At 38.6% G+C, this 72,089-nt stretch overlaps 1 protein-coding gene across 4 annotated transcripts; it reads right to left on the bottom strand.

Moving 5' to 3' along the window:
* Positions 1 to 12,024: 12,024 nt before the first annotated feature.
* On the bottom strand, positions 12,025 to 70,180 carry HACE1 (HECT domain and ankyrin repeat containing E3 ubiquitin protein ligase 1). Of its 4 annotated transcripts, none has more exons than XM_086461338.1 (24): positions 70,105 to 70,180; positions 65,535 to 65,589; positions 64,215 to 64,304; positions 62,356 to 62,460; positions 60,921 to 60,996; positions 60,509 to 60,640; positions 59,277 to 59,359; positions 56,867 to 56,963; positions 53,229 to 53,330; positions 50,678 to 50,784; positions 46,689 to 46,935; positions 41,025 to 41,362; positions 33,515 to 33,583; positions 32,812 to 32,899; positions 30,955 to 31,066; positions 30,769 to 30,866; positions 30,492 to 30,579; positions 29,237 to 29,386; positions 24,275 to 24,471; positions 19,368 to 19,499; positions 18,551 to 18,649; positions 18,188 to 18,258; positions 13,090 to 13,203; positions 12,025 to 12,647 (listed from the first exon to the last, which is right to left on the bottom strand). In XM_086461338.1, exons 1-24 carry the CDS (start codon positions 70,178 to 70,180, stop codon positions 12,545 to 12,547), a joined length of 2,829 nt encoding a protein of 942 aa, XP_086317464.1. In that variant the 3' UTR covers positions 12,025 to 12,544. The 4 variants fall into 4 exon arrangements, with proteins under 4 accessions (XP_086317464.1, XP_086317465.1, XP_086317466.1 ...); XM_086461339.1 differs by having other exon boundaries at positions 46,785 to 46,935; XM_086461340.1 differs by lacking the exon at positions 60,509 to 60,640 and having other exon boundaries at positions 46,785 to 46,935.
* Between the last annotated feature and the right edge of the window lie 1,909 nt (positions 70,181 to 72,089).

The following is a 72,089-nucleotide window of genomic DNA, read 5'->3' as shown; positions in this document are numbered from 1 at the left end:
AAATAGTGCTTATCGCCACATTCAGCAACCTGCACAGATCACATCTCTGTGGAGGCTTCTTCCCCAATTTGCTCTAGGTACCCCTCTGATAAGTAGCAGAAAAAACAGTCTTCCCAAAATACTGGTGTTTTCACTCGACATTGTAGATCAGAGTCTTTTCGTACTATAACTGAGATCCAGCAGTAAAGAGGAAATATGATCTTAGGAAAATATAAGCAGAACCACATACTCCTCTAAAATTTAATAACTCCTCAAGAGTATGTGTAAAAATATGTAGTGTAGAAGAGATGTTAACTCTCATATTTCAAGATGCTCTTCTAGTGGAGAAAGAGAATCTAAAGAGAGTAAAAGACTACTTTAAGGTAAGTGTCCTTATTTGTACTACCTGAATTCAGTAAAGTTTTAGGTAAGTCTCTGCTCAGAACATAAATATAGCAGTTTGGCAATAAAAGAAAAGTCAGTAATCAAAAATGGAAAGAAATGGTAAAGCAAGTTATTCAAAGGTCAAACTCACACCTCCCATAGACAGCAGTCTATTAAAAAAGGGCTAACATAGAAACACTAAATTCATTATAGGAAGGAGGAATTAGACTAATTATCATATAATACTGCTCATTAGAGGAATGTTGCATAATCTTCCCATTCCAGGGATTTCTTATACTTTACAAGCAAGAGACCATTTTCTTAAACAAGCTGTCTATAAAAATGATGTCTCTTCCCAAAAGTTAAAAGCCAAGCACCTTTAGAAACTCAGTAAATGTTTCTGAATAGAGACCTCCTTTTACCCATCACGTTACCCAAGCCTGATAAACAGGATGGCAAGCATTTAGTTTGGCCTTCGATAGCTATAAGGCCTGGCATCCTGTAAAGATAAAAATCAGACCATTCAACCACTGGCAAAGGAGACTTGGCATCAAATAATTCAAGACAATTACACTTAAGTGCATTCCCATTGCTTGATGATACTGATTCATTCTTTGCATGAAACCTGCAGCAAAACAAAACCAGATGTTTACCTTCTGATGTAACTTTGTATGCCAAAAAAAGCAGCTTAAAACCCTGAAGTAACAATGTCTTATAATATTTAATGGAATGGCTGGCAAGGTAATCTCACTTATAAAGCTGGGCGCCACCAACATCTCAACTCTCCTGCAGTCAGAAAGAAAACACAAGAGTCAGCAAAAGCAGGTGTTCTGCAAGTAGCCCTGTACGCTTTGAGATCTGGTACTTCGAGACCATAATCTGAATTTCTTGTGCTATATTCTTGTGCTATGGAGATAGAGAGGTTATGCCACCTACAATACAGGGATTATATCTTTCATTATGAAATATTTTTAGTGTGTGATTTCTTGCTTCTGAAGATGTCTATCTTTTCATTACACTCAGGGAAACACAAATGTTGTAAAAATCACTAATAAGTTCCCCTACTTAAGCAGGTTCAGACATACTGAACTAACACAGCTTTCTTGTCTATGATTAGGGTAGACGATAGTTATCCTAAGGCAGAAAAAGCAATGGAAATATTTCAGATAGATTTATACTTAGCACTCCTTTTTTTAGGGCTGGTAGGAGCTGATGTTTGGTATATATCACCACCTGGCTATATATCACCTTCAGAACTAAAGACCTTCAGACCTCGCAGATTCTTTGCTGGTTTACTGCTTTCTATCCTTGCCTTCAAGACATGCTCAGAAGCATTCCTGATACTGTGAAGTTTGATTTGTCTGAAGGGGAGGTTGGAATGAAATTTAAAGATCTGATATTCTACAGTCACAGAAAAATAAGGAACATTTTAAAAAAACAGCCTCTCTGTAGAGCTGCAGGGTAGCACCCTGGATGAAGAGACTGGCATACTTCTGGAAAATCAAGAAACTCCCCACCTTTGCTCCTCAACTTTTCTTTTTCTTTCTTTTAATTTCTGCCTGCTTCAAATACAGACTTAAAAGTTTTTTCATGTATGTAACTGTTCATCTTGCAAAGATACAAAGCACAGAGCAAAACAGACCAAACAGCACTTACTTATCTTGACACTGTCCAGAAACTGCTTTCCACTTTGTAGAAAGAGCCAATTCCCAACTCACTTTTCCCCTCCAGGAAAATTATTACAGAAGCAGGAGGCATGTACCTACACCAATCACACTAACAGTAGGCTTTAAAGTGTGATGCCAATGCAATACTGGGGGAAAAAAAAAATCAGGAGTTTGAGTTAGAGAAAACCTAATAAAATATAGGCATTGGGCTTTATTTTATTAAACTAAAAAAGTGTTATTTGTAGCAAATGTATATTGAAGGCACATATTCAATTTAGTGTCAGTCTCTACATAAAAGAAAAAATGCAGACTTTCTTAAGTACAGATTGTACTAGTGACAGCTTGTACATATAGGAAAAAGGTAGGATCGGCACAAGATGGACTGTGGGTTCAACTTCAGAGGGTTTAGTCTTGGTACAGAAGTTTCCAGGTGACGTTGAATGGGTACAGAAAAGGACACAAACAAGAGGAGCCTGACACTGACATCAAGGCCTCTGAAAATGAATTTCATCTCTGCTGCAAGAAGAAAGTAAGATTTCCCATAAGATAACCCCTACTGCTTAAAAGCAACTTTCTAACGATTTCAGAAGTTGGAAAGCAACAACTAGAAAAACTTATTTATCTGAAAGTTAAGGAATCAGCGTTAAACCATGGGGATTTCCCACCTTTCCATTCAGGCCATCAGTTTCTGGACATAAAAGCCTCCGGTAACAAAGCAATGAAGACTCTTGAGATGACGCCTTTAGGGCAAGTTAAAGCACCTGCGTGGCACTCTTATGGAGCATCATCACCAGTTCACTAGTTCTTGAACATGAATTGCTTTCCAGACAGATCACAGGAATGAACCTATTGCCCTACACTTTGCCAAGCGTATAAGCAAGGTGACAGAGAAGGATGAGACACTGAAGCAGAAGCAAGCCTTGGAGAGCATTTGGCCGACCTGGAGTCCTTCTGTATAACTTTATTACCATTTTCGAAATTTGTGAACAGTGAGCACTGAACAGCATTTTCAAGATTGAGTTTCCTAACTGCATGCTTATGACAGCCATCCGCTCTGGTTTGCTCCAGCTGCCAGAAGAGCTCAGCAGGATGGCGAGACAGAAGAAGAGCAAGTGGACTCCTGAGGCCCCACTCAGAGGGGCTGTCTCCAAGGAACAGTCACCAGAATTAAACCCCAGGAAGAAATACAGACACTGCATCTGAACACTTCCAGATGTCCCTACTGAACTTGTCTGTTCTGTGAGGCATCACACAGATACACGAAGGGTGCCTCCTTCCCTCAGAAGTTTACAGTCTAACTGTAATAGCATGGGCCTACATACAGAGACACAGAGTGATTTACTAAGGTTACAAAGGAGGTCAGCGGCAGAGGTAGACATGAAACACGAGCCTCGGCGGTCTCTGTGTAATCTGTCTGTCCATTGAACTTTGCTGGCTGTTAAACACAAAGATACACGACAGAGCAAAAGCCCCTGGTGAACTCGCATCAAACCAGTCAAGACTGAGTCACAAAAAAGCTTGGTACTGGAAACAAGATAGACACAGAAGCAGAAATAAACCCTATGGTCTGGCAGTGCGAGACACAATAAGACACTGTTTTTCTGTGAAAGACAATAAGGAAAATACTTTCTTCAAGCTTTTACATACACACAGTCAAAATTAAAGTACACGTAGATATGAGCTGTAATTAACACACTGGCCTCTTGAACAGTTTTAATCAAATTATTAATACAACCTAGAGAAAGCATAGCTTTACATTACAGGTTATCACAGTTACTCGCCCACAATTTTCCATTATTTTAGTCCATTTCTCTGATAGTGCTATTAGCAGAGACATAGGAAAGTATCACCAAATACACAGAAAGGAACCGTAACAAACAGGAAAGACTGTAAGTAACTATGATTGTCTGGTCTTTCTAAGACTGTTCTTCAATTGCCACAATCCAGTCAAGACTGAAGATGGAGATTCTAGTTATGCTAAAACAAAAAGTCTTCCACAGGAACACCAAACCTAAATAAAGCAAGCAACATCTATCTGAATTTAATTCAATTGTATTTTCAACATTTGTGTGTGAATTACTTCAGGAGAATGGCTCTTTGCTGACAAGGAACATTAATATTAACATTTAGAATGTATTTTTGTTTTAAAAGTACAAACACACTATTTTCAAGACATGCAGGCAACATAAATAAGGTATATTTGAAAAACATGTCAACAAGGTAAGGACCAAAAGTGCAGATATGGTAATTAACCCCCACATGTCCTGCCCACGGAGTTTACACGTGGAGTTCTCTTAAATTAGAGACACATTTTAGCAGAGTTATGCATGCTGTTGTGCTTGATGGATAGCATCCTGTCTGTACAGAAGGAAGCCCCTTCTCAAACACAATCTGAAGCCGTGCCCTTTCATCAGAAGCTTAACTTGCTTAAGCAAATACTGCCAAGAAAATCTGCCTTAAGGCAAAGGGGGGAAAAATTACCAAAATGACGAGTCAGCAGAAGACTCATTCTGGACTAGTATCAAACATGAAAGAGAAAATACACCATCTCCACCAACCCTCCTCTAAACCTGCTAAGCCTGACCACACTTCCCAGTCTGTGGCAACAGATTGCAGCCTTCAGACCAGGTGGGGAAGAAGAAAGCATCACATCTTGAGGAGGCCTGGGGAGTTTTCTGACCCGCCAGTTGAATGATATAACTGTTGTTAAAAACACCCCTGTTATTCCACATTTGCACTCTGGGCACTACTCGCCTCTTCCCTGAAGATACTCCTCACTTTCAGAAGTGTCCTTCTGCCATTTATTTTTCCCTTTTCTCTGGCTTATGTCTTACACCTAGAGCATCGCTAATATGTGTCACAAATCAGGGGTAAAGCGCAGTAGTTGTCTCTGGGCCACCTCACCAGGCCTAATCTATTACAGAGTTTAGATCCCCTATAGTATAATCGCTTTTTTTAGGTGACATATACCTGAAAGTGATACTGCCATAACACCCACAGACATCCAAGTACCAATCAATAGCATCACTTCATTTCCACAAAGACAGCACTTAGAAGAATTAATCTAAAATAATGCTTACACATAGACTCACTTAAATACGTCACAACTAACTTGTTAGCACAGACAAGCTGTGTATTAGACACTTGTGAAATCTTTGCCTATGTGCATGTAAACTAGTATCACTCTTCAAGTATTCAGTTTTCTTTCCAACACACATAATTTGTAGAGCAAGGTGTTTTTATATACTGGACAGCACTAGGGTTCAGTTTCCTTTTACCAGAGGTTATAAATTTGACTAGGCAGCAACAATTGCTTTTTAATCTAAGCAAACTGATCTGTCAGAGGCAATCAGTAGAGTGAAGCTATCCCAGGAGAATCCTAATAATCCCGATGAATCACTCGGTGCTGTATGAAACTCAATACTTGAACTCTTGGCACAGAATGTCACAAGCACTTAATGCAGCAAGTATATACAGCTGCAAACAGCAGGCTCAGGGATGCATGCCTTCACAGTATTTGCACTCCTGCTGAATTTCTACACCTTTTGGCATTAATCAGTTTCTAATCATACTAGCGTAATTTTTTTTTTAGCAATTTCTGACGGGAAAAAAAATTAACACACATTTAGGGATCTTATTGGCTATTCCTATCAATGGGTACATGTTATACTCAGAGAAAATGGTCCAGAAAAATCTGGGTGAGAAATTGGAAGGGTTCTGCTGCAAGAGAAAATTTAGCAATATACAGTAGTCAATGACTTGAAGAGACCAATATGGATGGAACACGCTGATTTCAGAGGAAATATTTCGATGCAGCCCTTCTCATTGGTGTTTTGAGCCTATCTGTAACATTTCAAACACATTAAATGAGCATTTTAAAAATAACGTGCTCCAACTAAATTATATGCCATGTATGGAAAGACATGCAATAATGTCATTTTTTTTAAACCCAAACTAAAGGTGCATAGGAAACCCATTCTACTTTAATTTCAATGATATTAATTTATTCTATTCATTCATATAACATGCAGATTTTTATAACTGAAACTAGAAATCCTGCTTTACATGCATGACTAGAAACATGTCAATCTACCTAACTGTATAGAGTTATATTCAAACGAAACTAAATATAAGCCAGTAACCCTATTCTAGGTTTCCGTATGTGGTTTGATTCCTACTGCCTCTAAGCTACAGCTAGTCGCACAGAAGTATATTAACTCTGTTATTGTCCTTAGAGAGAAAAAAAATTGTTGACAAGTATCACAGTCTCTAGTCTATCAGCTGTACGATTATCTATAGTAAGTCTGGGTATAAACAGATGTTCTGACTTGAAAAGCACTTATCTTTACAACTCAAGAATCCCTGAAGAAGTTTAATCTAGTTGATTTAAGGCTTTGGTTCTTAGCATCGGTTTAGTAGTTGGCCAATTTTACTTCTTAACTGGAAAGATACTCTTCTATGTACATGCTACAAACTCTTAGTAACAATAGCTGCATATACAAACTACTGATTTGCCCATCATTTCAACAGCCTAATTGAAAACCCACCCACCATTTCAAAATGAAGGTAAGGAAAACCTTCATATTTTCATGCAAAATCTCCAACTACAAGGCTAAAATTGAAAGCCTATTTTATTTAATCTATGCAAAAATCATCCAGTTAATAGCATTGATAGAGGAAAACAAAATCTCCACAGGTTAAAACACTCTGGCATGTAGCATTTTACTATAATAGTACTAATAAAGTTGTATATATATTTTAAATATATATCATTAAAATGCTTCAAGTTTATGTAATGTATATATTTTATATATATTGTTGGTTTACACTTATTTAAATATCTATTGCTATATATTATATATATAATATAGCACGGAAACTATATAGAAAAAGAAACCAGCGTTCAAACTCCGAAAATCTTTCTTGGGAAAACACCTTCTTGTTCTCCACTTTTCAACATCTGCATCACATTCCAAAAGCTTGCAGTGGAGCTAGAAAGTGCTAAACACAGATCACTATGCTTCTCCGGTAAGAATTAAGACAGAGATATCCATTTCTTCTTACCGCAGTTCATTTTTATCAGTTTGTTAATTAATTGGCTGGTTTTCCTCAAGCATTCTTTCTAACCTGCAAGAAAAATTCCCATAGAGACAGTACCATCGTTTCTGATTTCTGCAAAGGGAAATGATTACTTACTACGTGGAACAGAGGATACTGGAAGGGCAGTCAGTAAAGCAGCATGTTCAATTTAATACTGCAGTCATTTGGCTTCCTAAAGTACCCATTCCAGAAAGACTTTCTGTAGAAAGAGTGGCTCCTAGAAAACAATCTTGCATCAAAAGTTTGTAGGGATTGACTTGGGTAAGGCTTCCCAGGCAAACAGCTGTTCCTGTGCATGTTACTGTTCTGCTGACACCATCTCAGATTTCTCCTAGAAGCTACCCTGTCGTCTTTTTCTCCTCACATCTCTGCCGATTAATCAAGAGAGGTGGTTGGCCTCAATCACAAATGAACAACTTCTCTTTTTATGCATGTTAAACAGAAGTACATAACATGGTGGAAAAGAAAACAAACCTTGAAAGAGTCGTGCTTTCCACTCTGGCCTGCCAGCATTAGTCAGACATCATACACCTGACCTTAGGGAAGACTCCTTTCTTAAACTACCAGCATTACTGTATTTGATCTCACCTTTCGCCTCTGCTTCCCCCATCAGTAGGCCCAGAAGCACTCCTCCTCTTTTGCCTTTTCCCCCCAGATGAAAACAACTCCCCAGAAGCTAAGATACAGAAGCAAAATGGCAACTTGGTAAAAAAAAAAAAAAAAAAAAAAAAAAAAAAAAAAAAAAAAAGACTCATAGGAAACTGCCCTTCATTTTACAGATTATAAGCCATTTAAGGTAAAGATCGTCTCCGCTCTAGAGACTGCAGTGGTGTTACAACAGGAACAAGATACTAAGATAAGGCATTCCTTAATTCACTAGCTGCCTTCCTTCTTCATAAAGGTGCCTAAAAAACCAAAAGATTTCCTTTGTGAACTCACTGGACTTTTTGAAATTGTCAGCACAAAGTTGTATTAGAAAGTGGGGTATGCTAGAGTACGTTTTCCAGTACCCTTTAGTATTCTAATAATTTTTGTTTGAAACTTATTTAATAGAATATTTTATAACAAGCGGTTATTTAGAAGGTCTGTAAAATGGTGACTGGGCACTCTTAGTGCAACTTCTGATTATGACGGGCTTTTCTTTTTAATTCTAGAAGAAACATGAAAAATGTAACGATTGAGAAATCTGCCTTTTGACAAGATTTGCTGACACACAAATAGCAATGCTACACTGCAAGGAATTCAAGGTTACTCTAGATCCAAACACAAGGTCTTTACTGTATCAAGAATCCAGAATTCAGCAACTATATTTAAATAATACTAAGAACAACTCTCATAAAGAATTAAAATAGTGTTATTACAAAACCAGTTAATCTGGTTGGGAGCATTCAGCAGACATATTCTTTAACTTTTTTAGTTGACTGAATGTAAGTCTTGATGATTGAGGCAACTCTGGATTCTGCTTTTCAGCCACAGTCGCCTGGCTGGCAGAGGGCACCAGGAAGAACAGAAGCAGGCCAGTGCCAGCAAAAGTCTTTCACTGCCTCAACATCAAAGGACTTCTTGGGTCCAGGGAGCTGAACTGCAAAGACTGCTTCAGATTGAAAGATCAGCCCGCTACATGTACAAAAATAATGACAACAGCTTCGTTCAGTTTCTACATCCGATTCCTGTGGAACGCCACAGAAGTACTACTGGAACACCATCTACACGTTAAGACCTGGGGGAAGGTCTACGCAGTGCTGCTTGTCTGCATATTGGAGGGACAGATAAGGGGTTTTATTTATTTATTTATTCAAAAGCTTTAGAAAAGCAGTCTGAGCAATCTTCTCCGTCCTCCCTTGCTCTATGCACTGTATATCCAAGGTGGATGTCATGAAGAGAGCTTCCACTCCTGCTCAGGTCTGGAAGGGGAAGAGCAAGGCTTTTCTGAGGCACTATTGAGCTGTACTTGCAGAGCTGAATCAGCTCATTAGACTTCAAAAACAGCCCAAACAAACTAAAACTACAATTTTGAGTTTATACTCCTAAATAAAGAGCTCACATGCTTCCAAAGCAGAGGTGGTCCTAATATTTTTTTCTGCTGTACATGTGGAAGTCTCCAAGTCTCTGGAAGATTCAGACCAATCATCTTCTCCCTCTCATTCCATTTTCAATCTTATTGACTATGGAGCATACAGTAGGAGTCATTAAGCTACATTTCACAGTTTACGGTTTTAATGGTTTTGCAACATTAGATGCATGACACATTTTCAAGCACCAAAAACTAGGCTTTGCTATCTAACATTTCATAAAGATAATAAAAGTTAATGAGCACTCATGATCTATGATCTGACAAGACATCTGTTGTGTTCTTTCCAAGATAAAACACTCATCCTGCCTTATTCTGGCACAGTGGGAGAGAACAAGCATAAACCAATTAATCATTCTAAACTATAAGCTATATTAAGTTATAGTTTCTCAACAGGCTTTTCATTCCCCATTGCTAATAGGGCACAGGTGTCCTAAAAACAGACTTTCAATGCAATAATTAAATCCTGCTAACTTCACACCATCAACTGCAACAGACAGTACTGTTTAGTGCTTCAGCAGGAAACCAACCTGTTCAAAACAAGCAATAACAAGGCTGCTGTTATGCCAAGAGTCCAGTATCAAGAGCTCTATTCCCATTTCCTACACATTTTCATCACGCCTTTTTGTTTCAGGAGTACTGTAACAAAATTTCATTCTGACCTATCAAGGGAGTGTTTGGTACAAATACTACAAGAAATACTACAAGATACTTCATGTGGGACATGACTAACATCAGTACGGGAGAGGAAGGAGTAACCTGCCTCTGAACCATCTGTGAGGCTGCAACAGGGAGATCTGTCATACAGAACTGTTGAGAACATTAAAACTCAGCACTCTGTTACATTTCAAAACCAGTTGCTGAGCATTTCAGGAATACTGTTTGAGACCAAATTCAGCTTGTTGATACCTGTGTCACCTATAGTATAATGCAAAAGGATAATTGAAAAAAAAAAAAAAGAAGAATCTGATTCTTTTTTCCCCTTCACTCAGCCTTATGGTATGACATGTTTTGGACACCAAGCAAGATTAGGCAAGGTTTCCATTTCCTGCAAACTGCTGTATATTAACACGAAACAGAACATGTGAAATGAAAAAGAAAAAAAAATATTAACAGGTTGCACAGCAGTTCATGAACAGAAGTATCTACAGTAAAACCCTCAGATAAAGATGAAATCTCAGTTTACATAAAGAAAACAGAAACACCTAATTCCTGACAAACACCTTGTATTGCTCAAAGCACTGTTCTGCAATCAATCTACCTTGCAGAGGCACACAAAGAAATAAGCTATATAGCCAGAGAACCAAGCACTACCCCAACTGTGCAGCAAAGTGAAGTACTTTTACTAACTGAAGGACCCAAGATAACTGCGATTTAACACTAACCCCCCACCCCAGCCTCAAATACCTAACCTACCTAAGTAGTCTAAGCTTCCTACAGCATGCCAGAGACAAAGAGCATCTTTCCACTGCCTGAAGAAATAGCCTAACCAGCTTTCACCAGCTTGCCCTGCTGGAAGAGCCTGCTGTTTTCCCCAGCTAAAAGCAGCATTCTCCTTAACTTGCAGTCACAAACACCACGTAAGAATTTAAACCAACATTTATGTGCACAAACAGAACTGAAAGGGAACTCAAGCTCGTAAGTCTATGTATAAAGATTCGCCCAAAGGGAAATTACTGTGGCACCACCAAATCAGATGGTCCACAGATTTCTCTCTTGTACCCCTAGAGAGTTGACGTATGATTTAGATTAAAATAAGTAAAATCTGAAAAAGCAGCATCGAGTAAGCAGCCTAGACAGATCAACTGGTGAACTCAGGCTACACATGTATTAGTACTTAGTGTAGGAAAACAGTAACAGATCAGTAGCAAACAGTCTGTGCCAAGGACCTGAATCTTAAAACTCACGTGGTTGATGGGTTTCCTATGCCTGAACTCATTTACTAACCCTTCAGACGAGTTAGGTCTTGCAGACAATTAGATGTTCATCCGTTAGCATTTGGTACATTTTGGGATTATTTTTATGTTTAGTTTTACCGGGAGAGGATCCAATTTGCATTCTCTCAAGCAAAAGCATGACAAGCAGGGATGACCAGATTAATTAAAAAAATAAAACAAACAAAAAACCCACACAAAACCAAAAACACACTCCTAGCCTGAACCGAAACAATAATGTAGACCTACCCTAGGGTCTCTAAAAAGCAGTTATGCAAATGCATCATCTACCCCAACATGTGCAGCTACTTATCAAACACACATGCTGATGAGCCACTGCTGTGTATTTTCACATATTGAGTAATATATTCTAATTTCATATTAATTTTGACATGAGATTCTAATTATTATAGTCTTGCCAGCTAACCTTAATCAGCTCAAGTTCCTTCCTTGTGCATTTGCTTATGTCATCCATATACTTTGACAAGACCTTCTCAAATGACAATTTAAGTTATAGCAAGATGAATAAAATCCTGGGGGGAAAAAAAAAAAATAAGCCACCCACAAAGAAACACAAACTCATCACACTCAGATTCTGGTAAAAATATTAAAATTTAATAATACCTTTTGAACATACAATTATGTCAAGGAAAGAGTAAAAGCATTCGAACAAATGGATATAGATCTTAAATAGTATTTACAAATTCTAAACTGCAAGTTGACTATAAAGTCACAAGTACTTTAAATATTTAGTAGAATATCATGTAAATTCTAATATAAATTAGATACTAACTTTACCTGTTATTTTTCCAGTGATAACAGTCTAATCTTTACATACTATATACATTAAAATACTAAAAAGTTATAAAATTGTATTTCTCTTACTATGCAAAGAAATGGAAAATACATCAGATCTGTCTTCCTGTACAATATCCAAATTGAACGTTCTATAGTGTTCTCTGCAAAAATAAACGGCACTTTCACATGCAACAAGGCATAAAGTACAAGTCTGTCCATTAGCAGTACGCTATCTGAATGCAAAGTAAACTAAAACGCAATGTCATTCAACCACATAGTCGAAAAATCTAAAGTAAACTGTGGAAAGAGATTCTGACAAACTTTCTGATTCAGACTGAAGTAATAATGAAAAGCATGTAAACTGATTTCCATACAGATCTGTCATTTTAAAAAATGAAAACACAGCATACCGAGAAGGTTGTCATGACAGTATCAAAGCTACTTTGACAACATATAATGGAGGAAAAGTTGATGATCCTGTACGAATTCTGAAGCCCAGCCCTGCCAATGGGCTGCAGCATCTAAGCTGCTTTTTCTATTGACAGTTTCCAAAATTACTTCTGCCACTCGGAATTGCACATCAGTAGTCAGATGAATTCTTTTAGACTTCATTATGCCATGGTGTAACCGTAGCTTCCGCAGTGTAACGCCACAAGAAGCCTGTCCTTAAGGATTTCTTTACTTGGGTATTCAGGTAACTTGAGCATGTTGATACTGAAAAGAACAAAGCCACATCACAGTTCAGCAAGAAACACAACAGTAAGTTTTCTGATTGAAAAACCTTAAGTCATCCATTTATGAAAGAAAACAAACTTGTGCTGCATTACAGTACCATTGAGCACTTGAATATACTGCAGGAAACCAAGGTTTTCTTCACTTCAGTAAATTGTAATACAATAATTTAACTTTAATAATCCCTTTTTGATCCCACTGCCTTTGGTTAAGCAAAATGAAGTAGTAAACAGTGAGAACACATAATGTAACATCATCTAGGTTAAAACCCATCACTTTCATGTTGGATAGTGAATACTCTACAAACTGTTCAATTTTTTTTTTGGCCTTTTAGTGAAACTATTCAAAATAACTGCACTTTTGACTGTGACTGACATGAAAAAGCACTGCTTTTAAGACATTTCAATGAGACTGGTTAACATACCATGTGCTTGATGTTGGTAAAAGATTTGCAGTATATGGCACAGCAGCAATTGTAAAATTTTGCAGTCCACTGCCACCCATTATATGGGCAAAGCCACCATGAGGCACCCTGGAACTGAGAAAGTCACAGAAATTAGACCATTACAAGAATTTATAATCCAAAAAATACAATGTTTACACCGCAAACATCTCTTACTGCTACATGTGACCAGCTACTAAAACTTTTATCAAGCTTCTCCCCTTCTTACCCTTATCAAAATTCTGATTGTCTAAATGTTTTTAATTACAATATTGAATAATGCATTTCTGCATTTAAATTAGGCAAATTCAATAATATTTAAGAGAATTCTGTTTGCAAAGAGGACTCATTTCTACCCCAGTTTTTATAACAGAACATCATCTTAGTTTAGCCTCAGTTTAGGCAAACGCCTATGGTTATTTATATAGTTTAAGAAATACTGCATCGTAAATAAGTTTATTCTCAGATTACTATCTGTGGGACAACTGACGTGCGTCCTTGACCTGTCTTTTCATTTACTACTTCAGACCACATATTTCAAGTAACTAATAAAACCATTACATCAGTCACACTATCACACCATAATGACCTTTAGCAAAACCAGAACACTGAAAAAAATCACTGGCATCTTCAGGAATGCATTCTCACTTAATCATACTACTCAATTTTTTTTTTCTTTTTACCAATATATTATTCAAGGATTACTCAAGGTGTAATTGCCCTGGAGTCTTCAGAGTCCCTCCCTATAATTTTAAACTAACAAACAGAATAAAATTCAGACATTTTAATAACATCAACTTAAGTTGGTATGCATTACAAGGCAACATGCTGTTAGCACAACCCGCACACCAAAAAAAAAACCAACACAAAACTCTAATGAAAGGGTAAGGACTAAAAGAAGCTGATCGTGAGCCAGCAATGCATCCTTGCACCAAGAGTGGCCAGCAGCCTCTTTGGTCTGCATCAGGAAGAAGGTCAGCAGCAGGCTGAGGGAGGGAGGTGATTTTTTCGCTGTACTCTGTGAGAAACATCTGGAGTCCAGCTCCAAGCTCCCCACTACAAGAGGGACAGGGACATGTTGCAGTAAGTTGAGCAAAGGGCCACAAAGCTGGTAAGGGATTGGAGCATCTGACACAGGAGGACAGTGAGCTGGGACTGTTCAGCCTAGAGCAGACAAGGCTCAGGGGAATCTGATCAACGTACATCAATATCTGAAGGGAGGATTAAATAAGACTGAGCACCAGTCTCAAGATGGAGCGCTCAGTCACAGGACAGGAAGCAATGGGCCCAACCCGAAATCCAGGAAACTTCCTTTTAAACATGAGAAAACCTTTTTTACTGTGGGGTGGTCAAACAGTAGAACAAGTTGCCCAGAGAAGCTGAGGAGTCAGCACCCCTGGAGACAGTCAAAACCTGTCTGGACAAGACCTTGAGCATCCAGCTCTAGCTGTCCCTGCTCTGAGGATGGGGTTGGACTAGACAACCTCCAGAGGTCCCTTCCAAACACAACTATTCTGCTATTTTGTAGCCAGCAAAGAAAGAATCTGATATAACAAAATAAACCTTCCATAAAATATATAACAGCCATTAGAATTTTTGATTACAGGTTCTTACATTAAAAACAATGCTCCCATATTCACAAAATCAAAGCCATTGTAAAAAACAGGAGCAAGAATGGAAAAGAAGAATGAAATGATGTTTCCACTCACAGCAAAACTCCTTGTCAGAAATGCGAAAGAGGAACTGTTGCTACAGCCAGATGTTAAGGCGCTAGGACAGGGCTTACAGTAATACTTTTCAAACACACCTTCAAGAGCTAGCTATAGTATCCGACACACAAATCTGTATCGCCTAGCTTAATGACAGCAACACTGGGCATACAGTTCTAGCACCGGTATATAAGGCAACTACTATAGAGGGAAGTACTGATTATTTGCAGCATACTGCTTCTGACCTACAAACGGAATTGTGCTCACAGCCACAGTTCAGAACAGTTGTAAAGATTTTACAGTGGTACTCTTTTATACTATGGTTTTGGCTCACATTTCTAATACAGTGCTGCCTCCCCTGTAGTGACTTTTCTTTCTCCCCTCTGATGAACCAAGAGAACTCCACATTCAAATCAGCAAAACACAGACCTAAACGTTTCATTCGGTGTACTATAAGCAGAATTTTTTTATTAATTTTTTTTTCATAAAACAGGTCAAAATTGTACAGTACAAACAAGGCTTTGAATATTTAAAAGTAATAAATGGCTGCCAACTTATGCCTCATAGAATGAGTTTTCTTTCCAAGCAAAAGACTACTAATATAGTAAGGAAAGCCTTCAAAATACATGCAAATAAGATCACAGTATCCTACCTCTCCTACTGCATGTGCAAATAGCCTTCAGCAAGAGCAACAATACATTTTCATAGCTTTGGAAACTTCAACACTATTAAAATGTTTAAGTCTACACCTGAACCTTAATTTTTCTACCTATTTTTCCACTTACAGATTTTGCATAAACTTACTTGAAATGAAAAAAGTATAGAAGAGATACTTCAAGCTACTTTCCTTATCTTTTGTTTTACTTTTAAAAGTAGTCATATATATCTATCACATTTATCAACTATGCCGAATTTCCCTTAAACCAGCATATTACTCAACAGAAACTACAGTCCCCCAAGTTAAATCGCAATCCTGACACTTGCAGAATATCAATAAAGCAGAATTTATCATAAACTGTCAACACTTCCCTCCAACTGTTAACTAAAAACCTGATCAAAAGTTGCCAATGGATAATTAACAGTAATTTAGCCAAATACTATTACACATGCGCCAAACAAATCAAGGGCAGCAGGCAAATGTCAAAGCATGTGGAACCGGCAATACCGTCTCAAGCACCTGTCAGCAGAGAAAAAGTAGGTGGTGCTTAAGTAAATTTTCATGTCCCCAACATGGGGCACAAGAATATTTAGGCTTTTTCTTGAGTGTGCTAAGACTTCCAAACATTGCTCATGACAATTACTTTACTGCTAAAAGATGTCTCAAAACCGGTATTAATGGTGATGCAATGGTATCTTCACTGAAACTACCAAAGGAAGACTTCACTACATTGAAGACAAAAAGGTGTAAGAAGGGGGAAGAAGACAAAAGGCAAAGTTTAACAAGTGTTTAGAGAAGTCAGACAAACACTAAAGACATAATTAAATACAATTGTTTTATTTCATTTGCTACCTTAATTTCACAGTTTTTGATTGGAAAGAAAGAATAGTACCACCTCACACACACCCCAAAAAAAAAACCCCACAAGTGAATACGCAGAAAAGATTAAAGGAAAATGGAGGAAAAAAAAAAAAAAAAAAAAAGAAAATTTTGCATGCAGCCTGCCAACCAGTACACACAGAAACAATTCTTCACTAAGAAAACAGAAAAAGATCACAGTTTGAAATCAGGCACATTTTCAGTTTAAAACGTTACTTAAGATACTGGCTTGTACCTGACTAACCTGGTGTTCTAGCTGACAGACAACTCAGTATCTATGTTTTCCATGCCCAAAAACTAGGACTGTCTGGGGTTTATTTGCAAAAACGCAAGCTGTATACCATTATTAGCGGTAATGCTCAAAGGTTAAATTTTTATGGAAAAATATACCTATTATATTTCAGTCACTGAAGAAAAAACACAATGGGTTTCTACTAGCTGATACAGAAAAAACCCAAGCAATTTGTTTTTAAGTTCCAGCCTGGAGCTCTTAAAAGACATACCAAAAATTTCCTTCCTACGAACAAGAAACTGGTAAGAATTAGTCAGTATGTAATTTGTGACCAAAATGAATGGTGCTTAAGCACGTATTAATCAGACAACATAATTGTTTACTTGATAGACAGCATGCCTTAGAATCCAGTAGATTATCCCAAATGCCATGAAAATAGTGAATTCCACTTCAGTATCATTTGGAATGTTTTAAGAAGCATCTGAAACATGACCTTACATCTTAAAGATCCTTATTTGCCGTCTAGATTTAGAAATGGACTAGTCCACTAAAAATGAAAGACCAGCAGCTGACGTGCAATGGATGTGCAGTTAGAACTGCAGGAATCATTTCTGCAGAGGACAAAAAAAAAGAAAAGATGGATGTGCATAGAACTAGCTTCTTAAATTGTCGAGAGCCCTGAAAACAATGAAATTCACAATAAATCCAGTGAAACTAATATCATTTAAAGACTGTGCTATTTGATGATACATCTGTGACTGTGAAATTCCTTGGTATAAAAGACAAGGTTCGATCATCTTAATTTGTATTTTACCATTGCTTAACCAGAAAACTTACAAACTACTACAATTCTAGAATATGAAGGGAACATCAGAATACGAAGATGGTGCAATCTCTACTTGCCACCAGAAAAAGACATGGATTACACAGATCAGGTGCCACATGTACGTCTACGGATCCACTTTGCAAAATGTCTGTATACACAAACTCGGCAACCCACCCAGCTCACAGGGGCATTTATTGTTCAAAACCTTCCCCCGCTGCCCCCAAACCACAGAGGAAATAGAAGTGGCTTTCCCTGAAGAACAACTAGAATTTAGGACAGAATACCTACATAAAGCAAACAGAGTCTTGCCTAACGTTACATCTTCACTTGATCTTGACACACTGCACTAATGCTAAATTCAACTCGGCTTTAGGAGAAGGATGTTCTGTTTACACTGACTGAAGTGATACCTAGTTACCTCATATATTAAAGCCTATATTGATTACTGGAGAAGCCTGGAGCCACATAAATATGCAACAGGAACAAGAATGTAAAGCGCAGTTAAATTCACTACTGCCTTGTTAAAAATTGCCTGGGACAGCAACAAAGGCTTCTTGCAAAGTAGTCAAGTATAATAAATACGTAATCAATCATTTTGCTGGCAATACAGGCAGCAAAAGTATTAACACACACTTTGTCTACTTTGATCAATATATAGAACACCCAAGTATGCAAAGCAGTTTCCAGTTAGGTGATCTTGTACGGTAATCTGAAGTCTCTTGACTTATTTCAGAGTATCCAGACAATATATTTGTTGTTACAGAAGAGTTTCTCACCTGCCAGTAACGAACTGTAATAGTAATACTCTTTCTTCCTGAGTTAGTTCTTCCACAACGTCCCAGAACCACTAAATGAAAAATCAATTAGTTTGTATTTTCCATTAAATACTTGTAGTATTTGAAAAGACCATGGTAAAACAATAAATGGAATATTTGTGTGTTTGTTACTTAAATGATGGAAATTTTCACGTTAAATTCATGCATAACTAAGTCACTTAATACACAACTATAGTATAAAAAACCTCCACAAATTTCAGCCAAAATAAGCTTCCATAAACACACAGAGAAAATGACAACAACAATAGCACCTTTTTTTGGATTAAAATGCAGTAGTCTACATTATTAAAAAAATAATTTTACCTGAATAACTTGGTCTCCTCTCTCATAGCCACTGGTGTATTCTGTATTTTTTAACCAATCATTCACATCAATTTCTGGCATACCAGACAACAAAAGCTCCTTAAGAAGAAGCACACAGATGGTGATTAGTCCTCCTGACTAACAGTTAATTTCAAGTGTCTATGCTATTTTAAAAAGTAATGCTTTAAGAAATATAAAAATTACAGTGCTTTTTCTATTTAGTTGCAACCTTACGGAACCTACAACTAAATTTTAGTGCAAGAAGATTCTTGACTGCAGGTAACTTCACATGATCTGTTTAAGTACACATATCAAGGGATAGAAATTACTGCCGAAGAACCTAAAAGAAAAAAACCTCTGAGTTTTGGCAAGACTTGAGACAAAACTTCATATGTGCTGCTTACAGAAGATCAAACAACCACAAAAACTTACTGGAATTTGATTCAGTGACTCAGAAAAAGTAGAGAAAATAGACAGCATGTCCTTACTTTTAAAGAATTTCTATCTTCCTGAAAGAAATTATGTAAAGGTTTAAAGGCCACAACATCATGATCCCATTTTGAAATTGCAATTTAAGGCATTTATCACTGGCATGTGAAGTTATCACATTCCAGAAAGACTGTCATTCTAAGTAATCAGGATAAGCAGGAATACACACATTGAGATCCTCACTGATAGATGCCCAGGAAGCAAAACCCAAGTGAAAGACACAAAATGTTTATTTTGTGGGTACTGAGCTTTCCTTCTACACCGCACTACAATACTGATGAAGTATAATGAACAAAGTATTTAAAGGAGCATAGGCATTTCTGCTTACCAATTCATATTCATCAAAAAGCTGGATCAAAGATGGTGGAATGAACATATGGAAGCCTTGTAAAAAGGCATTTATCTGAGGCTGAATGGCTCTTGTCATTCTAAGCTCGGTGACAAGCTGGACATACTCAGCCTGCAAAGGAGAAAACAACATTAAGACATACAACAGCAAAAATACATAGTGCTCATGCAAACTCACACACAGTCCTCAACACATTACAAATCTCATCTACCATAAGATGTCAGAAGTCCCTATGCACTTTTCACACACGGAAGCGACCTAAAATAATTCAGAAAACCCCTCAGAGTTCAGAGCCCCTTCTGCTCTTTCCCTTTCCTTCCTTCCAAAGACAATTCCCAAACAGAAACGTTTAAATTGTAACATGAACCAGTCAAAAACAGGCGCTTGGACTAAGATAAAGCAAGTGAATAAAGTTGAAGTTTTTCATGCCTACAGCTAATACAACCACCACTGTGATCATCTAAGTACATAAACAAGGCAATGTTTTTAAAGCAAAATATTCTATTAAGCAAACTGACATAACTCAGAAAAATAGGGTAAACTTCTGAAGGAATATTTGTGAGCCAAAAAGCTTTCTGGCTCTCCCCTTACCTCTGGGAACCTAGCAGAATATATTACTTACCTCTACAAGCTTTGTTGTCTTAATACCAATTTCAATTTTTTAAGAAAGTCTTGAAAAATCTCCTCAGTTTTTAAAAAGGAAAAAAAAAAAATCCCACACAGAAAAGCATGCATACCATAACCATGTGAATAGACAATATCGTAGTTTGCATGCTTTAGAGATTTGGGGGCTCTGTCCCCTTTAAAAAGATGCCAGTTCAAAAAGGAATCAATCAGAATTTTGCTTTTGTTAAAAACAAAAGCTTAGGAGACAGTTAATGGAGGAAGGTTTTTAGAATAAGACAGACCAAAATGCCTACATTTAAGCTGTATAAACACGTCTCATCTACCCTGACAAAATTGGCAAGTCTAATAAAGTTTCTTCAGTCAAGAAAAGAGATTTCTACTTGAGAACAAAATTTATTCCTAGATTATTTATGGTACTCCATTTCAAAGTAATGCTTTGACTTCCTAATCATGATTTTTAATAATGAAATCATGAAAAATATCTCCCAATTAAACGACCTCAACTATCACCTTCCCTCAAGACTATAATCTTACAAAAATACTACCTTGATTTTTAAGTTTAAAAAACCATTAACCTGAACTTTTAGGTTCTGAAACCTGCACAAAAGCAACCCAGCATTCTTTCTTTCCTCCCTTTCAGAAAAAAAAGAACGAATTTCAAAACAGAGGAATATTTTTCAAAGGCAGCTCCTTACATTCACAGAAGTACAGAGGGGTTGTCATTTGCTTTGCAGTGGGAAGATATTTTTTAATGCATTACCACCATTTTATTAGAGTGAGAAGACAATTTCTGAAGTGCTCTAAAGAAGAGGAACATTACCTAATCATACCTTCAACTGCAGTGCTGTTCCTAAAATCTAGTTTCAATCTAGTAATCTCCCTAGGCTGCTTCTAGTACCAGTGGAACTGAAGACACCTCCCTTCTCTAAGGAGAGGGGTAGTCAAAGGTAATTAACTGCACTAGACAAAAGTCAGCCTCTGTGAATACATCTTACAAGCTCCAGGAAGAAATCAGAAACTTTAGCAATGTCAGGATTAGAAGTAATGCTATCACTGGTCTTCAATGATCAGAGATACTTGTTTTAACATCTCTTAAGCTGCTGTTACATAAATTAGGCTATTCAGAAAACAGTGTTGTGAAAAGAAACTCACAATCTTATTTAAAAAAAATATATATAAAAAATCTGACAAACACTTATTTTCTGCATTACAAAAATATTTACATTGAACACTTTCATTATGAGAGAAAACAGTTGCTGTGCTTTAGGTCTAACAAGAAATGTTGTGAATAGCCTGGAACAGCTGAGCATCCTGACTATCAGCACTGACACATGCTGAAAGACCCATACCACAGAATTTACATAATATATGTCAGTAAAAAAACCCGATCAATTTGGTTTTCTCTCTGTTCACTTTATTTACATTTTATTCCCTCTCAGAAGCCTTAGGAACACATTACAAAACACAAATACCTACATAATTTCAGATCTACATATGAATTTCTACACAGTGCATAAAAAGTACAATCCAGCCTTCTTTTATGAGGGGAGATTTGATTGAACACACATGAGATGGGCATCACAAATATGATGACAAAGTAGTTTGGGTGAAGGGTTGTTCTGTAGTTTCCTTTGAGGTAAATCAAGCAGAGATCATGCTTCCCCGATTTCACAGCCCCGTCTGCTGTGAGACAAGGATCAATGTTCATTATGATGTTCAGATTCAGGGAGCAGCTCCATTCCAAAGCTGTTTAAAGAAATACTGTAATTTTTTACTGCCAAACAGCACGGCCAGCTCACAGACAGACAAGCCCCAGGAGGACAGAGAAAGCCATAGGATTGTGGAGATTTGCACCATTTTTTAGAATAGCATATGGTCAAACTCTGCCTAGCTCCAATTTTATTTTGTTCCTGTAAAGCAAATAGAAAGCTGCAAAAATATACACAGCAAAGAACAAAGAGAAATGCATAGCATGGACACTGGACAAAACCTGACGCTTTCCTTTGAAGCCTCTCCATTACCATGACAAAAGGCAGTTGATCCCCTACTATAACTGATACTTCAGCTGGCACTACATGGATGCTCTAGTTGCAAGACTGGAGCATTTGCATCATATGTTCCCACAACCATTCACCTATTACACAGCTGATGTAAAAATAGAAAATTCCCTCATTCAAAGAAAACAACTTTCTACAGACAGCTATTACTACTGCTCCTCAATGGGGCACTTACTCTTATTTTCATTTTCAGTAAGAGGGATATGGATTGTTTGGTGGTTTCTGTGGGGGTTTGTTTTGGTTTTCCTGTGGGTTTTTTTGTGGGTTTGTTGGTTTGGTGTTTTGTTGTTTGTTTTTTGGGTTTTTTTTTTAAGGAATAAAGATCCACTCCATTTCATTAAAAAAAAAAAATGCTATCCTTTAAACAGATAATTGCTAGTATGCATACACAGCAAATTCCTTTAGAATTTGAATTTTCTTCTCCCAGAGGTATAGCAAATGCAATGAGTTTTAAACAGCGATCTTTTATTCCTCAGGTAAAGGCAGAAAAAAAAAGAAAGCTATCTCTTCCATGAAAAAAAAAAAAATGTTTTATAAAGGAAAGTAGACACTTTCCTGTTTAACCTGCTAGAAACTGTCAAGCTAAAACATACTGCAGAACAATGTCACATTAAAGAAATATGGGAATTTCCACTAAAACACAGATCAATTTTCAAGAATGTGGTTCATCCCTGTCATAAATCAGTGAACAAGACACAGTGCCATCTTACAGATGTTTGTTGACTTCACATTTTGCACTTTCAAATTCAAGAACCTATTAATATTAGCAGTTTCAAAGCTACCACAGTCACCTGTTTCTTACCACCTTTCAAATAAAAGCTATACAAACTCTCATCCCCTTCTTCCACAGCTGAGGAAGGCTGATGAGCCAGAATGGATGCATCTGCTCTACACGTGTTCAACCACCCTTTTTAAGTCTGTGCCCCAAGTCAGAAGTTAACAGAGCAATTTCAGCTACTAATGACTATGGGTATCCTCATGTGGGCAAACTTCTAATTTCATGCTAACTGATAACAGTTTTTAATAGTTGTCATGAAACCACAACTTATGTCAAGTACATCTATTTTACATATTGAGAAGCTAAGACTGCCCAGAAACAAGAATCAACATCCTTGCCTTCTCTGATAGGTAATAAAGAAATTAATCGACTGTCTTCACAATTATACTTGTTTTACCATCTGTATTCCTTCATAAATGACTATATTGCAGAAAACAGTGCAGAATCAAACTAATAATATGTATTCCTGTTATTGGAGTGAGTCTGCCTTAATGAAAATGAGGATTAAGCATACAAGAATCCAGTACCAATTCCTCCAACATAACCTAAAGTTTCATTAGAACAAATGCTGACACCCAGTGGCCATTTACCAATACAGCACCTGTCTACACAACTGACAGAGCTGCATGAATACTGTACACAAAGCCAGTTAGGTTAGCTCAACACAAATGAACACCAAAACACAAAGCAGACACAAAGATCAAATGAGTCAATGACACACAAAAAATTGCAGGTCTACCCACGACACTCTTGCAGTTACTCAAAACTATCTACTAGGTAACTGCAGAATTCAATTAGACTGCTGTGCCTCTTAATTTCCAGATTATTTTCAAAATCTAGCTGTGGTGTGGGTTTTTTTTGGTTTTGAACCAATCCTGGAGAGAACTCAGGGACTTTCCAAGCTGTTACTCTTAAAGTAAATCAAAAAGGTAGATTATTTCTATACACATTGAGTGACTTACAAACAGCTGAAAAAGCTTCCGGCAGCCTTTTACTCTGTCAATTATCTCTATGTTACTGTAGAGCAACCCAGTTCCATAGACTGCCCTAGGAGGCAGCACGCTTTGCAACATTACCTACAATTCTACTTTTAGCCATCGCTACTGTTTTACGTCCCTGGTATATCTACCCACGTCTTAACTTCATGAATATTTGGAACTTTTAAGGTAAACCCTTCAATTAACACTGATCCTATCGTCCTTCCAAAAGTTCTTGTCAGAAAGAACCTCAAACCTGAACACTTACAGAGATTTTAAATAGTACTATTTCTGCAGCATGCTAAGCTAGAAAAAGGGGGAAGAATGTTGGCAACTTTGTTTATTTCCTTCAAAACAGGTATAACCGTTTATGCTCCCAGTTATTCAGAACGTCAGTCCAATCGCTTTTCTTATACTATCAACTTCTGAATAAACCTACATACTCACCTTGTTTTCCTGTGTAACAAGTATACTTGCACCCCCCGGCTTCAATGGCACTTCTTCCATTGCTCCAAACACATCAGTCTCAACAGAGAAGGTCAGCTCTAAACCCAGATCACTGATATCATTATCTAAAATCCACTGCAAGTTCTTTGCATACTCTGGATCAATAGATGCTACATCCTGATAATTTACAGGTATACCTGGAAAAGAGAGACAAAAGCCCTCAAATAAATAGGATAAAGCAAAAAGAGCTCTAACTTAATCTATGGTAGAAGATTGCCCTCTAGAGTGAAACCAGAAAAATGCAGTAATAGGAAAAGGGGAAAACGGAATTCATTACTAACTGCAGCAGAACTGTACTTACTTTACTTACTTGTAATACTTTAAAAGTATTAAAGAATCAAGTTTCCTCTGCATGTTTTTCTTCCCAGTGAAGCAAATGGCATACCACTTAAGCAACATCAATTTGCACAATTTTAACTCACTAATGGATTTCAGTAAAAGCATCTAACCATATAGAACACACAATGTTAAATGCGTTTCCTAAATAAAAAATCTTTTCAGTTTTCTATGTAACTTTTAGAAACCCAAATAACATATTTCTCTATAGAACACCACCTTTTCCCCTAGAAAATTACTTAAAACTGCAGGGGGGGGCACAGTGGGGGAAGAGACAAACAACCTTTCTGTATTTAAGACCCTTTTGCTCTTCTGTTTTCCTCTTTTTAATCTTGTTTGCTGTGAGACCTACTACACAGTTGAAGGAAACTTACAGTAATTTTACATTTCCAAACTGAACTTGCAAGTCATTTAGAAGCATTAAGATGACAGTTACTAGAAGTTTGACTTTTATCCAAGTGTAGAAACTGCCTATTTACAGCCCCTTTGCAGACATGGCACTCAAACAAATTTGAACAAATGTGCCCAGAACAAGGTGACCCTGAGTTTGTGCAAGAGAATCACCCTCTTCACTACACAAGAAAGCAAATCCAGATTACTTTAACTTGGTCATGATAGATACTTTAACTCTACCAAGGCAGATAAATACCTGGAAAAAGAGACAGAAGGTGAGGGTGGTAGTAGGTTTAGAGAAAAGCAATTTATCAGGAAGTATTCTCTTTACTTCACCATCTTCTGTGCACTGTGAAGTGTCACAAGGGTGCCCCTTAGTAGAAGCCTTGGCACGCTGTGGGCTGCAGAAGCAGTACTCCAGAGAGTAACACAAAATTAAAAGGTTAGCAGCCGGTGCAAACATGTAAGTGCTGAAACTGTTACAGTATTTCCCTGGAAGAGCTGACTAGTGCTGAAATGGTGTGTCCACAAGCTGTAAGGCATTGTTTCTCTACAAAAATCAAGCAATGCTCCAGTTTAAGAGAGGGATTGCTAATTTACTAATGAATTTTCACTGTTGTCTCTCAAAAAAAAAAAAAAAAAAATCAAACAGCTGTCTAGTAGTTTCTAGAGGACTTTCATTTTTGCCAACTAGTAAGTATATATGCATTTCACATATGAGGTGTGGAAATAATGTCTCTGAAGGATATAAGCAAAGATGTGGGAAAACAAGGAGACTGAAAAGTAGGAGTCGGAGACCTCTTTAGAGAAGAAACTGAACTGGAGCATTATGATGAGATTACACTTGTAGTCAGTATGTTGTAAGACCATCTCACTACACTCACTCATTTGCTTGACAGATATTTTACCAATCAATAGACTCAAGCCAGGCAGTTATAAAAAAAGCTCCATCAGATTTATCAGCACAAAATTTTAATCCCATGAAATACTATGTACCTTTCTATTGCTATACCCTTAAGGCACCTGTAGTTTGAAAAAGAAGAGAAATCTGGCTTAGAAAAATTGTGATAAACACGTATTTCAGTGCAACACAGAACTTCTAAAAGATACTACAAGTAAGCACAGAGACAAGTTCAGTAAGTATTCAAGGATTTAAGGTTTCCAGCTCAAAATACGCTGATGCAGAAATTAATTTTTGCTTTTGTTTACACCATTTCAAGGGGTATTTTCTATTATACACTGAAAGAGAGGACTTCAAATTCCTAACTGTGGTATCTGATGTTAGGCTTATCTGCTATGTGTCTTTGTGGGATGGAGGTGGAAGTTTCTTTTTCCAACCAGAAACGTAATTGGGTCCTTCGAAAAAATGCAGCGTAACTGGACAACAGCACTAGTGACACTACCTCCTCCTCCTCTGTTTAAGCAGAAGACAGACAGACAGGAAGTTTGAGAAAAGCAAACCTAAGAGGTCTTACTAATTTCTGACTGTATTTCTGCCTCAGTTCTACATCCAGAATAAAGTGCAGCCCTAATAAACATGAAAGCCTATGGAATTATGTTTGATTTCACAGCACACAAAAAAAAAATCATGCAAGCTACATATCTAACATCTTATAAAGCACATTAGTTGCACGTTAGCTGGGACATTGCTTAAGTTGGTGATCTTTCCTTGCCTACTAGATATTGTTGCAGAAAGATCTCAATTCATCACAGTTAAAAAAAGTGACGCACCCACCTGAGTCTCAAAAAAGTAGCCACATTTGTTCATACAGGTTTCAGCTTCTAATTAAGGCACTTCCATGTCATGTCTGTTGACTAAAGAGAAGAGTTCCTTTGAAAGAGGTTCACACTGTTCCTCAGATACAGGAGATCTTACCACACAACTGGTGGATTCAATGCCATCAACAGAAAAGGCAACAGAAAACAAGGATCTCGGTGCAAGGTGAGAAACGAAAGGAATGGAAACGGTCTCAGGCTTCAAAAGATTTCATACTCCATTACTTAAGGCCTGAAAACTAGCTGAAGGGAATCGCTAGGTCTGTAACCTGGTAACTCGTATCTGGCATGAACAACAGTTAGGATAACCCACAGCTGAACCTGAAACAAAAATAAAACAAAAAACCCTCAGGAGCATCTGCTGCTGTGCAACCCTCCTTAAGCAAGGAGAGAGGAGATGCAGAAAGATGAGGGAAAAGGCCTTTGAAAGGTTTAAGTAAACCACTATGATTGAGGCAGAAAAAGCAACTGCTTTGGGAAGTGGAGGTGTAATTTTTCCAGTTCTTTGTGTCTGATAAGTAACAAGAAGTAACAAAAGCCTGTGAACCTTTTGAACTTAAAGAAGTCAAAAGTGCACAAACCTCTAGAGCGTTCCAGGACACCTGTTCAACAGGATGACAAGACCTTACTAAGAGAGACTACTCACTGCTGTTTGGTTTGCAAGTTACTCTAGCAAAATGAAAGGGGAAAAAAAAGAAAAAAGCAAACAGTACATGACCTTATCAATTCAGAAACCAACAAGTCAATCTAGAAAAGAACCCAAATTCCTTAGCAGTCATTTCCAACAGAGGTGACAAGAGCAACATTTGACTATTCTCAAGGTGTCATGGAAAGCAGAAAAATATGTTTTTCTCATTTGTGAATACGTCACACGGAAATTAGTCCGTGAGGAATCTCTTGATGTCAGAGGCCAACCCTTAAGTCAGGGATAAGCTGTGCCACACAAAGATATGTCTACTTTGGAACCGCTTTCCTATGTGAAGACAAATGAGTAGGGAAGCCCAATGAGGCATTGCCAACATGGTGCTGATTTAGATTGTCTGTCCTCCGTTGCCTCTTGCCCAGTACACAGTCACTCTCCTGCAGCAGAAAGCAGTACTGAGGTAGAGAAGTAAAATGCATCCCTTTGTCAAGAAGATCTTGACAGAGCCTGCACCATCAAACTGTAACTGTGTTCCCTGGATGCTTTCAGGGAAGAGAAACAGTAAATCTGAAGTTAAGAGCTGATGTGCCAATGCAATCACTTCCTTGAAAACCTTGCTAGGTCTCAAAGTAAGGAGTTGCTCTTGAGGAAAAGTAGAACTTCCAACATCAAGCTATCATTTGGAAGATTAAAGAATAGCACTTAAACACAAAGGAAATTCTATATGCAGCTGCAAAGGAATTTATGTAATTTATGGCAGTTAACAGGAATGCAAAGGGAATTTACATTCCATCATATCTTCATGCAGAAGGGAAAGGTTTTAATGACAATGTAAAACAGGGGCACCGTGTTCAACAATCAAGAGGCACGAAGGTTCTCAAAGAAGTGCAGAGAAGAGCCCTAGACCACAGATACCACCAGCTAACAGCGGTCCTTCTCTATTAAAAAGAAAAGTTACATTTTTATAAAGACTTCTGACTAATCCTCTTGAATGCTACAGTAAGCATATGAATTAACTTTCCTCGTGAAGGAGATAGGATGAACCTGCATTAGTTCTGAAATGCTGTTTCAGGAAGTAAGTAGTATTTGTTGGAGTCGGTAGACAGGAAGGTTTGCAACAGTATAGATTCACCTTGTTAAAACATTACATGACTGAAGAACTGCAGGCACAATAAAGAATGCCTGATAGATTTTTGCTGGAGTTCATAAACATTATCCACCTTGTAAGGCTGCCCTAAGTTAACCAGGGAACAATTATTTTCATTTCTCAAGAATGACATTACATGGCAGGACAGATGAATTTCATAACTGTGATGCAAACAATTGCGCACACCACAAAAACAAGAGGCTGCACTAGCCTGCCTTTCAGGCATTCCTAGTCAGCAACATTAAAGACAACTAAATTATATGATTATGCTTTAGACAGATTAATGATGCTGTCTTTGTTTTTAATTTAAAATTCGTATTCAAATACTAATTTAATTATTAGCTATTTTATTAAAAGTTGCTAACTGTATTACATTCTTACATAGTTTTGCTAATGTATTTCTGTATTTTGTCTCCTAAGAGAAGCTCAGACTGGAATAGTAATTACTGCCATATTATGTTGTGACTCTTGATATACACAAAAGATTAGCAAGACAGTCATTTCCAAGACTTTTTCCACTTTTAACAAACACAAAAGTGAAAAAGGAAAAGGTTTATCACTCAGAGAACTGTTATGACTAACAAACAGGATTTTAATAAAAACATACCAAGAATATGTTTGTAGAATGACCTTGTGAAATAGATGTTCACCAACTGCCTGTGATTCAGAGCTAGCCCCAGGATCTGGCCTGCGAAACGGAAGTAGTTCAAATGATCTGGATTTACAGAAGAGTTGCTGTTGGGCTGGAAAGTTGTTCCTATAAAATAAAAAGATTATCATTAATTTTCATTACTTTTTTTTAAGTAAAGTTCATATTTATCAAATACACTATGCATCTGAAACCACTTAGAAGTGTTTTATTTCGGGGTTCTGGAAGACTGTTGACATCAGAAAGAAATGTATTAGAACATAATGACATCTTCTTCGCACAATGATACTGCTTAGCCACTCTCCAAGGCACCGCTCTGAAGTAATTATCGTCAACGTAAGGGTAATTATGACTTGCTAAGTTTAGTACTCCATCTTACTATATTGCCATGTGCATTTTTTGCTCTCTCTAAGGGGCCATGCTTCTATCAACTTGTAAACATGCTCAAAGGAAGGATCAGAATGCATCTACTTCCTTTCATCCAGCCACATGTAGACAGCAGATGGTCCAGTCCTGGTCTCCTTGGAAAAGACACCTCAAACAGACACCCCTGAACTTTCCCTTTTAACTTTCAGGGACTAATCTGTGCCTCTACTGTTGGCTGAATTCCTTGCCACTTCCCAAGGATCTGTAATGTCGGAAGCAAAACGTTTGTCACTGATGATGATGTGAAATCTTTTATTCTTATATATAAAGATTTGCTTTATACGAAGCACCCAATGGACAAAAAGTCAAATACAAAGTAGACCTGTGGAGGTCAACATCTGGTTTTATCAAAAAAAATAACTGACCAAATTTGCAGATTTCTAAAAGGAAATAACAGAATACCTCCACAGTTCCCTCGCAGATGCAAAGAAAGGAAAACACTCTCTATACTGCTCTCAAAGCGTTACGTCCTTCTACTACCAGGCAGAAATGTCATAGACTCATTAAAACCAACAATTCACTCTCCTCTTACAAAAGAGAGAACAAAATCAAGGAAACTTCAAATTAAGAAAAATATTTAATCTGTAGTTATAAAAATGTACAATGAATAGATCACTTCTCTCTATATATATATGAGATAAATTTTGTCAGCGTTGCTTTTAAAAAGTAATAGTCTTACATTCTGAAACCAATTAAGTGACTTTTTTTGGTTGGATTATAAAAACACTTTTATAAAAGCATAAAATTCCCTTAAATCAGGAAAAACAAAAAAAAAGCAGAGACATACCGTCAGCTGACTGGGTAAATAAGGCGTAATCTGGGTTAACTATTTCACTGGATAAGATATCAAACCACTCACGCACCACACCCTGTCCCTGCATGTCAAAAGAATAAAACATATTAGTACATGGAACTTTCAATGCGCAGTTATGCCGGGTAACAACGTATTTCTTAATAAAGTATAACAGTTATTTTAAATTAGGATTTAGTTCAAAACAATACTTTTGAAAGACAGTATTTCCATATATAACTACCACAAAGGAAAACCATGCAATTGTACCCACCATGCCTTCTTCTCCATGAAACCTCACAGCAATCCCCTGCTTCAGTTTTGCACAATTTGCTTTAGACACAACTTCACAGCTACTCCTAAAAATAGAATCTAAATACAAAGCACCAATTAATTTATCTTAATTCATTACATTTCAATGTATTTCAAAGATACACTAATTCCATTTATAACACAATACCTCTGTGAACCAAAAGGATGTCATTTTCATTAACAGGCCTGTGCACCATGTCCGAATCTGGCTGCCCAGCATGCAGATGTTCATAGAACCATTCACAGCGGTCTTTAAACGGCTACAAAACAAGGGTGAATTACATTATATAAGTGCATTCAACTGAATAATTCCTCTCCCATAAGCATGACTGGAAAATGGTTCTGCATACTTCTCAATTTTTGAGAAGTGCAAAGAGTTACTTGCTGCTACCTCAATACACTATAAAGTATTTTGGGAGGAGGAAAGGACTAGACATGTTCTTCAGTGCTTGCTGAAAATTGGTATGCAGAAAGACTGGACCACCAGTCATCCAGAAATAGGTATCAGAGCTCACCACACAAGAGAAAAGTAGCACAAAATTTCTTCCAGAGCAGCAGGGAAAGGAATTTAGGTAAGAAGTCACTGGCTTCTGTAACACTACTGATTATCAACCACAGCTGAGCAGAGAAACACAAGTGATACAAACAAGTCATATTTGTAGTAAAGTTCATTGGCAATAGAAAACAGCCCAAAGGAAACAGAAACCTTCCGAAGCAGTTCCTAGGTGAGAGGGTCCTAACTTGTTTGACTTAGTATTTAGACCGAAATTTTGCAGTTGTTCTGAGACAGAGCGACACAAGTATGGCCTCTCTCATCCATCAGGATTCACAGTACATACTTTTAGCTGATATAACAGAGTATCAGTTCTCAGGGTCTCTTCATCATTCATAGGTAATGAATTTTGAAAACATACATTTCAACCAAAGAAGAAGTAAATAATACAACTACACCATGTCCTAAAAATGAAACTGGATTACCAAAAAAAAAAAAAAGGTACACCTGAAAATAAAGGCACAGTACCGTTCACAACTAAAGAAATAAAGCTTTTGGAACAGACCACAATTACTTGGGAGGGGGAGGTGTTCTGGTTGGTTGGAGAAATTTTACCGTTGTTTTCAGCAAATTCTGATTTTGACCAAAATATTTTAACGTAAGGAACCTCTCTAACAGAACAATGCAAAAGTATACCAGCATGTGCTAAACAAAGGAGTGCCAAATAGCACAATATTGCCTGAAGACCACCTTCATTTGTAATAGAACAAATGCACAGCTCTGTCTCTGAGCTACATGTAGACAATCATAACCTTTTAAAGGTAAGTGATGAAAACATGACAGATGCTTAACACTACAGTGCTATGTAAAGCAGCAGAATTCCATACAGGGGTTTGCTTGCTAATTTTTCCACTTAACTACACTAGTCTTCCCTAGAGTAACCCTTCAGTCCTGAATTCATGTCCTGTGTTAAACTGAGAAGCAAGTTCAGGTGATGCAAGACATCAGGACTTTTTTTTTTTTTTTTTTTTGAGTAAAAAGACACAAACAAAGGAAACAGAGCAAAGGGTAACAAGACAACATGATGTTTCACTGAGGAGCTGCCACTAATTGGCTATGGCCAAATCAACTAATAGTGGCGTACTTATCCTCTGGTTTGTCTCAAAATGTTAAGTCAATCAAGGAAAAAGCACAGCATTTTAAAGCTCAATCTATTAGATATGCACAAATAGAAAGTTAACTCTGTTTAACTGAAAGTTGGACTTGTAAGACATACTTAACATTGGTCATCTCAAACGGACTTACGCATGTATTTTAAAGAATCAGAAATATAGAAATCTGTCTGCCATGTCTGTTTAATCCAATCTTTCAGCACTGCAGATTCAGAAGCACTGGAGGCCACACTTAGCTTTTCTATCCTCCCCAAATGGATTTTTTTTTAGCATTTTTTTTTTTTAAAAAAACCCTCTTTATATTCATAGAAGTTGTAATTAAGCATCTCCTGACATTTACCTGAGCTTTTATGATGTGCATAAATCTGGACATTAGTTCAGGACATTCAAGAAGAAAATGAAAGTGATCAAAAATTATTTTGGGATTTCTGAAAGAAAAATAGGTAGAAGCCTGTTAGTCAGAGATCTAATAATAATGTTTCACGATACAAGAAGTCTATATGACAATGCAATTAGTCATACAGAGAAGTTCCAGCAGACTCTTCTATTTCATAATGTTTTCCTAACTATTGTTTCCAAATTATTTATATTACCTCATCCTTTGAGCATGGAAGAATACGAGCACCTCTCCAGACAGAAGCAAGGTTATAAACTGGACAATATCAGAGAAACCCAGGAAACAACCCCATCTTTGAGGAAGAATGAAAATTTTCATCTGCCTCAAAAGGGAAGACTTTATTTGGTACAAAGATGAGGAAAGAATCCGTTAAGGAAATTATTTCGCTGCTCTGTGGAAAAGATTTTGTTCATGAAATCTCACAGAATCTTACAAAAGGATCCTTTACGTATGCAGAAGAGTTCATTTAAGCCTGAGCTCTGAATCATTAATACACACTCCCTTGAATGTGGCAGGACTATTAAAGGGCATATGGTACACATGTAACAACAATAACTGAAAAATACAACTCAGTAAGAAGAAAAATAGAAGTTTGAATTATTTTGGGGGGGGGGAAATTAGAAATTCCATATTTCTTGAAGCTTACCGGTTAACAAAACACTTAAGGACATCATCATGTTTACAGACAAATTCTATAAAACGAGGCGATGTCATCCTGTTCAAAGAAAATCATAAGATGCTTTTGGTTAATGAAGTTGAAAAGAATCTGAATTACATAAACTGTTGCTTTTTTAAAATAAAATACTATGCAAATAGAAACTGACGTTGTTTAACTAGTCAATCATGAAACTAAATACTCAGCAGCATTAAGATTTCATAATAAACTAATAGAAAAGGCAAAAACACCAATAATCAAGAAGGTCAAGCAAACTGCCCACTAACTCTTATTAGGTAAATGAACAAAAAAATGCTCAAACTAATGGAAATACACAGTTTTCTACTGAATCCTTCCAGCTTTCAATACAACAATGGAAGCACATATAGTATCAGTCCTGCCATATATGCACAATATACATGATACGCACATTGTTCTATGCTTTTGTTCACTGTATAGAACTCCCACCACACACCTTGTAAATCATGGTAAGTGAGGAAAAGAGCCAGGAAGAAACAACACTACAAAGTTAGCAAACTTAATAATGGGGGGCAAGGTGGTATTTAATGGCTTTGTGAAACAACAAAACTACTTGCCAGGCAGCATCCCATACGCTAGTAAGGAATTTTTTTTTTTTCTCATATATATATACACACATATATATATATGGAGAACACGAGAAGGATTAACATGAGTCCAAATTTACTCCATTTATTTACATCTATGTTCTGCACTTTTTTAAAAAAGATAAACTCTTAATTGGATGCTTTAGCTTCAGCAAAAGCTAATGAATACTTGCAAACAAGAATAAAACCCTCTCATCAAGTGCCTTGAAAGGCTGTGAAAAATAGTACCTTACAAAGTCCAGGATAACAATCCTAGAACTGTTGCTGTTTCCCACACCAATTTAGACAGGAGCTGCTCATTTTATATAAAACTGACCTATTTTCCTTCTCTCCCTTATTCTGTTTTGAGGAAGCAAGTCTCACCACATCTTTCCCCTCATCCCCACAAAAAACAAACAAGAAAGTAAGATCTTCCAGAGACCAAGTGTGAACATTTTAAACACACTTCTGGCCTCAGAGATGATCTAAAAATACTAAACAACTGAAAGAGTCTTCCCTGAGAGGCAATGAACTCTCTCTACTGGTAAATTGCCACACAAACTGTAAGATGCAACATAAAGAGAAGGGGAAAAAAAACTTCACATACACTCATCAGTTTTAATGCTGAAAACTTGGAACATTGCATTTCAGCATATTAACAAAGAACATCTAGATTCAATCTCAGCTTTCGCAGAAGAAAAGCAATCATGGCAAGTAAAAGAAAATAACATTAGTATTTCAAATGTTAACCAACTCATTTTCCATTTAAGCATGAAATGCCATCTTTATTGTATGAATATTAGATACAATGGAAAACTATGATCTCTGTTTACTCTCCTCCATTAAACAAAGACATTCAAATCTAAAATTAGAAACTTTTTGAATTCTTTTGTCTGAAAATGTCATTTGTTAAAATTTCAAATGTTGTTTGAAGATGGCAGCAGTATTCAGTTACACCATTGTGCCATTAATATGAAAACTTCAGTAAAACAGAGTAAGTCTCATATCTTTGTACTTCTCAGTTCTGAAAAGCCCTAAAGAAACACAGAATTTGGGTGTGCTCTGCCTTACTTTCCTGCATCCCAGAGAGTTCTCCCAAGAAACAATTCTTACTCTCCTGGCTCCTATTATAATAACTCTCAGTTAAACTTACGCAGTATCAAAGAATCATTTAGGTTGGAAAAGACCTTTAAGATCATGAAGTCCAACCATTAACCTAACACTGCCAAATCCCTGCTAAACTATGCCCTTAAGTGCCACATCTACATGTCTTTTAAATATATCCAGGGATGGTGACTCAACCACTTCCTTGGGCAGCCTGTTCCAATGCTTGACAATGCTTTTGGTGAAGAAATTTTTCCTAACGTCCAATCTAAACCTCTCCTGATGCAACTTGAAGCCATTTCCTCTTGTCCGATTGTTTGATACTTGGGAGAAGAGACCAACCCCCACCTCACTACAACCTCCTTTCAGGTAGTTGTAGAGAGCATTAAGGTCTCCCCTCAGCCTTCTCTTCTCCAGACCAAACAACCCCAGTTCCCTCAGCTGCTCCTCATAAGACCTGTTCGCCAGAGCCTTCACCAGCCTCACTGCCCTTCTCTGGACACGCTCCAGGCACCTCAAGGTCCTTCTTGCAGTGAGGGGCCCAAAACTGCACACAGGATTCAAGGTGCAGCCTCACCAGTGCTGAGTATAGGGGCACGATCACCTCCCTACTCCTGCTGGCCACGCTATTTCTGATACAGGCCAGGATGCTGTTGGCCTTCTTGGCCACCTGGGCACACTGCTGGCTCATGTTCAGCTGGCTGTTGACCAGCATCCCCAGGTCCTTTTCGGCCAGGCAGCTTTCCAGCCACTCATCCCCAAGCCTGTAGCGGTGCATGGGGTTGTTGTGATCCAAGTGCGGGACCCGGCACTTGGACTTGTTGAAGCTCATACAACTGACCTCGGCCCATCATCCAGCCTGTGCAGATCCCTCTGCAGAGCCTTCCTACCCTCAAGCAGATCAACACTCCTGCCCAGCTTGGTGTCATCTGCAAACTTACTGAGGGTGCACTCCATCTCCATCCCCTCATCCAGATCATTTATAAAGATATTAAATCAAACTGGCCCCAATAGCGACCCCTGGGGAACACCACTTGTGACCAGCCACCAACTGGCTTTAACTCCATTCACCACAACTCTTAGCGCCCAGCCATCCAACCAGCTTTTCACCAAGTGAAGAGTACACCCGTCCAAGCCATGAGCAGACAGTTTCTCCAGGGGAATGCTGTGGAAAACAGTGTCAAAGGCTTTACTAAAGTCTGGGCAGACAACATCCACGGCCTTTCCCTCAACCACTAAGCAGGTCACCTTGTCACAGAAGGAGATCGGGTTAGTCAAGCAGGACCTGTCTTTCATAAACCTTGTGCTGACTGGGCCTGATCACCTGGTTGTTCTGTACACACTGCATGATGGCATTTAAAATGACTGATCCATAACCTCCTCCAGTACCAAGGTCAGACTGACAGGCCTGTAGTTCCCTAGATCCTCCTCCTGGCCCTTCTTGTAGATGGGCACCACATTTCCTAACTTCCACTCAACTGGGACCTCCTTGGTTAACCAGGACTGATGGTAAATGGTGGTGGCTTTGAAGGTGGCTCGGTGAGCACTTTCACCAGCTCCCTCAGTCCCCTTGGGTAGATCCCATCCAGCCCCACAGACTTGTGCGCATTTAAGTGGCACAGCAGGTCACCAATCATTTCCCCTTCGATTACGGGGGCTGCATTCTGCTCACTGTCCCTGTCTTCCAGCTCAGGGGGCTGGGTAACCCAAGAGCAACTGGTCTTACCACTAAAGACTGGACACACTCTAGCACCTCAGTGTCCTTCTTGCAATCAGGGGCCCAAAACTGCACACAGTATTTGAGGTGTGGCCTCACCAGTGCCGAGTATAGGGGCACAATCACCTCCCTACTGCTGCTGGCCACAAAGGCGGCGTTAAGTACCTCAGCTTTTTCCTCATCCCCTCTCATTATGTTTCCCCCCACATCCAATAAGGAATGGAGATTCTCCTTAGCCCTCCTTTTGTTGTGAATGTATTTAGAGAAACATTTTTTACTGTCCTCTAGAGCAGTAGCCAGATTAAGGTCTAGTTGGGCTTTGGCCCTCTTAATTTTCTCTCCCTGCATAGCCTCATGACATCCTTGTAGGCCTCCTGAATTGCCTGTCCCTTCTTCCAAAGGTCATAAACTCTCCTTTTCTCTTTTTTTCTCCTGAGTTCCAGCCAAAGCTGTCTCTTCAGCCAGGTGGGTCTTCTTCCCTGCCAGCTTTTTTGGCACATGGTGACAGCCTGTTCCTGCACCTTTAAGATTTCCTTCTTGAAGCGTGTCCAGCCTTCCTGGACTCCTTTGCCCTTCAGCACTGCCTCCCAAGGGAATCTGCCAACCAGTCTCCTAAACAGGCTGAAGTCTGCCCTTCAGAAGTCCAATGCAGCAGTTCTGCTGACCCCCCTCCTTACTTCTCCGAGAATCAGAAACTCTATCATTTCACGATGGCTGTGCCCAAAATGGCCTCCAACCATCACATCACCCACACGTCCTTCTCTGTTCACAACCAACAGCTCCAGCGGGGCACCCTCCCTAGTTGGCTCCCTCACCAGCTGTGTCAGGAAGTTATCTCCCACACACTCCAGGAAACCTCCTCGACTGTTTCCTCTCTGCTGTGTTGTATTTCCAGCAGACATCTGGTAAGTTGACATCCCCAACAGGAGCAAGGGCTAGTAATTGTGAGACTTCTCCCAGCTGCTTATAGCATATTTCATCTGCCTCCTCATCCTGGTCAGGTGGTCTATAACAGACCCCCACCATCACATCTGCCTTGTTGGCCTTCGCCCTCATTCTTACCCATAAACACTCAACCACGTCGTCACCATCATTAAGTTCCAGACAAACAAAACACTCCCTAACATACAGGGCTACCCCACCGCCTCTCCTTATTTGCCTGTCCCTTCTGAAGAGTTTATAGCCATCCATTGCAGCCATCCAGTTGTGCAAGTCATCCCACCATGTTTCCATGATGGCAACTATGTCAGTTTTCCTGCTGCACAGTGGCTTCCAGCTCCTCCCGTTTGTTGCCCATGCTGCATGCATTGGTGTAGATGCACTTCAGCTGGGCGACTGATCCCACCACCTTTTTGGGAAGAGAAGCCTTAGTTCCTACATGAACACTCTCTGGCACTTCTGTGGTTTCTAACATATCAATAACCTTCTGGCTTTGCCGCCGCACGGATCTCCATCTACTGCCTCCACCAAGGTGGCAGACCGAAGGACCTCACCAACACACCATTCCTCAAACACTGGCATGCTGCCCCCAGGCTTATCTCCAGTAAGCTTGGCTTTGTCCCATTCCCCCTTTAAATCTAGTTTAAAACGCTGTCAATGAGTCAACTCCTGCAGAGAGATACTTTTAAACCTTTGAGACAGGTGTACCCCATCTATTGCCACCAGGCCTGGTGTCATGTAAACCCATCCATGATCAAAAAACCCAAAATTCCACTGGTGACACCAGGCTTGTAACCAGGTGTTGACCTGCTGGCTCTTCCTGTTTCTTCCCTCAACTTCCCCTGCAACTGGAAGGGTAGAGGAGAATACCACTTGTGCTCCTGATCCCTTAACCAGTCGTCCCAAGGCCCTGAAAGTCTCTCTTGTTTGCCCTGGAACTTCTTGTTGCAACTTCATCACCGCCTACCTGAAAAATCAGTACTGGGTGGTAATCTGAGGGCCATACAAGGGTAGGAAGCTTTCTCTTCACATCTTTAACCTGGACCCCAGGGAGGCAGCAGAATTCCCTAAGAAGGGGGTCCGATCTGCATATTGGGCCTTCTGCTCCCTTCAGGAGGGAGTCTCCTATGACAATGACTTGTCTCTTTTTTCATTATGGAAGCAGTTTTGACACAGGGTGTAGGCCGACTTAACCTTGGCGACACCTTCAAGCTAGAAGAACCCTCATCCTCATTACTGTTTGGTTCCACTTGCAAAGCCTCACACCTACTACGCAAGGGCACCTGGGAAGGTGAGGTAGTTAGAGACATGCATGCTGTGCCAGGCAGGAACTTGTCACCATTGCCCCCTATCCCTTGAGTCACGACTTTCAGCCAGGCAGAGAGAGAACAGGGAATCTCCCTGTGTCATGCATCGTGCCTGCCTGTTGGCAGGGACAGTAGGGTGTGATTCCAGTAGTCTATCTCTCTCTTTCACACTCCCTGACACTCCTCAATCTACTCGCCTCCTCCCGGAGCTCTGTCACTAAGCGGAGGAGGTCCTCTCCCTGGGCGCACCTCCCACGTGTTCCCACCACAGCTCTGTCTGGGCAGCTGCACCGGTCATAAGTGCAGAGCTTAGAGAGGCCATGGCTTTCTGCTGGGTGGGTACTATCGCTCCCTGGTTGAGCTGGCAGAGCCTCAGCACCCATCCTGTGTGCCCTTCCACACGAACTGCTACACAAACTGCCATCCCAGGCCCTGGCTGATGCCCCACACCCTGTTTGCCCACCCTGGTCACAGTGCGAAACTCCAGAGAGTTCTCCCTAACCTGATGTGTAAATTATGCACAGGGACAGACCCATGGGGCAAGGCCCATCAGCAAGTCACGTGGACACAGGGAGACAGTCACCTTTCCGACTGCATTTTGCTATAGAGAGATGGGGGCAAGGGAGGGAAGGATGCAGAAGGTGTATTTAATCACTTCTATAAACATTTCTGCTTTTCATTTGGCTCCTGTAAAATGTCAGTAAAGTACTATTTATTTTAGTAAGGTTTGATGGAGATTTCAAGGGAAATGGCTAAACAGCAGTTCCTTTTCCAAGGTAGAATAAAACTAAAAGTGAAAGTATTGAGGTGCTTATGGAATATGCTGATGCCCAGATCATCTTCCAGGGTGTCCACAGAGAAGTGCATCCCAGACAAACAGTACTGGCCAATTTGAAAGCTTGAGGAATGAGTTCCTGGGGAGGCCTCAGAAAATCTTGGAGTAAAATTTCTAATCGGTCAGGTCCTGTGAACAATGGAATGACAAAGAACAATCCTACACCAGCTTTGCTTGTTCACCAAGCTCAGAATAACCAAGAGTTGTCATGTAGCGGGAACCTTGCTTCTAGATTCCTCAGTGAGTTTGTAATACCACCATACTTGCTTAATCCTCCACTCAAGAGGGTCAAAGGATGCTTTCCTTGCAAGTTCACAAATACAATCCATAACAATCTTGGACAGACCAAGACTTCAGTTACAGTGGACATTGTTTTTTCTTTTTAAACCAGACACTGATGGTATTAAATTTACCTAAGTTGTAGCACCTGTTCCACACAAAACTATGTTTGCCAAACTGGGACAGCATTCCAAGTGAGCATCACTCAGAGATTGAACTCTCCATGTTATACACTTCTGCAATATAGCCAAACAAGTTTTGCCTCAGCTGTCATTTTCATACACAAAGATAATTCACATTTTTTTCCTGAACTAATAGCTCTTTCTTGTTGGATAATCACATCAAATTCAGGGATAATTTCACATTAAGAACCAACAGCAAAACAGGTAAGTTTCAAGAGATCAAAATTACATTACCTGCAAGTATCCCACATGATTACAAAGAGCCATTAGACATTCAATACAAAATCTGCCGCAACACAGCTACGTTCATAGGCAGCAGCACTATGGAAAATCTGCTGTGCTGTTTGGTGCCATGAAAGCCAGAGAAGAAAAAAAAAAAAGAAGCATTCAAATAATTGAACTAGTGAAAGCATTAAAAAGCATACCCTTGACCGTGACTAATATCATCTGGTCAGCACCAACATTCTTCCAAGAAAGTATATATGATTTTAAAATGGTAACAGCTTAGGAGGCAAACAGGATCCTCCCCTTACCCCTGAGGCATCTGACAGGAGCAGCACATATAAAAGGCTTGAATGACAGCACTTAGCCTGTTTGCTGTCATGGAGATAACATCCTGACAATCAGCACAAGCTTCCTGCTTCCCAGCAACATCATATGTTTTCGACTCGCCAGCATCAGTGGATAGCTCTTTTCTGCCCTCGGTTCCTGCAGTGGCAAAGGAAGGCGTAGGAGTAGCATCCTGGTGATCTGGTCCTTTTTGCTTCAGTAAAATAGAAGTAATGTTGGCAGAGTCCCTTTTGTTTTTCATCAGCTCTGTGGCTATAAGAACGAGCCATTCATCTAGAGAATGCCAGAGCAGTTCCAATGGCTGCAATAAACACATGCAAAAACAGACAAAAAAGGAACGTGTTGACATTAGATAATATTAATAATGTAATAATCCTCTTAAGGCAAATAAATACTGTGCTTATTTAAAAGCTTTAAATGATCCTTTAGAAGTCATGTTAGAGATAAGAGTTAAACACTCATAAAAAAATTCTGTACTTTTAGCCATAGAGCACAAAGACAAAGTTTTGTATAGAAGGAAAATAATCAGGTAGCAGCTGGAATAAAGATAAAATAATTTAGAAAGAGTGAAAGTCTGAACTATTTAACAGAGTTTGCCCTCACAGTTGTTACACAGCACACTACTGCCTGACTGCTGCAATCAAGCACAGAAACAACAATACATATGTTGAGTTTCCAGAGTAAGAGCATGCCAGTTCTTCAAGGCCATGGTCAAAGAAGCTCCCCCTATCAGGTAGATGGAACAAACCCCAGACACCATCACTGAGATTCAGACTCATGCACATATCTAGTAAGATGTGCTTTATGCATGGTGTGAGCTCATAACATCTCATTTTGATCGTACCCCAGATGTCTCAGGGCAAGAGTCACTAATACCTAGTTTTATGAAACAGAAACAAGTATCAGCAGAATCTCATATTCATTTTTAAAGCTATATATTTTATTTAACAAACTCAGTCTTTATTCACTACCGCCAGCTTAAAAATCAATAAAATTGAAACCTGGTAGAATTCCATCATTACACATTTGCTCTCAGGTGCAGCCCTACTACAGAGGAGAGAAAGGGCTGAGGCACCTGTGGCTTTCTCATGAGCATTTCAAAAAAACACAAGGGCTGACTGCTGTCCTTTAATGGTGTTTAAGGGGACATTTCACAAGCATACAGTCTAGTGAGCACAGGGATACGTATCCTACAGGGAGGCAATTCTAAGTCAAGTCTTTCATAGCATTCCAAAAATAAAAGTGAACTTCCAAATGCACTCCTTTTTCCATATATTACCATTGCATCAACAGTTTCCCCAATTAAAGAATTCAAAGACTTAGCAGATACTGAAAATTATATTCTCATTTTCTAAAGTTGCCTTTAAAAATTAAGAGCTATTCACAGCACACTGTACCAGAAGTCTACGCTATCTGGAGCACTGTCAGTACACCTCATAGCGACACGCTTGCAATACACAATAAATTACTTCTCATAAAAGCTGTGTATTAAAAAAAAAATCTGTTGAAATTTACTATGACACTTCCATTTTTTCCCCAGTAAGAATTTTGGGGAAAGCCAGCCTGACCTCTAAGACTGGTAGGCTTTGCTCAACGTACTGTATGACACTCAATCCTTGTTCTTCTAGTGACCACACATTTCTCTAGATGGTGACAGGAATACCCCCAGTGTGGGTACCATTTCTCTACATAAATGTCTGCCATACAGGATCAAGTTAGCTTCTTTCCAAGACTACCTGGCAGACCTTCACCACAAAATGTAACGCTGAAAAACTTTGTAATGAAAAATAGGCTTCACTGAATATATGGAAGAATTAAAATGCAGCTGTGTTCTTAACACACAACTCACAAGGAACTAGGTAGTTATTTACTAGAATACTAAAATGCAGTTTTCTTCTCCCAAACTTTTCAACGCTTAGCTTGCCAGACAGCATTTTTCAGCTAGTATCTTGTGTTTTATCTTTTATTTCCCACAGATTTAGCACACCTTTCAGAACTCTTGCTACTGACTTGTTTTTCCAAAGCTAGTTTTCCACAGATTCTGATCACGAACTCATTCACAAGTGTAGTCAAGCACAGTGACTTTTTTTTTCTAGTCTAACTTCAGGACATAAAACATTCCTTTAAATATTGCCCACCACCTCCACAGTCATGGCTGTTAGCATTTCATGTTAGCATCCACGATCAGACCTTTTCAAGCATAATAGAGACATATTCAGTCAAACCATTAGCATCATTTTTTCAAAACTACAAGTCAGCATTCTTCAATCAATTCTTACCATGAACTGCATTTTAAAGACAAACCTCCACTCAACCTTCAGTTTTCACATCTCACAGTTCAGAAAAGTTTCTTTGGAATTATACATCTGAGTCTGATTGAGTACCAAGCTTTGACAGCTGCACATCTCATCTCTCAAACTCAAGGATTTAGCTATGCAACACCCTCCTCTTTACCCATCTAGAAAGCAAGACACCAGAAATCAAACCCTTATTCAAACTGCAACATTGGAGCAAAATCTTTTGCAAGGTGACAGACAGACAGTCAGTCTGTCTTTTAAGGCACAGGGAGCAGGAGATCACTAATCCATGAACTGACTTTGTCACAGCAGAAAAGCCAATTCAATTCTAGAAAAGAATAGTATCTGAAATGAGGGGAAACGTTATGGGCTTCCCAACTTCATTCAACTGGGCAGGGAGATTTTGTAGCAAGTTTCTCTAATGTGATCATACTGAACAGCAACTGGAAGAGCAACACAGGAAAAAGCTTCTCCCCTGGTTTCACTGCTACCACCCTCAATCCTCCTAGATACATGTTTCTAGGTGCATTCTTGACAGAATACAATGCTGAACAACAGATTAGCTTCCTATGTGGTAAAGACAGACAACATCTAGATGTCTTCATTTGCTCAAATAAACGGCATTCAGAGAAGGGGTGGTGACCTGTATCACTCACTTGTGCTCTGGAAAGCACCCAAGACCTTACATGGGACACGAACCAGCAATCCAAGAGACTTGTTTTTCCCCATAAAACCTGTATCAAAATTCAAATTACCTACAACATTTATCCCCACAACAGAATCTTAAGATTGGCAGCAAATTCCAGTTTAAAGCTACTTTCCTCTAAAATTTTCAATATGGATCTCAAATTTAAAAATCTTTACGTTCCATGTTGACTTTTCTAATACAGATTTAAGTCCTGTTTTGGAGCGGCAACCTCAGTGATGTACTTAATAGTCTGTACTAAACAGTTACTTAGCCTGTATTTAAGAAAACTCAAAACAAAAACCAGAAAAGGAGTTCTTTGTCACTGACCTGCATGTCCCGCATGCAAGTACTAGTACCAATCAAGACACACAATTGTCAGGTCTTTAAGTAGCCTCCATACCATTGTCATAATCTAGAGATATAGTGGGGGTTTTTCCCTCCTCCCAAAAGGCGAAAGGGACTATCACAACCACATTTTCAAGGAAAGGATGAAAAAGGAAAAGGAAAGGGAAGGCAGGAATAAGAGAGAATAGGAAGTCACCCAATTGACTCAGCACTATGTCTAATCTCCCACTACTCAGTTACTGTAAATTCAGGGAAGAACAGACTAATCCAACCACAACCGAAGATTAATTTAGCATTGCCTGACCTGTGTGCCCCATTCCCAAATGAGAATAAAGTTCTCATCAGCAGTTTTGCACTTTTGAGTTTGAAATTTAAATCAACCTTAAAAACATCATGGAGACAACAATGGCCCTAATAAAGGGCTGCCTCAGTTTTAATACTTCTAAAATAAATAAATTAAAATAGCAACAAAAATAATTTTTATATCATCCTGAAATTTGTTTTGTTAGCTAATGTAACAGTAGTATATTTTGCTTATTTATTAAAAATTATGTAAAAACAACATTTATGTTTAAGAATTACTCCTATTTTCTGGGAGAACCATGCCAGTTGTGTAAGGTAAATCTAATGCACAAGACTTAACTCCATACTAAACTGAGAAACAATTCTTTCAGTCTACCAAGTAGTTTGGGCACACAAAGAGGTGATTCTGCTGAAATACAGTTTCCTTCACAAATGCAATTAAATGTTTTCGTTTGTTTTATAGTGAGTTCTGAAATGATCCGGAGTTGAAAAGCATGAAAACTTCTTTTTTTTTTTTTTCCCCTTTTTGGGCTACACAAAATACAAGGAGATGAGGTCAGCTACTCCTAAAACCTTGAAGAAAAAAAGGTAGCAGAATATCTACACAGAAAGGTAACAGTATATCTCACTGTAGATCCTGTATTAAGCATGCTTAACATCTCCTTGATATTTAATCTGGTATATTTAAATCAATTTTCATTAAAACTGTTAGAAAACGCTGTCTGTTATAAAATTATTCTTGTGATTCAGGTAAGGCTTTGTTTTCTGAAAATGGAAATCTGGTTAAACTCACAATGTGCCAATCTAGATCAATATATTTTACTGAACAACTCTAAAGTACAATCATTACATTGCATACCGTACAGTGCATTACATTTTGCACACAGTATTTTTCATACTCAAGCACTTGTTTCATAGTCATTATATAAATAAATTTGTTTTTAAAAATATTTTGCTATCAGAAAAACAAACATTTGTGCTCATTTTTTAAATAGTGTAATCTTTCCTTCTTTCCAAGAGAAGAAATTCAAACAAAAACTGAGGTACTTAACTAAACATAGCTGAAATTAAAGAGCATCATCTTTCACGACTTTATCAACACAGCTCTGTCTTAAAAGTCATTAGAAGCAACGCGATGAACACATATTAAATCAATGCAGTAATTTCAAAAATATTGTTTTCACAACACTCTAGAAGAAATGCAAAGGTTAACAAAAATTCTCATGTCATTATTGTCATCTAAATTTGGTGATATCTAACTGTGCTATGTAAGACTATGGAGGAAGACAGGGGGAAAGAGATTACCCTTCAGTTCTTATTATTTAGCTGCTCTAAATAGTACATTGGCTATATACCCGATGCAGATTGAGAGGCACACAGGAAACCAGGGCTGCTTTACAGAAAAGCAAGCTATGATTTTCTCAGAGGATTCCTCAACCAAGTATAAAAAAACCCTTCAGAAATTAAACATCTAAATGTCAAGCACCTAAAGCAAGTGCTTGAAAACAGCTATAAATCAATAGCCTTGCAAGAGCAGTAGTAAGCTGGAATGTTTCAAAGCCTGTAATAACAAAATTCAGTAACAACTTGGGAAAAAACTTCATGGTTACATTGAAAACAATGAATAGATTAAGAAATCAATCATTTCCATTTATCTTGTGAAGCTGGATAAAACTGAGTGAACAGAACACCCAATGAATCTCCAAATATCATTCTGAAATTACATTAACACAATCTATTATATTAATATTACCATATGTTGAGATTACTACACTCTTAAATAACATAATAGAAATAAAAACAAAGTTTACCAAAATCAGCTGGGTAACTAAACCGTCAACATCTAACAAACAGTATATTAAATAAGAAATAAACAGAAATTATGAGATGTGCATCAGTGGTTAAATGAATCCAGTGGGGAGAAAAAAAAAATAATTAAGAAGGAAAGAGGTAGGCTTAACTTAAGAAGGGATAGGGACATCAACCAAACTTACTTCCTGTTCATGAGATGTCTGATTAATGAATGCATGCTTTGTGAAATTCATCTCTTTAACGTCTATCTTCCTAACAACATCATATACTTTTCTGACCTTGAACACCTGACTTCTTGGAGTTTTATTTCCATTGTAGCCCATGTCATTTCCATTACTGGGAGAGGATGGGCCAATGCGAAAGACATGACAAAATATCCTCACGATCCTTAAGAGACTCTTCATTTGAGCTTCATAATTACTTGACAAGCTGGGGGAAAAAATGGAATATTTAAGTTTCTTTTCCTAGATGAAACAATTTAGTATATTAAGGAGTAAGCAATCTAACAGTAGGGTCTGACACACATGCTGAAAAAACCCCAACCCTAAGCTTTAAACCCTAGTGAATTTTAACTTTCATTTCCTGCACCAGCCCAAAAAGTCAAATACAAGCACTATAATTTTACTAACACGTACTCATAATTTTAACTAGAAGTGAAATAAGAACAGCAAATTCCAGATCTTGCAAAATACTTCATTTGTTTTTACCCACATGTACACTTCTTATGAACCATTGGTAAGAAATTCAAATTACTATAGTAAGGATCTCAACACATGAAACAAATTGGGATATCCAGACGAAAATGTTCTTCAACCCAGAAAAGACAGCATCCAATGGTAAAAGTGTACTGCCTAATCAGATACGCTGCCCCAGACCACCCTCACCTAGTTACTAGCCTAAATGCCCATTAACTACCTCAGATATGGGATCAGGATGCCACTATTTTACTCAAAAGAAACACCATCTAAAAGATACCACACAAAAGCACCACTATGTTATTTATTTATCCGATTAATATATTTAAAGTTTTATGTCTTCTTAACCGACTGGCCAACACTCAACTCTGTACCAATACAGTGTAGAATAAGAGATGTTCATGAGTTCATGCACAAGCAGAACATTCTCCACCAAATTCAACTTCGTTTTGTTCCCTTAAAACCCCAAGTAGTAAGAACTCTGTCTTGAGCACATAACAAAAACCGCAAGAAATTAGAACTTCTGCTGAACTTTACTCACTTACATTTGTAAGTGAGCACATACTCAATTCCACCCTTAAAGTAGTTGCTTTCTAACTATAAGATCAGCATACATCAGAAAACTGACATCTGAGAGGAGGCTGTAAACCTCTGATGCAATTAATAATCTGTTAATTCATAAATTTGAAACACAGCTAGTTGTAACATCACAGTACCTTTATCATGACCTCACTCTTCCTATAGCATCGGTAAAAGCAAAAGACTATTTGTTTTCAGCACTACATTTTAACGACTGCCAGCAAGGTGTTAATTTTAAAAAGCCACATACTAAGAGTTTAACCAAACTGATATACAAAGTATGACTTTCTCGTCACAATGTAGCCTTTAACCAGAGAAGTTTTCAGTAAACTGAGGTAAGAAAGGAACACAGGAAATAAACAGTGCAACAATAGGAATGTTAAGTTTTTAACCAGGTAAAGAAAATCCCCCAACTAGCAGGCTGTAATTATGTTATATTACCAGAAGCTCTGGTCCCAGCCACAAATTAGCATTTGTAAAATATCTGCATAAAAGAAATATTTGCCAAAAGAATCTATGAATAAAAGAAGCTAAGTCAAGAAGCTTAGTATTAAAAAAAAAAAAAAATCCAAAACATTTTGATTGAGGTTTATAATCCCCCAGCAACAGTGTTTTCCTGGTGAAATTTCAGTTTAAATCTCCTGGTCTCTAGGAAGAGGATCCACATATATAGGATAACCTTAACATGCTTTTAATAGTTCACTGAAGCTTTTACGAGCATGATTGTGAACATTCAGCTAGGCCCCATCTGCACCAGCAAGACCAAATCATGTCACACTACAATTATTTCTTGGAAAGAAGAAATACATGATGGAGGTACTGCTAACTGAACAGGCCCCTTGCTGGTATTCGAGGCAGAAGCCCTCAGGCAGAAGCCTGGTGGCACTCCTGGCTACCTGCTAGAAGCATTACAAAAAACAACTTTAGACACTTTTGAACTAAATAACAAACAACTGTGAACTAAATAAACAGTTTACACACTGTTTATCAGAGGGAGGAGAGAGAGAATAAGAGGCCCAAGCTCAGACTGTCTATATTCACCAAGTACCACCTTCATCCTTGTTACGTTAATAATAAAGCAACTGAGAAATACTTAGGTGAAGTAGAGATTGCAGCCTCTGACCAGGAACAGAATTGGAGAGAACAGACAGTTTTTGTGAAACTGTATCTTGTAACAGGAAAAAAAAAAAAAAAAAAATTCCATTTCCCTTGTGATATATTACAAAGTACCAAAGAGAAGTGGGCCAGTAAGAGTCCACAGGACACCCTAAGTACAGACTTCTCTGGAAATGCTTGCTCATCCAATGCAATGCAAAGCTTCCAACTTTTCTTCAGCCTTCACTAGTCAACCACATGCAGCAGTACAGGAGTACATACTGGCTCAAATTCAGAGACAGTATAGGCACCTAGATACTGTTTCTACAGCCATACTGAGAGAGCATTGCTTAATACAGAGGAGCAGTAACAGTAATAAATCAAATCTAAACACACAATCAGTTAATTTATCTCTGAAGGTACTGAAATAGAAACAAATACTGCTCATATGATCTAATCCAGCTACCACGACTTCTGACAATGTCCCCATACAAAGCAAGTTTGAAATGCTTTCCTGCAGAATGATTTTACACTTTATCACAGTTTATTTGTGGGAGATCTATTGGCTCTAATGAAGTCTGGAGACAAAAGGAATGTGTTACAAGTTAAGCTGACTACACACTGAAGTCCAACAACAGCTAAAGTTCTTCAAAAAGTTATCTTTGCTGCAACAAAATGTCATTAACACATCGATGCACTTTAAACCCAAACATTTGAGTATAAGACTTTTATGCTCATTCATCAAGATGAGCATCCATCAGAACAAGACTGTGATTAATGGTGTCATGAATTTCCTAGCATTGTCTAGGAGTTCTAACCTGCTGTCTGCAAGCTCCATCCAAATTTAACACGACTGATGGGGAAGAACAAGAAAAAAGCACCTAGAACTAAGAATATATTATCTAGTCTCTATCTAACTGATGGGCTTCTTGTGCCCTGGCCCCAGTTGAAAAAGGCATTCAAAGTCTTACTCCTCTACAACCTATGCTGACAGGTCTCTCCGTTACAGAACACTCTTAAACCTCTTTTCCAAAAAGCCACCCAGAACATGTTAGTAAGGAACTTCCACTCATGCTTTCAGGCTCTTGACCTCTTTCAGTAAATATTTTCTTTGTTTCTAGTAAAGCATAAAGGTCAGAGCAAATTCTGCCAGCTCTTGAAAACAGTAAAATGTTACCAGTGTTCCAACAGATCACAAATGAGGTGTTTTGCATAAACTCCCTCAAACAGATGCCTCAAAAACGAGGAAAGCATACTAGGAAAATATGCTTGCCCATTTATGAGTTTTCCCAAGTAACCACATCTTGCACTGCTGACACAGCACACCAGCAGATGAAATTTTTGGTCTCATATATATTAATAGCCATGGAAGGCAATCAAGAGCCAGGAAACACGAGACAAGTGTTTGAAGTAACAAGACTCCTCAAATATACTCAGAAAGCATGCAGAAAAGTAAAGATGTGGAAAAGAAGAAATAAGGAGAGAGGGGAAAAAAAAAAAACCACAACAATGCTTGATAGCTGTCTAAAAAGGTTCCGTTCCTAGAACTGACATAGGCAAACTAACCCAACTCAAAATACGCTTCACTGCAATTCAAGCTTCTAGGTGCCAGCAGCTATACAAGGACACCAACTTTCTCTCCTGAAGTCCTTGTGATCTAAACAGGCACTGTCATACAGAATCAGATTTGAGATCCATCTACTCTAGCATGTGCCCAGCATCAGCTAGTTTAGATTACTGGAGCTACTAAGTGGCTACTACCAGGTAGCTTATCAACCTTCTTATGATCCTCTCACACTTACCTAAGCAGTTTGTGACCATTTGTTGTAGCAACTTCAGCAAGACTTGTTAGGATTTTAAGATACTGGCTTTCGCTCTGCTGAGACAAGTGTTCCAGAACTTGCCGCAACTGATAACATTAAAAAAAAAAGAAATTGCATTGTGTCATGGAGCGTCAGATCAATGTTAACTTAGAGCATTATCACCCAAGCATTAATATCTAGCAATATTAATGTACATCTATGTTGTCCAAAGTCTAATCTAACCTCAGTTAACTCTTCATTATGATTTACAAAGAGCACTGAAAAGGTACACTTTCTAGTGTCAATGTACTACAGGATATATAATACTATGGAATGCTTAACCATGTATTATTAATTTATAAGAACAACTTCTTTTCATCTGAAAAACTAGTGGGACACATTTTCAACTTCTGAAAGCTAGGAGCATATTTTGAGTTTCACAATTCATCATTTATCTGTCTCTCCAGTTCACTCCTCTGTTAGTTTACAACACAGTGTAAATGAACCTAGGATCCTAGAGTTTGCTCTCACTACCTTCGTTTTCACTCCAGATACTGAATGTCCTTCCTTGGATAAGAAGTCATGCCCTGCTAATCAATAACTCTTATGATTATCCTCTTCTCAAAATTGTCCTTTTTCTTGCTAATACCACCACTTGGCTCACAAAGACTAGATATTGCAAATGCCCAGACACTGCCCTGTCTTCCAGTCCTTCGTTCTACATTTTTTTCTACCTTAGACTTTTTTTGCAGATAAACTAACTCTTCAGTAGCACTGCTCTTCATGCATTCCTATTGTATCCTCATGTACTCCCTTCTCTCTCACTGTCAGAAAGTTCAGTAACCCTTCTCACCTTCTCCTGTAGAAAGGTGGAATGAATGGAAAGGAATCTCATAAAGGTCAATCTAGTCCAACACTCTGCACCAAGGCAGAAGTACTTGTGATCCAAACTGGCTTGCTCAGTTTGCCTGCCTGTTTTCAGGTGTCTTCTACTCTGGAAGCCCTGCAGCGTCACTAGCTGATCTTTTCCTAATACTTCACTGTCCTTGACTATGCGAAAGTTTTTGTAAGGTTCAGTTGAATCTCTAGCTACAAATGGCTAAGGCAGTATCTTCCTCCCTGCAGCCTGTCAGTACGTTTTCCAGTTTGTCAATAACACTTAAAACGTGAGTCCTGACTCCTAACATACATCCAGTCTCTTCACGTCATCACGTTCAGATAATATGAACTGGTCATTATGCAAGACTTTGAGCAGAACAGCTCAGATTTGGCCATAGAAAACCACACTTACAATATGCCTCCATTTTAGCAACAAAGCATAACTATACCATGATTTATCTAACATATTTTGCACATCCTCTCTGAGTTCTTGGTTTTGCACACACCTCCACCATTACTCAAGGCAGACAATACATTCATTTTTCTTACTTACTGTCTTCACTTCTACAATACACGAAAATATGGTTCGTCATTTACCTTTTTCTAGAAAGTCTTTTGTTCCATGGTTTTAGTTCTTTCTCTTTTATTTCAAATCATCTACACTATCTCCCCAGGCTTCTAACATACACGTTGAGAATTGTCACCTCTCCATCATTTTCGTTTGTAAAACTCAACCCTGTCTCAGAAATTTAAACACTGTTTCTGTATAGACTTATAAATCCCCAGTCTTGTAGTGGAAGTAATGAGATTATAGAGAACCATATAAACTTCAAAAATCTAGCAAACCAAGTTCATTGAAGTGGAAGCCTGCACCTTACTAAATCTATTCTTTCCTCCTATTTTTTTTTTTTTTTTAAATTCAGAGTCCGTAAAATTCTTTACAGTTATTTTCAAGCAAATATTATATTAAAAACCTACAACTAGCTAGATTTGGAAGTGGAAAAAAAAGCACCCCGTGCTTCCTTTCCCCCACAAGAAAAAAATTCTTTTCCTTGCTTTTTCTTTGCTTTAGACTGCACTACCCCACAATAATAAAAGAAACAAGGTATAGAAGAACCACTGAAAAAGGAACAGAATAGTTTAATCTACAGCAATAATAATAATTGTGGCTACAATCTTTTACACTCTAATTGTACAAGGCAACTTCACATAAATGAGCACTCATACTCCAAATGTTCAAATTAATTCTAGATGATTCAAGCCGAGACACATCCTAGAATGGATAACTGCATACAACCACTAAATGAAGTAAAATAGGCCCCATTACACAACGTAATTGTATATCTAGAATGCTCTGCCAGCACCTTTGTAGTGAAGCTTGCAACAAGTCTGCTCTTTCACTTTTTACACTGTCTAGATCACTTTGCCAAATATGCAAAGTTGGAACACTAAATTAAAATAGATCCTACATTTACTCCCAATTTGTTGTGTTTAAAACTACGTGAAGACTGTACCTTTTCCATGGGGGAAAGAAAAATACATAGTGGTCAACTACTGTGGCCCTGTCCGTCAACTGCTGGTAGTGTCTTCTAATCAGGACACTCATCAAGCAATCTTAGATCTCCACAACACAGACAGGTCAGTAACTATAAAACACATAATACTATATTACCATGTTTTCCCGTAGATCTTCATTCTGCGTCATTTGAATTATTGTCTGGAAAAGTCGAGGATGATATTGTATTAAGACTTCACAAGTCTCTCCATAACCACCCTAAAAAGCAATAATTCAAAAACCATTTTAATTAGAAGAAACACTAGAATTGGGGTTTATCCTACTATAAGCATTAAAACCTACTGAGGATAAAAATTTTTTTTTTTTTTTTTTTAATGCTGAATGGAGAAATCCAATCCTAAAATAAACTGAAATTCAATAATGTATCAAAGTTAGATATCACAAAACTTCTGGGAGAAGACAGAATCAAATTCTTTCAGTATATAGGTTTACATACATCCCCTCCCTTTCTTCTGTTTGGCTTTTTTTTTTTTTTGAAACACTTTCCTACTTAGAAAGCCAAAGTTACATTTGAACATCAGTTCACCTAATAATTTACCAGAGATTAAAAACAGTGAAATATTTAGCTTCTCTTCCCATTGCTGACGGATGACACATGTCTACCTAATTACATCCAGAATCTAATCCTTCAAAACAAATATTTTCCTAAAGGTTCAGGTCTGACTTGTTAATGGAAGAACTAGGATAAACTCATGAAAGGCTTATTTAACCTTAAAATCAATAAACAAGTACTATTCCACTTGTGTCTTAGATCAACAGCTCAAACTAACTTCACAACCTTTTTAGAAAAATGGTGGTTTTGGGAAGAACAGAACATGAATTTGTGGTTTATGTATATCAACTCTCATTTAACACAGTTGCGTTTTTAAGCAGGCACCTGAATACACATCAAATTCTACACGGGAAAGATGATCGTGCCAATGCACTAAATGCTGCAGCTCCAGAGGCTCCCTCTCTTTGCATGATAGTTTATAATTCGCTTCAGTGATAACAGATTTGTTAAACAGATTCATTTAATTGCTCCTCGTGCCAAGAAATTAAGTATTGAAATTAAAAGCATCAGAATCCGCAAGAATTAATGAAAGTCAGCTCTTTAAAAATCAAGGTAACACCAAATTGGCAAGAAGTATATGAATCTATAATTTCAATCTTCTAAAAACATGTATCTGCTCTGAAGAGCAAACCTGTAAGCAAAGAATAAAACCCTTGATGTAAGAGGGAAGAAAACATATTGTTTTCTCCTTTTTCACTTGGTATCATGAACTTGTAAACTAGACAATCTTGAACACATGATCACTACAAAAGAGCAAACACCAGGTGTCACTACTCACACCTAAAAAAAGTTGACAAAATTTTGATGCATAAAGTGGTGCCCTAGGAATTGTAAAACTGAAGACTGAAGCAGACAAGCAAAACACTAATTGTAGAAACTTAAGACTAGTACCATTAAGACTGGTATACTGTCCTATAGGTCTGTGGCTGCAGAAAGCCTCAAAACTGACCAGATTTCTTCTAACTCTGAGCTTCACAGTTGAGCCAGTAGTGAGACAGCATAGTGATCTGGGACTTCTGAGTGACCAGAGCTGAGGACTTATTAGGATTTCTTATATCCGAAAAGGAATACTACAAGTAGTGAAACTCGATCAAGATTTTCCACAGACAGTCTATGAAATAAATTTTTCAGAGTTAAACATTCCCAAAATATCCCACGGATACTGGAAACAACAGTCTCTATCACATACACACAGCTACTTTAACTGCAGGTCTCGGGCACATGAGGAATCCTCAGAAATTACATAATCTGAGATTAAAATAATCTGCTAGTACAGCAAAAGATCTGAGTATTTCAACTTTATCCTGCCAAACTAAAGACATGCACCAAACTAATGTGATGTTCACTAAGTGCAGGGACATCTTTTTAGCCTCCAGTTCACAGTTTTCTAGTCTGCTGTCTACTAGCAAAGCTTCAAAAGCTTCCGCTCACTCATTAAGTGTTATTTACAAACTGAACTCAAATTGATCCTACAGAAAAATGTGTAAGTGTTCAGAAATCAAAAAAAAGACACCCTAACAATCAGCATAAACAATATCTGTTAACAAATAAAGACAGACTGCATTTTGCACAGTAGTTGAAAATCCTTAAGACTTTTGTTCCTCGTCCAGATACAGTATTTGGAATATCTTTGAAAGGTGACAGAGTAAGCACTGGGTAAGTTTTGTTTGTCTTGAAAAGAAAATCTATTAGTTGAGATTTTAAAAGAATCACTCTTTTCTGCATACCTTTACCTCTTACTTGTTAATAGTTAAGCCCTTCAACAAAGTCTATCACCACTATACCAAGGATTCCCAAATTTTCTAGTCAAATGGAGTTCTGCAAACTCTTTGTGTGGTGGGTTGACCCTGGCCAGATGCCAGGTGCCCACCAAAGCCACTCTATCACTCCCCCTCCTCAACTGGACAGGGGAGAGGAAAAAAAAAAAACCTAAATATAACAACAGGCTTGTTGGATTGAGATAAGGACAGGGAGATCACTCAGCATTTACTGTCACAGGCAAAACAGACTCGACCACAGGAAAATGTAATTTATTACCCATTAACTCAGAGAGGAGTAACGAGAAATAAAACCAAATCTTAAAACACCTTCCCCCCGACACCTCCCTTCTTTCCCAGGCATAACTTTGACCCCGATTTCTCTCCCTCCTCCCGCTCAACAGCACAGGGAGGGGGAAACAAGGAATGGGGGTTGTGGTCCATTCATCACTCTGTTGTTTTCTGCCGCTCCTTCCTCCTCAGGGGGAGGACTCCTCACACGATTCCCTTGCTCCAATGTGGAGTCCCCCTCACGGGAGAAAGTCCTCCATGACTTCTCTAGTGTGAGTCTTCCCACGGGTTCAGTTCATGAACCTCTCCAACATGGGTCTCCTCCATGGGATGCAGTCCTTCAGGAACCGACTGCTCCAGCGCGGGCCTCTCTCTCCCCACGGGCCACAGGTCCTGCCAGGAGCCTGCTCCGGTGCAGGCTTCCCACGGGGTCACAGCTTCCTTCAGGCATCCACCTACTCTGGCATGGGGGCCCTCCACAGGGGGTAAGCAGTCATCTGCTCCACCGCCCATGGGCTGCAGGAGAACAGCCTGCCTCACCATGGTCTTCACCACAGGCCGCAGGGGAATCGCTGCTCCATTGCCTGGAGCATCTCCTCCCCCTCCTTCTGCACCGACCTTGGTGTCTGCAGAATGTTTCTCTCACATACTCTCACTCCTCTCACTCACTGCAATTACTGCTGCCCAACAACTTTTTCACTCTCTTAAACACATTATCGCAGAGGCGAAAAACACTGTCACTGATGGGCTCGGCCTTGGCCAGCGGCAGGTCCGTCTTAAAGCCTGCTGGCATTTGCTGCATCTGACATAGGGGAAACTTCTAGCAGCTTCATACAGAAGCCACCCCTGTAACCCCTCCCCGCTACCAAAACCTTGCCACACAGACCCATTACAGTTTGTCATGAGCTCCAGTCTTGTAAAGTCTTTAAAGACATTAAAGACTTTCGCAAAGGTTACAAACTGGGAACCTGCCTGTAGGATCAATTTAACTGCAAAAAAATTATTTTTGCATTTCCCTTCCACCAAAGGACTACCATCTTTCACAAGCCTTAAAAATAAAAAAAGATAACACTGATCAGGTGACAATGTATAAGTGATAGAAGTTCACAGAAAAAGTGTTGCTAACTCAATACCTGCACACAGAGATCCAATGGAGTAATACCGTTTTTGTCTGGTAAATATTTGGCTCCTCTCATCAAAAGAATTTGGGCAGTGTCTCTCTGACCATGGCTATCCAAAAGAAGAGCAGAAAGAGAGTTAATACAGCACTCGTGTTCTACGAATGACAAATCTGACTTTATTGCATCTAACAAACAAAACCAACATAAGCTAGGAGAAAATAAATAGCTACAGTATGAAACTAAGCACAAACATGGGATGGAAGATAATGCCACTTATATTCTTCTACTACCTTTCAAGGCTACTGCAGGAGCACAGTGCAAAATTAGGTATGGCCCATTTATCAAGCCAGAGTCTCCCTCATCATTCAGAAATGATTCATCATAGCCTAGCCTTATAAATATGTATAAGCCACATTTCGCGGGGGGGGGGGGAGGGGAAAAAAAGCTCTTTCTCAATTCATACCCTAATTTACTTCACAGAGGAAGTTTTCTTCACCGAGTTCTTTGCTCACTCCTACCAGATTTAGCAAAAAAAAATTAATCTAATTGCACTTTAACCATCAATAAAACATTAGTAACATTTTTTTTTAATTCAAAAAACTTTTTTTTTTTTTGCACAAGAGTTCAATACATCTCTCTTGGCTCTAATTTCTTTTAGCCAATATAGGTGAATGTTTTGCCTAGCCTTGAAATGTGAAGAGTGATGACTTTTACTTTTCCATTCAGAGCCTATTTCAGTCTTACTCATCTCTTTATTAGGTTGTATAGGACCCTTATGTTTCCCTGAGTTGGTAATTTCGCTAACAACTATTCCAACAGGCCACCATTGCCTAGAAAAAAGTAAGACCAAAGCTTATTTATATGCCTCAAAACCTAGAGCATACACCTTCCCAAACCCTTTCTTCTGGAGAAAATGAGAAATTGGGTACCAGTGATTAGATGCTGATTTCATTAAAAACATACCGAAAGACTAGTTCACTATTGCCTTCACCAATATTTAGTACATATACTGACAAATGTAATACAGAAGTATCTGAAGGGTGAAATGAAAGACTGATATAAGGCATAGAAATTAAGGTTACAGATACAAGTTTTTGACTGCAACCTAGTTTGCAGTGCACCCTTTTAACAGCTGAAGGCCAAGAAGTAGCTTCACTGGTATCTCAATAGTTCCCATCTGAGTTCTCCTCATTCATGTCCTTCCAGCCCAGGAAACCAACAGGTTAATCTAATGTACCGGACTTTGCTCCAATGCAAACAAACATTCAGAGGCAGCTACCAAATCTCAGAAAAGAGTGAAGACTAACAGCCTATTTGAAACACCCCTTCACTGTAATTCTTTAGACTAAGTGCACAACCCAACGCTTCGAAAAAACGGGTTTCAGAGTCAGACTTTGAGCCCCAAGACCCTTTCTCCAGCCATCACCAGCCACTGCTACCACATCCTGCTCTCCCTGTCATCAGGGACCTATAACCTTTCTTCCCAGGCGACAGCACTACCAATTAGCACTCCTGACAAGAAGACCTTGACTTCCACTATGCACCCTGTTCATTCTACCCTGTCAGATGTTCCAATTGTTAATTTCTAAAAGAACATTACTGTTCTACTTGCAACACATTCCCTTCTCATGGAAAACCTCCAAGCCAAGACAAGTTGCCTACTTCTTTTAAAGTGGATGCCGATACCAGTTCCTAAATCAAGCACCAAGGCATTCAATTAGCTAGAAGCTATTTATTCTCTACTTCCCTTCTCAACTGCCAAGAGTCAGCATGCACTAGCTCCAGAAACCAGGGCTCCCACAACATAACTCTTGGCCAGCCACCAGGTCTGTCCATTTCTCATTTTGTTTATATGAACGTTTAATCATAGCGGAACTATTTAACCTGTAACCAAAGCACAGCGATTATAAAATTGCAAATGTTCTACCAAATAACAGAAATGCTCCAATTAAAACAGAAAGTCATTTATCATATGTAATTAGTTTTGAAATAAAACCAAACTATGAAGAAAACAGAACTGATCAAAGCAACGATATAATTTCAATTCAACATCGTAACTTTAAGGCCTGTATGAACATTTCATGACTGTAATACCATAGCGTACATTAAAGAACAGTCAAACTTTCCTTATAAAAGGCTGCGTTTTTAGTTTACTCAAAATTATCTAAGTTAGTAGATGATTTGTGACTCATGCTAGAATACGCATGGCTGTGTGTTTAATACGTCTGTTAGAAAGAAGTATACAAGCCTGCAGTACTAAGTATTTAGATGAGACAACAAACTACATTGAAAGATGAGGCAAAATTAAATACCAGTCACTTTTTATGTTTCCTAAATATTCTGTTTTCTAATCATTGTTATTGCAGAAGGGAAAAAAATCTATTTCACTTTTAGCACACTATTTAAAAGTTAAGAATATTACCTGCAAGCAAAATAAAGCGGAGTTGCCCCTGACACATTCGGCCTGTTTATATCTGCACCGCTGTCTAGCAAACACTGCACTGTCTAGAACAGAAGAAAGATACCAGATTAGAAGAAAAGCAACAGTCTATTGGCTTGCAACTACGTAGTGCTATGCATGTCTAATTACACTGAAGGACTTAATTTTCAGTAATGAATCTCAAACCAAAATTCCTAAACACTATATGGAAAATCATGGCTGTCAGAGCTCATAAAGCTTCCTTTCAAACTTCCAATTTTAATAACAATGCCTTTTATTGAACTTCACCTAATCCCAAAGACCCTTGGAACTACAAGCCATTTAAAAAGGGAAATGACACTTTTTAGAGAAGTAAACCTCAAGTTAGTGACAGCCATAAACAGCCTTACCACAAGCTGAATTTTCAAACAGATACTACAAGTAGTAAGCAAATCCTAAAATATTAAAACATTGAGCAGATTCTCAAACAACTTTTGCTATATTCCAGTCACATAAAGTAGGTAAGTCTACAGGTAACAGTTTTTCAGAATTTGGTCTTCCGAAGTTGAGTTCTGACAGTGACAACAGAAAGGATCTGGGCAGAAAGGTAATTTTTTTAACAGTAAATAGTCCTGGAGACAATCTGTATAACGCTATACAGCTCAAATGCAGTTCAAGTAAAGCATCCAGACCTGTACTCTGAGAGTAAACAGTCAGCCCTAATGCAAGGCCAGGCCTAAAAATTTTTCACATAGATCAGTAACAGAAGAGTCTATGTAAACTTGTTTACTTCTAACGTTAAATATCTGACTCAACTCTCTGTTCAATTTTTATTTACAATAAATTAAGATCATTTCAGATTTCAAAAATGCGTAAGAGCTGGTATGATTATGAATTGAACACATTCTAAAAAGGAAGAAAATTTTCCAATGTTTAACGTTACATCAAAACTTGCAATCAACAAGCCAACAACAGTACTACAGGACAGCTGAATAGTATACAGTAAGTCACTCAAACTCCCATACACAGAGATCAATCATCTCCACACGAATAAATTAGTTGTTCCCATGGAAGTGTACACAGTCAATATCAAGACAAACAATAGAGTTCTTCACAACTCTAACCATTATCATGTGCACAACTAGCCTGAAGTTTATAAAAAAAAAAAAATACAACACTGAGGCATTACCCAATTCTTCACAAATGCAATGTGTTAATAAAATTTAGAGACTTACTGTCTTGTGTCCGTTTTGACAAGCTACATGAAGGGCTGTCTGTCCCATTGCATCTTCAACATCTACATTACTGACATGTTGAACAAGATCATGAAGCAATTCTGTTCGTCCATTGACAGCCAACCAATGAATCTAAGTACAAAATGATGATATATATGTTTCCTTGAGCAATAAGTATTTCATAAACACGATTTTAAACCTGACTATACTATTGTCAACATTTTCACAAAGAGAAGTTTCAAACGATACCACCATATGCTTAGGTAACTTTGACCACATCTTTTGATTCTTAAGGGTACCAGACACACAGCAGTTTTGTTTATTTACATGTAAGACAGCAGAAGGTTAAGAAACAAGAATCTTAAAGTTCTTCATTCATTTTAAGAGCACCATGATAATCAATAGCACTTACTGCAGTCAAGCCTTCGTTATTACAAATGTTGACATCTGCACTGTATTCCAGCAGCTTGCTCATACATTTCTTCTGGCTATAAACAAAAAAATAAACTGAAACTCAGCCAGGGAAAATCATTTACAAAGACCCTTAGAGGTCTGCTCACTCTAATTCATCATTGTACAAACAATAGCAGGCAGTTTTACTTTATAAGGAGTATGGTACTGAGCACATGGAAAAGAGAAGTAATCATCAGTAGAAACCAGAGACTCATACAGTGCAAGTGTAGCACATGACAGCACAGGGCTAAAATTCATAGTTTCGTAGCTGAATGTTTTTGTGGAAAGTATAGAAGTACTTAACCACCACTCTAACAGCTTCAGCTCAGCATGAACCATACTCTCAAGACAAGAAGCCAGAGTTTGGCTAATGGAAATTTATGAAGTTCATAATAGTCTGTACACTTCAGTGAATACATTTACAGTACACCACTAAATATTTAATGAGACACTCATTTTAACACTATGTAAATCTTTGGCAAGTACAATAACCGCCCTAATGAAAGTTGGGGTATTTTTCCTACTTCATGTTTTGTTCGGTCTTTTAATGCTCTCTAATGCTCCAAGTGCTTTACCGTTAAAGAGTTTATTCTTAGTTTCCTTTTTTATTTGGTACCTCTTGCACCCTTCTCATGCCTTGTTTCCACATAACTGTCTCCAGTGTATATTTCTGCATTTCAGCATGTACCACTTGGCTGCTTTCTCGACCCTCTCCTACAAATACTCCTCCCACGTACCTAAAAGCTACTAAACACTACCTCCTCCTCATTTGAAGTACCAGCTGTGATACAATTCAGTTACTGTAACACATATATGCCCTAAAAAAAAATAAAAGACAACATTACCATTAGCAGCTGTGTGTTTCCATTTACTACAGCTCAAGAAATAAGATCTTAAAAGATCTTAAAAAGGTGCTTGCTCACTGTTTTTTTTTGGTTGGTTCCCCCACCACCAAGATTGTCCAGGCAAACTTTGTATTCCTTTCCTTGTAGTAAAAATTTCCTTGGAGACATTATTCCAGAAAAATCTGAAATGTCTGAACCCTTCCAAACCCTACAGTGTCCTCTTCAAAATCTTTTCTTACTTAGCTAACCGGAAGGTGAATGCATCCCTTGTTTGATCACTGCTGTAAGAATCACTAAGCTCTGCTTAATACTAAAATGACTGGCACTGAAACTGTCATTTCAGACATAACTTCCTATTTATAAAAAGTTACTTTCTGAATATTCAAAGTATGGATTTTAACTGCCACATTCCCTGTAAGTGTGCCATCCACAATTTCAAAAATGAAAACTAAAGTTTTTTGTTTGAACTATGCAAAAATATTACAGAAGCTGTCAGCTCAAGTGCATTATGCACAAGACCATTTAAGAGTTTTAAAACCTTTTCCTTACCCATTCCTTGCTGCTAAATGGAGAGGTGTGCATCCTGAAATGTCCTGATAGTTCGGATTTGCTCCTTTTTTTAATAACAGAACAAGGCATTCAACTGATCCACAGCTAAAACAAAAAAGGAGGGGAAAAAATGTAACAAAGATATTTACAAGTCAAATCTATGTTGACATAAAGACAACAGCAATACTATGTACAGATGACATTCAGTAGAAAATCTTTACAAAAAAACATTTTTACACTCTCATAGTTCAAGTTGCACAAAGCTAAAGGACAGACACCTAAATGCAGTGAGAACTGATCGATCATAACTTGTACTAATGAACAGATGTCAGCCTTCTATGTGACTTCAGTGACTTTAAAACCCAACAGTGAATCTTTAAGACTGCCAATTGTTTAAAGTGTAAACTGTTTAAAATGTTTTGCTTATCATTTCCTCTCACCTCCCCATCTTTCACAGGACTGAATTTTCCATTAAGTAACAATGCCAATACAATATTTTTGTTACGCTTCAGAGTCTGGAGATTGCATTTAAAAGTTTAAATATCAGAAAAATTCTAAAACTCATACAAATATTTCTTTGATATTTATTTGGAACTTGTAACTCCCTTTTACTTTTCATAATACAGCAGCTCTTCAGAATAATCAGTGCCACCAAGAACAAAGAAATTTTGCATTATGTTACTCCTGAACTCTTTAAGAGAAAGAGCTGATAAGGAGGATAAACATGTACCATCATGGCCAGGTTATCCATTGTTACTAGTCTTCCCAATGACAGAACTGCTACACATCAACCCAAGGAAACTGAAGACTAGCTGTACAGTAAGTTGCAAAACCAGCATCTCTATGACCCAACAACTAGCCAAGATAAAAGAGAATCCAGAAACTAAGTGTAAACCAATTTCTTGGGTTTTATGATCAATAAATACAGCTTTCCACAGATAATTAAGATGTATGCTAAAAATTTGCTTGCGTTTTTTTCTTTAAGTACTTTCTTAGGTAAATTTTATATAAGCAGCATGTAATCCTGAGACAGAATGTTTGGGAAACAGGTATTTCTAAAACTTCAACATTTATTGTGCCCAAATACCTGCTATTTATATGCAATACTACTACTATTTCTTTTATTTTTACTTTTTTTAACAGTTTAAATGTAAGAACTTTAAAGCTACTTAAAATGGGACGCAAATATAGAGCATTCATTCCTTAGTTTTTGAAATGGCCTTTCAGGAAACTCAACTTTAAACCATCTGGTTCATTTCTATTAAGGTTATGTTAATCTGGCTGTTTCTTGGCAACATAGATCTATCCCCATTGAAGAGCTACATAAATAATGAATAATCTAGGCCACAGATTTGAAATTTACACTTAAGTCCTTTATCTGGATACAAAAATTTATTAGAACTGAGTGGCCAAGTTATATTCCCATCAGTTATGGTCACATGAAGTACTTTGGAACAGCTGCTTCCCAATGAACATCCAAGCGCTTCACACTGTTTTAGAACACTTCAAGCAGCACCTGCAGACAAGATCTCTCTAAATCTACGAATGCAAGAGTTACCCAGCTACACAGGATATACATAATGGCTACATTTCTTCACAGACCGAGATTTCACAGAAAGGAAAAAAGTATCCACCAAGACTTCCTTCACTAGAATCTGGAAAGCCACTTCATATCATGTGTAAAACCTGTCCTCTCAATGAGGCAGGCACATTGCTAAAAGAACATACAAAATACAAAAAGGAAGCGTAAAAACAAAATATTAACTGATACTACAGAGTTTTCCAGCTTACATTGGTGCCTTAGATTTGTGGTAATACTTTCATTGTTAACTTCTGGACTGGACTCAAGTAAGTCTTACTTTGCTGCAATATGAAGCAAACTTCTCTTCACACGTCCAAATGCATAATTCACATCAAATTTTGAATTTGATAGCAGCTCTGAGACAGACCTTGAAACGAAAATATATTTTTTTAATTAAAAAGTAGCTCACAATATCCAAGCAAAGTATATACTGCAAGTTGTACGCAAGTACTCCATTTCTTACTTGATCGCTATTTTTCTCTCAAACTAATTTCTGAACAAGAGATGCAACAGCTTTCAAGCATTGGCACATGAACAGGACTTTCACTCTTTCTCTTCTTACCTGTACATAAAAAAAATGAACTGTGACACTGGGCAACTGTTTCAGATGTAAACTAGTAAGAATTGGACCAGATGGCCAAATCGCTTCTTTACAAATATGGAAAACAAGAATATTAACAGCTTTGGTTTGAAAAACTATAAATTCCCATTTTCCTCCTTATCTCAACACGGACACCCTAAGAAGATATCCAGCAGCTTTCCCAAACATAGGCAAAGTTCTGATGGAAGACTGGTATGTGAAATCATCATGATGAAGTAGAAGTACACGTGATATGCCAACAGGATAAGAAATTGAAATAGGACCCTTCAAACCCCAATGAATTAGTAAAGATAGAATATTAGTTCAGATAAAATATTTCAAAATAGATGAAACTGCAAGTGAACTGGTGATTTTCAATCTCCAGTAATAAGCTGATCACATAATTTAAAACCCTTGCACACAACCGCAACAAGAAATTATGTAGCAGTACAAACGTTTTTCCTGATTAGATAAAGAGTTTACAGTTTCAGTAAGAGTTAATACCTGCTTGCCTACAAAGCTCATCAGAAGGTAGCACCACTTAGCTGGCACTATAGAGCCCCCAGGTCCCAACCACTCTGAGGACAACTGGGAGAAACAGTTGAGAAACATCAGTTCATCTGAGGAATCCCAGAAGTATCAATCTCATTGTCCAACTCTTATTCCACGTCTTTCGGAGATGTTAATGAGACTAAGAGTTTCTATGTCGTCAATAAATACATACTCAGAGCTACAACCCAGTTACAAAACAACGCTTTTATTCCTATCCTAGGAGAAATTTCTTGATGTGCATCAACAGAACAAATCCCAACTCCCACCTATGGCATAAAACAAAACAGGTTTCTCGGCTAAGAATACGCTGGGATGCACACAGTCAGTGACTAACTTCAGCTACCGAAGATCTCAGCAATTCAGCATCAGAAGTCCTGAGAGTGTTCTAGCAGCTACATCCCCAGCAAACATGCTGGTTTTTTGGACCTTAAAAAAAAAAAAAAGAAAATTTAAAGCAGCTCTCACCTGTGCTGGTCAGCCATAACCATCGGCATTAGTGTATAGACAGCAGTTTCATTATCTGTAAGGAAATTAAATTACTCTATTACCATAAAAAAATCTTTTATGTAAAATAAATTCATCTAGCAACAGTAATTTAGCAACATTTATTTACCTTTTAAAGTGTCCATTGTTCAATATATCATTCTTTTTACACAAGTTATACATACCTGAAGTTTCATTATAAAGAAAAAGCCACCATACTTCAAAGTAGTAATTAACAGGATTGCAATACCTGAAATTTCAATGTGGCTTTTTTCTTTTACAAAGTAATAATTACAGAATTTTCAAGGGAGCATCAATTTCTTTAAACCGACAATTCTGTTAATTAAGTCAAAGTATTAAGAAATGTGCATTAATTAAAAAAGGTAACTAGCTTATTTTAAAAAGACGGAAATTTCCTGTGTTCCAAGGTGACTTCCATAGTCCTGATACCTATGAGTTTGTAAAAGTGATTTCTTTAAACTAAGTTACTCCATAACCATTCATTTCTGTCTCTAAACTTGAATACCGGAATGTAATACATTTCATTTTAATTTCTAATCAGTTTCATATTCCACATTTGAAGGCAATGAAAAAAGGCCAGAACACAAAGATCCAAGGCAATGGTGGGAAGAGACTGGTAGTCAGCTATACAGTCCCTGTCAGCACTACTGCTGCGCAAACCAGCATGCTGTATGGGTATGGCATGCCCATTTGGTCACTTACAGACTTTCTGGAGTAAAATATTATTTTTAAAGGATGAATTTGACAAAATTTAAAAGATTAATGTATAACAATTATTAATATAGTAATGTACAATAATTATTACTATTTATGCATAATGATTGTATTTTCTATCTTGAAGCAAACTACCCACTGTTGGGAGTACAATCTCCACAGATTCTTCATGTGGATGCAGCTTCTGACAGGAAGGACTACATTTTCTGAGAACCAAAGTGCATGGCTCCAGGATACGGAAATATAAAACTGTTCTCGTAAAACTTTTATTTTGAACTTTTTCCTCATCATCTTAATTAAACCAAATACAAAGTTACAAAGCAATTGGAACAGGAAGAATTAAAAGACCCAAACAAGTATAGCTTCTCATATGTTTTATGTACCATGCTTCTATATGTTCACCGCTTCCACTAGATAGGCAAGCTGACATTTACCAAATATTAAGCAAAGAATTCTTCAGAGTTATCAAGTAGAGTCAGGGAAACCCTCATCATGCTGCAGCTATGCTATTTGTTATTATTCTTCTACAACGCTCCAAGGCTAGTGCTGCTACCCACTGTTTGAAGCAGTCTGTCTATAGCTAACAAAGGAAACAACGCTAATCTATTATTACCTTTGAACACTGAAAAGACATAAGCCAAATTCAAATCCTATTAATTCTGTTATTTATAAAAATTAAAAAAAAAAAAATCAATGCTGCTTACAGTGAACACATGGTGGAAGAGACACAAGCCTCTCAAATCACCAAAGGACATCTCAAAGCTGCAGAGAGTCATTCTAACCATCACCAAGTTCAGGAATTCAAACTGTCTCTAGATTACTCCTTATGGCAGAGCTCTGTGAGCATCAGATAACTCCATCCCCAATGTGCACCACTAGAATTTGACTGCTGGATGCCGGGGGGCAGGCTGGGAGGGAGGGAACACATGCGGGTTCTGGAAATGAAACTAAATAGATGCTACACAAAGAGATCAATTGTGGAAAAGATTTGATTACTTTTTTAAAAAAATATATCCATTATTAGCTCCTAGTATATACAAATGTAAAAAAATTTCTTGCTTGTGCTCTGTTCCACAGAACTCTTAGCAGGAAGATAAAGCTCTCCAGCTGAAACAAAAAGCAGAACTTGAGAACGCCCACTAAATCTAAGCATGACAACCTTATGTGTTTCGACAATCACACCCTATTAAAGAGACACAAAAAAAGGCTTTAAATATGCCAGCACACTTAGTTGAAATGCTTAATACTGATCCTAATTAAATTTAACAATATTGCAAGTATAATGAACTACAAAAAGACAACAGTTAAATATGAGCTGGGCCATAAAAGGTGTTTATAGTATAGTTACAGAACTAAGCCCTTCACTATTCTATTAACAGAATCTATACCATGGAGCATATGCAGATTTTCCCAGAGTTTTTCTGTACAGAAATAATTAAAATGGTGTGAAGCTAAGGAGCTTTTGTGCCTATTTTTGGTAAATATTACCCCTATTCATAACTCCTATTGACTTAAAGTAAAAGTACATGACACCAGGGAAAGCAAAAGCATTATATGCCTCATGGACTTACAGAACTTATTTGTTATCTAACTTGCTTGCATTCCAAGTCATAAATATCTAAAGACAAAAAAATAAGCACCCAAAATGCAGAGTCAGAGACAACAAAGGGCTTAAAAACCTACAACTTTGGGCTGAAAGGCCTAGTTTTCAGGCACTGAGCCTTAACAGTAGAAGCCAGAAATTTGTGTCAGGCTCTTAAGTGCCCAGAAAACACAAGAGTGATGAAAAAAACAATACTATTTCCTATTGGCAAAGTCAGCTCAGAGTATTCACTAGCACCAGACTCAAGTGTTAATGCTTGCTTTAAAAAAAAAAAAAAAAAAAAATAAATCACTTAAAATTCATCATCTAGAATCCTGCCCTGACAAGATACATTTTTTGCTTTATTTCATGAGATATTGGCTTGAATTTGGCAGAGATCACAATCACAAACAAGTGCCAGCACCACCCACATAATACCCCTAATGGCTACAGCACATGTAAAGGAAGTTAAATACCTGGATTTAGTGCCTTCTTCAGCATAAGGAAGTTCAAACGCACATCTCCATTTCCTAAGAGTACTATGACTCTTAACTTAAGGATGGAGAGGTAAAACTATGTATCTTTCAAATTAAAGCTACTCAAATGTATGGGAGGAAATCTTAATTCAAGAGGCCAGACACAGCGCACCAGAAGCCACCAAACCAGACTGGTGGTGGTATTTTCTAAGGTGATCCTGTCAGTACATGTTTGGAGCAAAACACTACAACCCAAACCTGCTTCTCAAGAAGAGTTTCGCCAGGCTTGCATGAACCTAGGGAACACCAAGGTCAAGAAAGAAGACATGTAACCAGCTAAGATGTACGCAAAGTTAGATGGCCATTGAATGGAGGTTTTCTTGGAATGGAATTTGAGACTTCAGTGCCTGAAGTCCATTTATCTCCTTATTTCAGTCCAGCTGTGATTTGTTTCACCTAATTCTTAAAGAATACCTAGAATTGGCATTCCTTCTGCACTGCAGGGCAAGAGAAGTACTTGTTCCAGAGGTCGCAGGACTTGCACTTGCACTACCACTACCACAGACATAAGTACCTGTGAAGTGTAACATAATAATGCCCAAGATAGGAAGAAAACAGCTGAACTCAAATTCAGAATGAATTTGCCTACACTAGTACTGCAGTAAGTTTGAAGCAACTCCAACCGGCGTACCTTGTGCTAAGCATTATTTATATCACCATCACCAATTAGTTAAACTGGTGCTACTACATTATTTCTGTAAGCTTGAGCTTACGTTAACAGTTTTAAGTCAGTTTTCACCACTGTCATTCAAGAAGCAGCAAAATCCATCTGAAAGTTTTCTGTCAATTTTGTAAAGTTTATAAGCACCTGCACTGTCAGACACTGAAACTTTTGATGTGTGACAATAAGGAAAGGTGGTAGCAGCTCAGTGTAGGGGGACATCCCTATGCAGCAGCCAGGAAGTCCAAACAGAGAACACACAGAAAATAGAACATTACTCCCTTTCCTCCACCACCGGAGATGAAAGCTGGCAGACAGACAAAGACTCATCCATAGAAATAAACACTGAAGAAAATAAAATTACAGCACGTGGCTCACAAGAACAGAAACTTGCATATTGAAAAGCTTTGCAGAGGTAGTCCTCCCAAAAGCTGGACCTGGCTGGAACACTAAACTACTTGCTGTAAGAGCCTAAAGCTGTATTTTCAAACCCATCCCAATATCGGGTGGCTAGCACCCACGTGAAGTCATTTAGAGCCAAAAAAAAAATCAGTCTGTGACCGGTGACAGTGACTTACACCACTTTTTCAAACAAAATTCAGTAGTATTAAAAAAAAAAAAAAAAGTCAACACTAGCGTTTCACCGACAAAGCACCTAACGAAGGATTTAAAACGGGGTAAAAGAGGTCCCAGCACCTCAGACCACCCGCTCGTCCGGGCCCAGGGGCGGCAGCAGCGGGCAGGGGCACCCCGCGCCCTGTGACAGTCGCCGCCGTCCTCCGGCGACGGCGAGACACCGGGAAAGGAAGAGGACGGGGAAGTCGCTGCCGCTCTTGTTACCACCATTACAAATAAAAAGCCCCTCGGCGGCGGAGGGAGGGAGCCGGTTTCCATTCTCCCGAGTCGCCTCGCCTGGCGGGGCCACGCAACGGCCCCCTGCTCAGCTCACCCTCGCCAAGCCGGCTCGGGCCGGGGAGGCCGCCGCGGCGCCGGGACAGACCGCCGGGACAGACCACCGCGTCACCGCCCCTCTCCTACCGTCGGGCAGCTCCACGGTGCGGGCGCGGCGCAGGGACCTCGTCAGCCGGTTGAGCTGCTCCATGGCTCTCTCCATCCTCGGGGCGCCCAGCCTGGAGCCGCTGCCGCCGCCGCCGTCACCCCCCGCTGCCGCCGCCTCTCGCCTCGCCTCTCCCCTCAGCCCATGGCGGCGGTGGCGGCGCGGAGCCGCCCCAGGCCGCCGCCGGCCCCCGATCTTCTGCGCATGCTCAGAGGCCGGGCGGCTGCGCGCACGCGCGGGAGGCGCGCGCAGCCCGTAGGGCGCCCCGGTGGCGGGAAGGGGGCTTTAGTTGGGGTCGGTGATTCCATAGGGGATGAAATGGAAGGGGTGAGGGAGGTGAATTTTAAAAGCCTGTGGAATAGGGGCATTTAAACACCTGCTCATTACGGTTTATGAAAAAAAAAAAATACCGCCTTGTGAAATCGTCTGTACTGAGGGATCCTGCGAGGGTGGCACCGGGGCCGTCGTGTCCCCAGGGCGAGGGGCCACCATGGTGCCTGGCCAATGCACCTAAGCAGGCAGGGGCAGCGCTATTGGCCTCCCTGCCCTGAAACTGCAGCCAGGCCGCAGCGATGGCTCGAGAAGCCCCAGGCTGGTGGGGAAAGGGGTTTTCACCAGTCAAACTGGGAGCTTTAAGACTGAGGCATTACTGAATACGAAGAAGGAAGCGCACAGCAAGGATGAAAAGTGTTTGACTTTGCTTGCGCTTTCAAAGTTGTCTATGTTTGGCCTGGGCTAAACACTGACAGTCACTGTATCACCCAACTACCCCTCACCAGCCAGGGAGGGAAATCTGGAAAAAAGGGAGCAGACCTACAGGTGAAAGGAAGAACAGATTTTAATGAGGTAACACCAATACCAACAGAGTTACACAGACTTATACTCAGCCAAACGAACATCCAGTTGTCACAATCAACCAGAGAACAGTCCTCATGAGTAGCCAGAGGAGGAGCAGGAAGAACCTCAGCAGGAACCCCACAGGAGCTCCCCTTCTTCAGCAAACCTTCCCCCTTTATAATGACCATGGCATTACGGTGTGGGCTACATCTGTAGCCAACTCAGGTCAGCAGCCCTGGCTGACTTGAAACTGCCTGGCATGGCTGGCCTGTAATTCTATCCCAGCCAAACCAGGACAAATGTAAATACAGGAAAAGGAAACTTCAGGAGCTGTAATCTAAAAAAAAATGTAAGCAGCATTTAATAATAACAATAATACATAGAGTAGCATGAGAAGCAAAGAAGAAATATTCATAAATAATTTGTGAAGTCTTTTTGTGTTTCGGTTGTCATGCCTGATTACAACAAAGCAGATAAAGCACTTGAATCCGAGGAGAAATTGTTATACTCGGAGAAGAGACTAAGGAAAAATCAGTTAGGTGCTCTCAAGTCAGCTGCACCTCATGAACTCCCTCCTAAGACTTGTCAAGACCTAGCGAAATGGACTCCTGCTGGACAGGTGGGGTTCAAAAAGAACAGGTGTAGTACCTACTGGTGTGGGGGAAGAACACCTGGAGATTTATCAGCAAGTCCATGTAACTTAAATGCCAGCAACAGCGCCAGAACAAAAACTGTAGACACCTAGAACCGGAAAGGAAACAACTGCCAGCATCACTCTGTCAATTCATTTCTTCCTCCGGCAGGATAATACATGTTGTCAAGTGTGAAAAAACATTCATTGTCAAGTATTTTGGCTTTAATTATGCTTCAGGGGTTACTTAATGTAATCTTGGCAAGCCAGGGAAGTAGAGGCAACATGAAAATGCTGTAAAGTGAGAATGTAAAAATGGTGGGATAATCATACCCCAACAGGTTGTTATTAATGATATTAATGATGTACTTCCAAAGGCAAGGAAGTGTGTAGAGATCCACAGAGGCTTGTCGTGAACTGATTCTCTGTTTCATTGATTCATTCTGTACAATGTTCCAGTCAGATAATGCCATAACATGTACCAATGACTCCGACCAG

This window comes from Leptosomus discolor, chromosome 2, assembly GCF_034619465.1.
Source record: "Leptosomus discolor isolate bLepDis1 chromosome 2, bLepDis1.hap2, whole genome shotgun sequence".
In the NCBI taxonomy this organism is placed as follows: Eukaryota; Metazoa; Chordata; class Aves; order Leptosomiformes; family Leptosomidae; genus Leptosomus; species Leptosomus discolor.
The sequence above is the reverse complement of the archived record's forward strand: the minus strand, read 5'-3'. Positions and strand labels throughout refer to the sequence as shown.

Bases quoted from the DNA above. Each gene is read 5' to 3' on its own strand.
- HACE1 (XM_086461338.1), bottom strand. From the start codon at position 70,180: ATGGAGAGAGCCATGGAGCAGCTCAACCGGCTGACGAGGTCCCTGCGC. The intron at 56,964-59,276 runs GTAATATTCTTA...TCTTTTGGATAG, and splicing joins CCGCTTTATTTTGCTTGCAG to CCATGGTCAGAGAGACACTG. The intron at 46,936-50,677 runs GTAAGTGTGAGA...TTTTTCCCCCAG, and splicing joins AATGGTCACAAACTGCTTAG to CTTGTCAAGTAATTATGAAG.